A 72,089-nucleotide genomic window follows, 5' to 3' on the forward strand; every position below is an offset into this window, starting at 1 on the left:
CACTTAAGCTAACAACAGCAGCAAAAGAAATTCAGAGATAATGGCTTTAACGTGATTGCTACCAATTTATTTTAAAATATGTGCATTTCTTTTGCATATGTAAATAATGTTAAGTAATATGTTTAGCTGAAATGTAAATGGTCAAAACTTTCTTTACTGAGTCTATTGCACCATAAGTTGGGTTTGCAGTAAGAAACTAACACATTTGTGCCTTCTCAAAGTACTAACTTTGAGTTGTATGCTATCCAGAAACTATATTCAATCATTTCTGTCTCAAAATAATGACCTTACAAAAGGAATTTAACTTTACCTAGTTCTATCACGATTGCATATTAAGGAGAGATTTAGAAGATGGCAGAAGTTTGTTTTTGTTCAATCAGCTACCTACGAAGCCCAAAACTCATATACTGTATAGCCGAGAAAAAGTAAACTACATTCTCTTCCTAATTATTCTTTTGAAAAATGACTTCATGTTCATTATCTTCTCTTCATTCTTAAAAAAGGAACACATTTTATAAAAGAGTCCTGACTGATAATGTGTCCCTTGACCTTGCAGGTCACTGGCCTAATGAATGTCTCTGAGCCAAATTCCAGCTTTGCTTTTGTAAATGAATTTATACTCCAAGGTTTCACTTGTGAGTGGACAATTCAGATCTTCCTCTTCTCACTCTTTACTACAACATATGCACTGACTATAACAGGGAATGGAGCCATTGCTTTTGTCCTGTGGTGTGACTGGCGACTTCACACTCCCATGTACATGTTCCTGGGAAATTTCTCCTTTTTAGAGATATGGTATGTCTCTTCTACAGTTCCCAAGATGTTGGTCAACTTCCTTTCAGAGAAAAAAAACATCTCCTTTGCTGGATGTTTTCTCCAGTTTTATTTCTTCTTCTCTTTGGGTACATCAGAATGCTTGCTTTTGACTGTGATGGCCTTTGATCAGTACCTTGCTATCTGCCGTCCCTTGCTCTATCCTAATATCATGACTGGGCATCTCTGTGCCAAACTGGTCATACTGTGCTGGGTTTGTGGATTTCTGTGGTTCCTGATCCCCATTGTTCTCATCTCTCAGATGCCCTTCTGTGGCCCAAACATTATTGACCATGTTGTGTGTGACCCAGGGCCACGATTTGCATTGGATTGTGTTTCTGCCCCAAGAATCCAACTGTTTTGCTACACTCTAAGCTCATTAGTTATTTTTGGTAACTTCCTCTTTATTATTGGATCCTATACTCTTGTCCTGAAAGCTGTGTTGGGTATGCCTTCAAGCACTGGGAGACATAAGGCCTTCTCTACCTGTGGGTCTCATTTGGCTGTGGTATCACTGTGCTATAGCTCTCTTATGGTCATGTATGTGAGCCCAGGACTCGGACATTCTACAGGGATGCAGAAAATTGAAACTTTGTTCTATGCTATGGTGACCCCACTCTTCAATCCCCTTATCTATAGCCTCCAGAATAAGGAGATAAAGGCAGCCCTGAGGAAAGTTCTGGGAAGTTCCAACATAATCTAAGGCATATTAGATTATTCCTCCATGATCAGATCAGTACAGTCTAACAAAGAGAAATCAGAATTATATAGTTATTTAAATCTAAAAAATATGGACCTAGTGATATTGACTATATCAGCCTATGAAATTAAACACCTGTTGGACCCCTTACAAATTAAAGTTGCCAAATCATATAGATAAATGGAAGCGTGTGGTTTCCCTTTGGCACCTAGACTGAGTATTAACTGAGGAATACACATATTTGGGTGTTTTCTGGATAGTTTCCATCTGATTCATCTGTGATAAAAATTCTTTATGTTCTATTTTACTTAAATTTATTGTTCTGAGATTGACAAAATTATAGCTATGTTATTTTGTTTGGTTGGTTGTAAATAAAAGAAGAAAAAATATATTTTCTGATTGTGATTCTTATCATATTTGGGTTTATTATTTTGGTGACATGGTCATTACTAATACATAAGCCCTTATAAGCAATTTATCAACATTTTTGTAGGACAATAAAATATTCTAGCCTAATGATATCCAAACATTACCTCCTTCTGGACCCCTAAAGGGCAGATTCTAAATCCATCTATAATAATATCAGTCAAAATATTCAGAAATGCATTGTTCTAAATACCTAATATTTTTACCTAAATAAGATATCACCAACAACATGATAGGTCAATTTACCGAGTTTTAGATAATAGAATATCTCCCCTAAAGATTGGACAGGGCAATGGTGTACTTGTGGATACACTACTTAAGTTCAAAAAATAAAATAAAATCAATGGCAGTTCATTGTCATTTGCTGCTAAAAGAATGTGAAAATAACATGAAGGAAAATTTTTGAAGGAAAAAAGCATGTATAATTCAATTGCTCTAATGTATCTATTTTTGTTAATATGTCTGTTTCATGTGATTTAATGTTAAACTCGCTTCCATTTATAGCAAGTTTTTATAATTATCATTCATAGAAAGCATAATATTTTATTGAACTAACGTGCCATGAATTGTGAATTTTTATGTGGTGAGATGAACATTGTCCTAGACGAAGGGCCTTCCTTCCAAGAAGCTAAGAGCTGACTAGTAAAAGGGAATTTTCAGAAGGGATATTAGGAGAAAAATGAATGCCTCTACTACACAAGAATGACTTCTCACAGAATTTGTACTGCAGCATTCTGGGGTAAGGTTACTGAACACTCCAACATCTTCCTTCCTTCTACCACCAATCTTTTTGTTGAACATTACAGTTATCCCATTTTTTTGTTATAAAATAATATCTCAATAAAATCTTCATAAAGATTTGCCTTGATAATATTTTGCAAACCTAAATTAGGACTCATCATCTAATCTGAAACAGACTGTCCCAGAAAATACAGAATATAAGAATATGATGTGTGTGCAACAATTTTCCTTTCAGATTTTTTGTCTTAGAACAGTTTATCGGGAAAGAGATCATTATTCAGTTCAAAAGGTAAGAATGCATTTGTGAATTGGGGCCCGGACATTCCAGGTAGAACAATTATTTGCTCCTTTCATGTAAGACAGTATCAAGCTTTTACTCAATCTTATTAGAACTCTGCCATATCTCTCACTTGTATAGCCGCTGAGGATCTTTCCTCTTTCTTTACTCCTTTCCAGGGTGCATGACTTTTAAGTTACCTGAGTTCTGATCAGCAAACGGACTCAAAAAGAACAGGTAGTCAAGGCAGGCAATATTTCCACCACAGTTTCAGAACTCCCTACTTTGTATTACTAAGTTAATACATTTGTGCAGCCACTACCTTTGCAAAGGTTTCTTCTTACAACCTCAAATACTATGACTGGTTCACAACCTTTTCCATAGTGCTAAATTATTTGACCAAACACTGCATATATACCATATTTTTTCAAAGCCAAACTGTATCCCAAAGAGAGAGAAGGAGAGAGAAAGAATAGCAATAAAAATACAGTGTTATTTCAGGTTGATATTTAAAAATAATTGTGCTGGTTAATGGTTTCCTTGGGGGAAATGACAATTGAAAGTCGGTATTTTCTACTTTCAAATACAAGTCATGGTGTTTATTAGCTCCCTTTAAATGCTCACTAAGCTGAACAAACTTTGACTCTACCCTCAATTACAACTAATTCCCTCACAAAGGAAAATTTATTTGTACAACCAAACATTATGTACATTCAAGATTACTAGAAAACTTAGGACATAAGGTGCAAGTGCGACAATATTATGAGAAAAGAAAGACTGTGTATTAGTTTAACAGGTTTACATATGCAAATTCACCACACAGGGTTTGTTCTCTTGGCAACATTGAAAATAATAATAATTAACGTTTTAAGGCAACTATTTTGTGTCAGGCAATATTCCAAGTCTTTTCTATGTATTATTTTATTTCCTACTTATGAAACCCAAAGAAATCAGGTCGGTATTATTGTATCTCTAATTTTTGAAGAGTGAAACAGGCAGAAAAGGTAACTTGCCTAGTTGGAGATGGCGTCTGATCTCAGGCAGGCTAACAATGGAGCCCACAGTTTTTACTACTATCGGGGGAAAGGACCAACACTATAGAGTGAAATAGATTGGATCAAATCTAAGTCACTGATTGTGTGAGCTTATGCAAATTATTTGACCTTTCTGCCTAGATTTGTTTAGACTATAAAATATAACTAATGATAATACTTCTGTCAGACAGTGGATTTGATGAATAAATGAGGTAAATCAAGGTAGGATCTTACACATAGTATTTAGGGAATCTATTTCAGTTAATATTATTAATGTCTTTCATTTGTAGAGCTCTTCAGCATTTCCCACTTTTATATAGTTGTTCAGTTCATCCTCACAAATTCTGTCATCACACAGTTAAGGTAGACATTCCCATACTCATTTCACTGATGAGATTCAAAGAAATCAAGTATACTGTCCAAGGTCACCCATAGTAAGTGAAGGAGCAAGTTCTTCTGACTTCAAGTTCAATAAGAATTCTGCTGTACCATACATCCTATTCTGGGAAATGTGGCTAAGTTCTGCGTAGCTAACTTCAGAACTACACGGCCATGTAAGCCAAAGAGCTGGATTTACCCCAGAAATTAATGCTGTAGAGAAGAAATGAGTGCAGTAGAAGAACTAAGGGATTTCTTTCCAGTAGTCTTAAGGTAATAACTACTCAAATTATACAAATATTTAAGTAAAATGTATTTCACGTGCAAAATATGTCACTGAGTGAAAATGGCAGATCATGAAACAATATTATTATATAATCTCACACAAACATGAAGTCATGGGATTATGGGTAATTAAGATTCGTTGTTTCCTCTTTTATGCTAATATCTTTATTTCCTAATTTTTCCATGACAAATATGCATTTTTTGTCCAATTTACAAACGACATGTAGTTAAGAAAAAATGAATGTTTACAAATGGCTGTATAATTTAAAGCAATGCTTTTAGACACACCACTTACCCACGCTTTCCCTCCACTTTGTGTGTAAGGAAAGGATAATGCTACTGTCTTTGGTAAGCTTTTACCACGTCTTTACAGAGCTTCTCAAGTACTTTTCCACGTGGCGTCACTTTGTGGAGAGGAGTTAATTTGGCACCCTTGTCCTTCTATTTCACTCAGAAGCAGCTCTTTCTGCAAAGGAGAGAGTGGTCTTTGGTAGCAAACCCTGGCCTTGTGGTTTTCATTCTAGATTCTTAGAACAACAACAACAACAACAACATCAACAACAACAAAAGACAGAGACAGAGAGAGAGAGAGAATGGAGGAACATGTCATACAATCAAATGAACCTTCCCAAACAAGAGCTTTACCCGGGGACTTCCATCTACACTTGTACACATCTCTCCAGCCAAGCTCCCTACTTACTACCAATACAAGAACCAACTTTAATTAAAAGAGAGTTTGAATTGTTATGTTTTTGATACCTACCTTTTTTTTATTATACTTTGATTTAGGGTATGTGTGCACAAAATGCGGGTGTGTTACATATGTATACATCTGCCATGTTGGGGTGCTGCACCCATTAACTTGTCATTTAGCATTAGGTATATCTCCTAATGCTATCCCTCCCCCCTGCCCCCACCCCACAACAGGCTCTGGCATGTGATGTTCCCCTTCCTGTGTCCATGTGTTCTCATTGTTCAATTCCCACCTATGAGTGAGAACATGCAGTGTTTGGTTTTTTGTCCTTGCGATAGTTTGCTGAGAATGATGGTTTCCAGCTTCATCCATGTCCCTACAAAGGACATGAACTCATTTTTTATGGCTGCATAGTATTCCATGGTGTATATGTGCCACATGAACTGAAACAAATTTGCAAGAAAAATACAAACAATCCCATCAAAGAGTGGGCAAAGGATATGAACAGACACTTCTCAAAAGAAGACATTTATGCAGCCAAAAGACACATGAAAAAATGCTCATCATCACTGGCCATCAGAGAAATGCAAATCAAAACCACAATGAAATACCATCTCACACCAGTTAGAATGGCAATCATTAAAAAGTCAGGAAACAACAGGTGCTGGAGAGGATGTGGAGAAATAGGAACACATTTACACTGTTGGTGGGACTGCAAACTAGTTCAACCACTGTGGAAGTCAGTGTGGCGATTCCTCAGGGATCTAGAACTAGAAATACCATTTGACCCAGCCATCCCATTACTGGGTATATACTCAAAGGATTATAAATCATGTTGCTATAAAGACACACGCACATGTATGTTTATTGCAGCACTATTCGCAATAACAAAGACTTGGAACCAACCCAAATGTCCAACAATGATAGACTGAATTAAGAAAATGTGTCTATTTGATTCTTCTCTCTTTTCTTCTTTATTAGTCTTGCTAGTGGTCTATCAATTTTTTTGATCCTTTCAAAAAACCAGCTCCTGGATTCATTGATTTTTTGAAGGGTTTTTTGTGTTTCTATTTCCTTCAGTTCTGCTCTGATTTTCGTTATTTCTTGCCTTCTGCTAGCTTTTGAATGTGTTTGCTCTTGCTTTTCTAGTTCTTTTAATTGTGATGTTAGGGTGTCAATTTTGCATCTTTCCTGCTTTGTCTTGTGGGCATTTAGTGCTATAAATTTCCCTCTACACACTGCTTTGAATGTGTCCCAGATATTCTGGTATGTTGTGTCTTTGTTCTCGTTGGTTTCAAAGAACATCTTTATTTCTGCCTTCATTTCGTTATGTACCCAGTAGTCATTCAGGAGCAGGTTGTTCAGTTTCCATGTAGTTGAGCCATTTTGAGTGAGTTTCTTAACCCTGAGGTCTAGTTTGATTGCACTGTGGTCTGAGAGATAGTTTGTTATAATGTCTGTTCTTTTACATTTGCTGAAGAGAGCTTTACTTCCAACTATGTGGTCAATTTTGGAATAGGTGTGGTGTGGTGCTGAAAAAAATGTATATTCTGTTGATTTGGGGTGGAGAGTTCTGTAGATGTCTATTAGGTCCACTTGGTGCAGAGCTGAGTTCAATTCCTGGGTATCTTTGTTAACTTTCTGTCTTGTTGATCTGTCTAATGTTGACAGTGGGGTGTTAAAGTCTCCCATTATTATTGTGTTGGAGGCTAAGTCTCTTTGTAGGTCATTCAGGACTTGCTTTATGAATCTGGGTGCTCCTGTATTGGGTGCATATATATTTAGGATAGTTAGCTCTTCTTGTTGAATTGATCCCTTTACCATTATGCAATGGCCTTCTTTGTCTCTTTTGATCTTTGTTGGTTTAAAGTCTGTTTTATCAGAGACTAGGATTGCAACCCCTGCCTTTTTTTGTTTTTCATTTGCTTGGTAGATCTTCCTCCATCCTTTTATTTTGAGCCTATGTGTGACTCTGCACGTGAGATGGGTTTCCTGAATACAGCACACTGTTGGGTCTTGACGCTTTATCCAATTTGCCAGTCTGTGTCTTTTAATTGGAGCATTTAGTCCATTTACATTTAAAGTTGATATTGTTATGTGTGAATTTGATCCTGTCATTATGATGTTAGCTGGTTATTTTGCTCATTAGTTGATGCGGTTTCTTCCTAGCCTTGATGGTCTTTACAATTTGGCATGGTTTTGCAGTGGCTGCTATCGGTTGTTCCTTTCCATGTTTAGTGCTTCCTTCAGGAGCTCTTTTAGGGCAGGCCTGGTGGTGACAAAATCTCTCAGCATTTGCTTGTCTGTAAAGTATTTTATTTCTCCTTCACTTATGAAGCTTAGTTTGGCTGGACGTGAAATTCTGGGTTGAAAATTCTTTTCTTTAAGAATGTTGAATATTGGCCCCCACTCTCTTCTAGCTTGTAGAGATTCTGCCAAGAGATCCGCTGTTAGTCTGATGGGCTTCCCTTTGTGAGTAACCCGACCTTTCTCTCTGGCTGCCCTTAACATTTTTTCCTTCATTTCAACTTTGGTGAATCTGACAATTATGTGTCTTGGAGTTGCTCTTCTCGAGGAGTATCTTTGTGGCGTTCTCTGTATTTCCTGAATCTGAATGTTGGCCTGCCTTGCTAGATTGGGGAAGTTCTCCTGGATAATATCCTGCAGAGTGTTTTCCAACTTGGTTCCATTCTCCGTCACTTTCAGGCACACCAATCAGATGTAGATTTGGTCTTTTCACATAGTCCCATATTTCTTGGAGGCTTTGTTCATTTCTTTTTATTCGTTTTTCTCTAAACTTCACCTCTCACTTCATTTCATTCATTTCATCTTCCATCACTGATACCCTTTCTTCCAGTTGATCACATCGGCTCCTGAGGCTTCTGCATTCTTCACGTAGTTCTCGAGCCTTGGCTGTCAGCTCCATCAGCTCCTTTAAGCATTTCTCTGTATTGGTTATTCTAGTTATACATTCATCTAACTTTTTTTCAAAGTTTTCAACTTCTTTGCCTTTGGTTTGAATTTCCTTCTGTAGCTCGTAATAGTTTGATCATCTGAAGCCTTCTTCTCTCAACTCATCAAAGTCATTCTCCATCCAGCTTTGTTCTGTTGCTGGTGAGGAGCTGCGTTCCTTTGGAGGAGGAGAGATGCTCACTTTTTAGAGTTTCCAGTTTTTCTGCTCATTTTTTTCCCCATCTTTGTGGTTTTATCTGCTTTTGGTCTTTGATGATGGTGATGTACAGATTGGTTTTTGGTGTGGATGTCCTTTCTGTTTGTTTGTTTTCCTTCTAACAGACAAGACCCTTAGCTGCAGGTCTGTTGGAATTTCCTAGAGGTCCACTCCAGACCCTGTTTGCCTGGGTGCCAGCAGCGTTGGCTGTAGAACAGCAGATTTTCGTGAACCACAAAAGCTGCTGTGTGATCGTTCCTCTGGAAGTTTTGTCTCAGAGGAGTACCTGGCCAGGGGATATCACCACCAATCCCACAGAAATACAAACTACCATCAGAGAATACTACAAACACCTCTACACAAATAAACTAGAAAATCTAGAAGAAATGGATAAATTCCTTGACACATACACCCTCCCAAGACTAAAGCAGGAAGAAGTTGAATCTCTGAATAGACCAATAACAGGAGCTGAAATTGTGGCAATAATCAATAGCTTACCAACCAAAAAGAGTCCAGGACCAGATGGATTCACAGCCGAATTCTACCAGGGTACAAGGAGGAACTGGTACCATTCCTTCTGAAACTATTCCAATCAATAGAAAAAGAGGGAATCCTCCGTAACTCATTTTATGATGCCAGCATCATCCTGATACCAAAGCCGAGCAGAGACACAACCAAAAAAGAGAATTTTAGACCAATATACCTGATGAACATTGATGCAAAAATCCTCAATAAAATACTGGCAAACCGAATCCAGCAGCACATCAAAAAGCTTATCCATCATGATCAAGTGGGCTTCATCCCTGGGATGCAAGGCTGGTTCAATATACACAAATCAATGAATGTAATCCAGCATATAAACAGAACCAAAGACAAAAACCACATGATTATCTCAATAGATGCAGAAAAGGCCTCTGAGAAAATTCAACAACCTTCATGTTAAAAACTCTCAATAAATTTGGTATTGATGGGACGTATCTCAAAATAATAAGAGCTATCTATGACAAAACCACAGCCAATATCATACTGAATGGGCAAAAGCCGGAAGCATTCCCTTTGAAAACTGGCACAAGACAGGGATGCCCTCTCTCACCACTCCTATTCAACATAGTGTTGGAAGTTCTGGCCAGGGCAATTAGGCAGCAGAAGGAAATAAAGGGTATTCAATTAGGAAAAGAGGAAGTCAAATTGTCCCTGTTTACAGATGACATGATTGTATGTCTAGAAAACCCCATTGTCTCAGCCCAAAATCTCCTTAAGCTGATAAGCAACTTCAGCAGTCTCAGGATACAAAATCAAAGTACAAAAATCACAAGCATTCTTATACACCAATAACAGACAAACAGAGAGCCAAATCATGAGTGAACTCCCATTCACCGTTGCTTCAAAGAGAATAAAATACCTAGGAATCCAACTTACAAGGGACGTGAAGGACCTCTGCAAGGAGAACTACAAACCACTTCTCAATGAAACAAAAGAGGATACAAACAAATGGAAGAACATTCCATGCTCATGGGTAGGAAGAATCAATATCGTGAAAATGGCCATACTGCCCAAGGTAATTTACAGATTCAATGCCATCCCCATCAAGCTACCAGTGACTTTCTTCACAGAATTGGAAAAAACTACTTTAAAGTTCATATGGAATCAAAAAAGAGCCCACATCGCCAAGTCAGTTCTAAGCCAAAAGAACAAAGCTGGAGGCATCACGCTACCTGACTTCAAACTATACTACAAGGCTACAGTAAGTGAAAATCACCTTTAAATTATCTGGATTCATAATTTTTTGTGAGAAGACTTTTTATTGCTTCAGTGTCTTTAATAGTTAAAGAATTTTGCAGGCTCTATTTTATGCTGGAATCAGTTTTAGTAAATTATATTTGTCTCTTTTTCTAAGATTTTGTCTGTTTTAAAATGTATTTACTTCTTTGGCCTTTATTGACTTTTTTCTTTGTTCTTTCTTTCTCTTTTTTTTTTTTTTTTTTTTTTTTTGAGATGGGGTCTCACTCTTGTTGCCCAGGCTGGAGTACAATGGCAATTTCTTGGCTCACCACAACCTCTGCCTCCCGGGTTGAAGCAGTTCTCCTGCCTCAGCCTCCTGAGTAGAGTAGTTGGGATTACAGACATGTGCCACCACACCTGGCTAATTTTGTATTTTCAGTAGAGATGGGGTTTCTCCATGTTGGTCAGGCTGGTCTTGAACTCCTGACCTCAGGTGATCCACCCACCTTAGCCTCCAAAAGTGCTGGGAATACAGGCATGAGCCACCATGCCCAGCCTATTGACTCTTTATTATGCTGCTTTGTTTTCTATTGCATAGATGTATTGCCTTATCTCTTTTTTCCCCTTCCTCCTGTTTTCTTTGATTATGTTTTTCTTCTCTTTAACTTAGAAATATAGCCCACGAATATTTGGCTTGTCTAATACATCATTTATGGCTGGATATTTCCCTCAAATGCCACTTTGGCTGTATCCCACACATTTTGTTGTATAATGTTTATGTTATCATTACTCTCTAATCCTTAAACATTTTTCATTCAAATTTGTTCTTTGACCTGTGAGGATGTAGAGTGCAGTTTTCAATTGCCAAATTACATTTTCTACATGTGCATGAGTTTCTACTTGTCCCTCACATCAGACAGACAGTAGCTTGATTGTTAAAAGTCTTGGGCTTTGAGATCTAATAGACTTGGATTCACATCATAGCTCATTCACTCACTCCTGTATTCATTAAATAGGCATTATTCTTGGTGCTGAGGATATATCACTAAACAGAAATCCATGCTCACATAGATGTTACATGCTGGTATGTGTCCCACCATTTACTAGACTCCACTACTTATTAGTTGTATCAGTTTGAAAAAGTCTCTCAGTTTCTCCCTGTAAATCAATTTTTTTATCTGTCAATGAGAATAATAATTATTCTATTCTAGGGAGCTCTTGGGAGAATGTAGTGAGATAAAGTGCTTAGTACAGTGGTTAGAACAGTGAACACTTTAGTAAATGCTTGCTATTACCATTTGGACAGCTTTCTCAGAAAGCCTTTCCTAACCCAGACCCACCCCTCCCCTTCCTGGCACCCAGACAGAGCTAGATGCTTCTTTTGTATTCCTCCAGTGCATATTGTACTGGCCTCTAGCAGAATACTCAGGCAAAATATTGTAATCACGAATTGTCCACATCTCCCACCAGATTGCCAGTTCTCTAAAGACAATATATCATATGTAATTTTTTTTACCTCAGCATCTACCACAGTGCCTGGCAAGTGTTAAATGCTAAATAAATATATTTGAAATGGCTAAAGGAAGGATTGAAGGATTGATATAGATTTCAGAAAAGGAAAGTAAGTGTATGTTGCTGAGATATTTATTGATTCGTTTAGTCAAAAAATGTTTATTAGGCACTGATTACCTGTCAGCCACTTTTCAAGGTACTGTATAGGTTCAAACAAAACAGACAAAATTTTGTTATGGTACTTAAATCTTAGAAAGGAGAAATATGCATTAGATATGGTTGAGTGATTGCAGAAAAATAAAACAGATTAAAGAAGTAAATAGTATTGTGGGAAGGCTGCTATTTGATATGTGATGGCCAAAGAAAGTCTCTCTGATAAGGTGTCATCTTAGTAGAGACCTGAAAGAAGTGAGAGGGCAAATCAGAGAGACTTGCGGATGAAATATTCCAAGTTGAAGAAACAGTAAGTGCTGAAGTTCTTTAATCATATTCAAGGACAGCAAGGAGGCCAGTATGGCTGCACCAGAAGCACTGAGAGGGAGGGCGGTAAGAGATGAAGTCAGAGTGGTGGGCAGAGAGAGTGAGGATGCAGAGAGTGCAAGGCCTTGCAGACCATGGCTTTGCCTCTAAATGAGAAGAGATTCCATTGAAGGGTTCTGAATGGGGAAGTTCCTGTAATATACTCTGAGTTACATTTTACAAGAATCACTCTGGCTGCTACATGGAGGTCCGACTAGGGGTACAGGGGTAGTGGCAGAGACCACTTAGGACAGTATTGTAACATTCCAGGCTACAGTAGTCGTTTGGATCAGAGAGATAGCAGGTGGAAATTATGATTCTGGATATTTTTCAAGCAGAGAGCTGATAGATTTTGTTCAACTGTGTGTGGGTTGTTAAAGAAAGAGATGAATCAAGGATAGCCCCAAAGTTTTTGGCTGAACTACTAAACAAATTGAATTAGCATTTGGTTAGAGGTAGAAGACTGGTGAAATAGCAAGTTTGTGTATGTATTGGGAAGGGGGTGGTTAGCAGTGGGTGTATCAGGAGGCCCATTTTAGAGCTGTTAAATGTGAATGTCTATTACACCTCCAGGTGGAAATGTTGAACAAGTATATGGATATATAGATCAGAACGTCAGTGTTGAGATCAGAATCTCTTATGCTATCAACCTGTACATAACTTTTTTTTTTACCCCCATCTTTTTAAAGTATAAATCAATATGGACCAGATGATTCTTGAGAATCTTCTCTGAAGAGGAGTTATGTTTTTCAGATAGATTTTTAGCTGGCATTTTTTTAAGTAGGGCAATAATCATTTTACTATAACAACTGACATCATAATTGAATAATGAGCTTAGGCATATGCTTTGCAAAAACCTACATACCTTAAATAGAATTGAATTCAAATGAGTATCTTTTCGAAAGAACTACTGAATTCACAAATGTATGTAAAATGTTCTTAATTAAGCTTAATGTAAGTATTAATATAAAAAGAAAAACACTATTATGAATAAAACCCTGGATACCAGAGTGGACAATTGAGTCTGACATATTCCCGGAGAAATATTTAAAGTAAGCTAACACAAGAAAATCTTGCCTTTAGAATTTTTTAGTTACACTTTTAATAAAGATTCAAATAAAATGTTAAGAAACTTTCTAAATGGTTCTGACAGTAATGGTCCAGTCAGGAAAATAAAGTTTCTAGCCTCTGTCTTGGGGCTTTCAGAATAAACTAGATAACCTTAGAATTAAATGTGGATTTATGTTTTTCTGAACAGTACCCCCTTTTATTGACTACATGTGTTTCCCCAAGAATTTGTTTTAGAGTAGATGTTTCAAATAAATGGTCCAATTCTTAACCCATTCACATTGTTTCATTTTGCAGATAACCACTTGCCTAGCATAAAAATCTTTACCTTGTTCTCAGAAATTGATTCTTGACTCTACACAGCAAATCCTTCATCTTTATTGTTGTGACCCATTATAAATACCTTCCACTATGATGGGCATATATTTTCCTATTCTCCTCTAGCACTTACCCTCTTTTTTTCCCCCAGGATTCCAGGTCTTGGCAACCTTTGAAATTCCAATTCCATTTGAGAGAGCTTTGATGAGGCCATATGCTGATTTCACCACCAGCAACTTCACAACCCAGTACTGGAATGCCATCAGCCAGCAGGCCCCTGTCATCACCTGTGACTTCTATCTGTGGCTCACTGGAAGGAAACCCAGGTGAGAAGCTGAGTCAATGGCTTTGAGAATGTCACTGCATATGAGAGATTGAGGCCCCAAAGTCTTCTGTGCTTCCTTCAGCCAAGGATTAAAGGAAACAACTTAATCTGGCCCATATATACAGATTGAACACACCTACTCGAAAATCCAAAATCTGAAATTCTCCAAAATCCAAAATGTTTTGAGTGCTGACATGATGCCACAAGTGGAAAATTCCACACATCTTACCTCATGTGATGGGTCACAGTAAAACATATTCAAAACTTTGTTTCATGCATAAAATTATTTAAAATATTGTATAAGATTACCTTCAGGTTATGTGTATGTGGCTAAGTGTGTATGAAACATGAGTGAATTTTGTGTTTAGACATGGGTCCCATTCCCAAGATATCTCATTACATAGAAGAAAATATTCCAAAATCTGAAAACAGTTGAAACCCAACACACTTCTGACCCAAGCATTTCAGATAAAGGATACTCAACCTGTATAAGTTTTGAACAAACAAAGCAGTCATAGTGAGAAGCCACAGAAGCTTCCTACATGAAAAATGCTCCAGCATAATAAAGGAAGGTAAATGTTAAAGCGCCTGCTTGATGAATTCAGCAAGTGATCATTCACGCAAAAAGAAAAGCAACTGAGACGCTGTCACTAGGGTTTTTCAAATAGGTAGATAATCTTAAATATCCAGTAATGATGACAACCTCACTTACTGGGAGCTTACTCATGGGGCTAAGGAGGATGCATGATGATCCCATTTTTATTGTCACAGCTACTGATGAAGATACCCTCATCAACCCATTTTACAAATGGAGAAATAGAAGCTAAGGGAAGAATCTGAAGTAGTCTCAAAGGCAGTGACAGGAAGGATGTGGAGAAAGCTGAGTGTCAAAGTCAGTATTCAGGACCGGATTTACTGCTACTTAGAGATGAATGAAGAAATCAGAGGGAACGCAGTGTGCTGATGCTAAAGCAGCTGTCACCACCCAGCTGTGTGACATAGGACATATTCTTTCTCTGTCTCACTTGAATAATATGATATGTCAGAGGAGACATGATTGTAATTGCCTAAAGCAATTCTTGTGATCAAGACTCAGAAGCATGAACAGTATTGCCCTCTGTGTTAGCCCCTTTATAAGGGAGGAAGTCATCTTCAGCATGTTGAATTGCCATCTTTCTTAGCAGTGCAAATGACTAAAACTTAGCCAATGTAGAGTTTATCCAAATTTGGAACTCATAACTCAGTTCTTGGGCAAAGTGAAAAGAAAACATTGTGATTACGGGGAAAATATTTGTATGGGACTTATTAAATAAAGATAGGAAAAGGAGAAAACCCAAATATTATAGGCAGAAATGCTAAAGGTTTTAAAATATGTCAGGATTGGAAGAAGGCATGGATAAAGAACAAAGTTCAGTTAGGAAAGAGAAACACAGAAGGAAGAGACACAATAAAAGTCATTATGTATTTTGTGAGAAGTCAGACAGTAAGATTTGTGGGAAATGGGTTGGTTTGTTGTATGGTGTGTATTTTAGCAATAATCTTTATGGCAGAGAAAGCTAAAATCCTTTAGCTTGTGTGAATGATCACTTGCTGAATTCCTCAAGGTAGGCATGATGAAGGAGGGTTTAGAGGAGACACAGACACAATGAACTGACCTAGATAGAAAGCCTTAGTATACTCAGCTAGGAATAGTGATTCTGAGGACACACTTTGACATGATTATGTCATTACATGTATGGTAGTGATGGGGATGATAGAAGGAAGAACTGTTGGCATATTTTCACCCCCCAAAAAATCAGTTAAATATTGGGACACTAACCATCCAGGTCTAGAAAAGTCACATGCCATAGCCATGGTATTGCACATCATTCATCTTGCATTCTTTGAGAACAGGAAGATCAGTAAATAGTTCAGAAGTGGGAAGCTTTGTCCAGGCCTGTGTGTGAACCCAATGTTGTGTTTAGAAATAGAACAAGTAAGTTCATTGCTATAGCATAACACAAAATTTGTTTAAGTGGTGGTCAGCAAATCCTTGAACGCTGCTTAATGTGACGAGGTTGGTAAAATCCTTTGTGCAACACTCTTACTCCCTGAATATTTTGCAGTGCCAGGGCCTGTGCATGCCAGACAAGGCCAAGATGGCTCAAAGAGCAACCAGCCACCTCAGCAACCTGCCACCTCCTGCTGGCAGGATTTGTTTTTGCAACCTGTGAAGAGTCAAGGAGGCACAAAGGCATAAGTCTACTCACTTATATCTGTTTGTCTGGAACATAACCCATGTTTGTTTTTACAACAAATAAAATTGATCTTGAATAAAAACTGAGTGGTCATTGTCATTAATCTTTGAATCCAGATTAACCTTTTGGTCATGCCTAGTCTAAGAGAAAAGAGATATTCTTATCAATAAATACAGAGCCAAGCTATATCAGTGAAGATCTCAAGTGCATAGACAGTAGTATAGGGAAGAGTCAGAGGCCAAAAAGACAAGGATGGCAGACATTGAACAGAGGAGAGTGTGGTGTTTGCCTTTGCATCAACTGAGATTGTGGAATAACACCTGAGGCTTGGGGAGAGCACCTACGAGATACCAATAAAGCATTGTAAGAACATCTATGAAGTGAGAAAATTTGAATTACTGTTGTTCTTGTGGTTATGATTGTATTTATGGTTGTTACTTCATTCGTATTAATCATCTATGTGCCCGAGTGTAATCATGAAGTTAGATTTTTCCCAGATTTTTTTATTAGACTCAAGAATTCCCATAGACAAAGGCAATATCACTATCCTATTTATACATTTCTTCTCTCAGTTCTGCAGAGCCAAAATGTAGAGTCCAATCTTTTAGATAGGTTATGCAATAAAGGCTGACTTGGATTATCTAACTGGTACATGAGGCCCAGTGTGGTAGTTTACTCCAGAGGAAATTGGCACCTGTATATAATTGTAGTTAAGTTGATCCCTTGATATCAGGAAAGTTTCTGCTATGCAGTCCTTTTTGATGATTTCTTAATATATATCCTCCTTTTAGACAGTACTAGTGGCCATAGATGTACATGGCAGCAGAATATTACAGATGGTAAACCTTGAATCTGCATTTTAGTAGCAAGAGCATCTGGAGTCTTGTGCTTCCCTTGTAGACATCTTCTTAACATCTACATCCTATCTTTTGTCTACTGTTGTTACTACTACTAGTTCCATAGACATTCTAACTTTCATTTGGATATACATTTTTGTTATTTGTAAGCTCCCCCTTCTTTTTCATTTTTTCACACCCTTTCAGACTGTTCTAAAATCAGAAAGGAAATTCTCCTCCATGAGCATGTGTATGTTTTTGGCTCTTGGAACTTGAGATGGTGCAAGTAAGTACAAGCACATTTTCCAGATAAGTCATGTGAAGTGATTTACATTTCATAATATGATCATTTCTGATTGATCTGATCTATTAAGACCACCAATAGAGATGGCTGTAAAGAATTAAGAACATCAAACAATGTCAAGTTGTTCATTGCATGTATTTCAGAACATTACCGAGATAAAGCCAGGTGGAGTCATTAATTTCACCAGCTAATTATTTCCTTGCTGCAGTACCAAAGATTGTCATTTTTGAACTAAAGCCTCTGGTTTTTCTAACTCATCTTTCATTGTTCATATTGGCAAGTGAATAATTAGTGAATATATATGTTTAGGTTATGAGGAATTTAAAACACAACCTAAGAGTTGTAATGTTGATTGCTTTTAAATGTTGTAATTGTTTTGAGAGTGTCTGCTAATGATTCCTTAATTACATACTTGCTTTTCTTAGAAAGTCAACTCATTTCATTGTGATTAATTTTCTCTTAAATATTTAACTTCATATTTTAATAAATCACAATGCCTGGGATTCCATTAGATATTTGAAAAGATCAAGTTTAATTTTTTTTACCCAGGTAACATACACAATGGCTCAAGATTTGTGTTCTTTGATCTCACAATTTAAAAAAATATGCATTAAGCACCATGGAAATCCCAAGAACTTCAGCAAGAAAGAGTCTTTGTTCCATAGTTTCTTTGCTTGATAAATATGTGGACTAAAATAAATGCAATATCTTAATTCAGTTTTTGCTTCATGAGACTGGTTGAGTGAACATAGGCCTAGTGCTTTGAAAATTGGCCTATTGTAGAAGATTGATAATCTAATAGCCTAAAGAGAATCCATTTCTTATAAGAACATATATATTTTGGAAAATATGGTATTTCTCAGAAAACTGCTGAAATGAATTATGTATCTTTTCTATCTTTATCTTTAATTCTATTACTTTCAAAGATCTAAAGCTTTCACTTGAAAATTAGTCTTTTGGAAAAAAATCGAAACTAGTGTTAAATTATATTTCATTGAGGTAATGAATATGAAGATTCATTTGCTGTAATCTCCTTGTGATCTTTTAAAGTAGTTTCTTGTGCTTTTAAAAATAACACTATAATGGTCTATATGTGTATCAGTTTTTACAATAATTTGTCTAAACTTTAGCTTATACAGTGTGCATGAAGAACCAAGTGCAGTCTGAATTAGCACAATGCAAATAGAAAACCGAACTTTTATTTTCCTCACAAAATTATATCTAATATAAACCTTATGTAAAATAGAGAATTTTTAAGTGCTTGTAAAATAATAACAAAATCATACATAATGTCAGTGGAGGAGAAAAGTTAAGGATTTTATATCACACTAAAATGCATTTCTAAATTGACTTAGTATTGTTATAAAACATATTCTTGAATATTGTATCAGAATTTATCACCACTATTGAAGTCAAAATAAAGATGGATCTCTAAATTATACAATTTATTTGGGAATCACAGAATTGTAGTTCTGAACAAAACTGAAAACCACGGTGGTCTTCTATATGTGTGAAGGACAAAGAGAAGATTGGGGGTTTACTAGCAAGGGAAATGCTATATATTGTTTTGAAAGAACGCACATGGACACTAGAGAAGATTTTGGGAGCTGATCAAGCAAGCCTAATGGGAGGCAAATCTTTTGAGACTTCCCAGGAGCCCAACTATAAAATCCCTTAGTCAATTTTAAGTGAAAAAGACTTAAATTTGAATTTGATTCTGTGGAAGTTTGTCATTTGTTTGGATGCAAAAAGCCTAAAAATATTTAATTAAAGTAGAATTACATATCCTTGAGAGATAATGGTCACTTATTTAACCAGAGTAATAATGGAAAGACTTCAAAAACAAATTCAAAAGTTACCTGGTCAAGAGAAAAAAATACTTAGACCTGTGTTAGAGATGACTTAGTTTTTTCAGGAGGTCAAAACCCGAATAAAGACAGCCCAAACCACAAGAAGCTATCTTAAAACATAAAATATCTGCTTGTTAGGTGGATTACTTAGAGAGAGAGAAAAAAAAAACCTTTTGTAATATGACCATTTCTCTTGGTATATGCCCTTTTGAGTAAACTGGAAATTAAACCCCATGAAAAACTACTTTAATTCAACTAGACGCTGGAAGAGTGTATGTCTAAAGTTATATGTAAACCATATTATAGAATAATAATACACACACACACACACACACACACACACACAAACAAGTAGTACCTCCACCAGGTGGAATGGATGGCTTTTTAGAAAAAGAAAGAGCATGTGAAATTTCCTGGTTACATAGAACAATCTGGATACATCAGGAAAAGCCAAGAGTACAGAATTAATCTATACCAGAAAAACATTGTTTTTCCAGTTTTTTTCTTGAGACAAACGTTCTCGGTGTCAGGTTATAATACCAGAGTGCGAAGTGGGGAAAAATGCAATAGGAACTGACAAAAAAAAAAAAAATGAGAGAGAGAGTCACCACTTTAGTTAATCAAAAAGATGTACTGTTTTAAGGAGAGAAGTAACAAGAGCAGAAGGCATTGATGTATTAACTGCAAATTACACGTATTGAGATGCATAAAAAGCCAAACCCTTGGGATAAAAATCTGAAAAGCTTTAAGAGGAAAAGTCTACCTCCTGAAATGAAGTGATCATTTTTTTTATTGCTGCTTCTAAAAAAAGGATACATGTACAGGATGTGCAGGTTTGTTGCATAGGTATATGTGTGCCATAGTGGTTTGCTGCACCTATTGACCCATCCTCTAAGTTCCCTCCCCTCATCCCTATCCTCCAATAGACCGTGGTGTATGTTGTTCCCCTCTCTGTGTCCATGTGTTCTCAATGTTCAACTCCCACTGAATGAGAACATGCAGTGTCTGGTTTTCTGTTCTTGTGTTAGTTTGCCGAGGATGATGGCTTCCAGTTTCATCCATGTCCCTGCAAAGGACATGCTCTCATTCATTTTTCATGGCTGCATAGTATTCCATGGTGTATATGTGACATATTTTCTTTATCCAGTCTGTCATTGATGGGCATTTGGGTTGGTTCCAGTCTTTGCTATTGTAAATTGTGCTGCAATAAGTAGAATGATTTATATTCCTTTGGGTATATACCCAGTAATGGGATTGCAGGGTCAAATGGTATTTCTGGTTTTAGATACTTGGGGAATCACCATGCTGTCTTCCACAATGATTAAACTAATGTATATCCTCACCAACAGTGTAAAAGCATTCCTATTTCTCCACAGCTTCACCAGCATCTATTGTATCCTGACTCTTTTAAATAATCACCATTCTGACTGGCATGAGATGGTATCTCATTGTGGTTTTGATTTGCATTTCTCTGATGATGAGTGATGTTGAGCTTTCTTTCATATGTTTGTTGGCCAACTTCTTTTGAGAAGTGTCTGTTCATATCCTTTGCCCACTTTTTAATGATATTATTGCTCATATTAACTTTGAAATGACTGAAAATTCAAAATAAAGACAAGAAAGATAAAATTATATTTTTTAAGTTACAGGTATGAAGTATTTTTGAAAGGAAAGAAACCTCTAGATTATATATACATGTATGTGTATATATTTATATGTATATGTGTGTATATATAATATATATATTGCTTTCAACAAAAAAATTATTAGAGTCAAAATAGTATCATCTCCAGATGTTTTTATTTAGCTTGGTATCTAAAATCATTTAGGTGACCCATTCCCATGTTTGGAAAATTTTTAAAATTTGTTGTATATATCTGTGGTATTCAGTATAGTAGCCACTAGCTACTTAACTTTTAATCAGTTATAATTAAATGAAATTTAAAATTCAGTTCTTCCGTCATACTAGCTACATTTCAAGTGCTCAATAGACACACTTGGTGAGTGGCTACTTTATTGGACAGGGCAAGTATAGAATATTTCCATTATCACAGAATATTTAACCAGACAGCATTGATCTAAATGGTTAATTTTTTTTTTTAACTGGAGTGCATTGGTACATTCTCAGCTCACTGCAACCTCTGCCTCCCAGGTTCAAGCAATTTTCTGCCTCAGCTTCCCAAGTAGCTGGGATTATAGGTGCCCACCACCACACTCGGCTAATTTTTTTATTTTTAGTAGAGACAGTGTTTCACCATCTTGGCCGGGCTGGTCTTGAACTCCTGACCTCATGATCCACCAGCCTTGGCCTCACAAAGTGCTGGGATTACAGGCATGAGACATTGCACCAGGCCAAGTATCTTGTAGAGAAAGTTTATATTATGATTCAGATTTCCATTTCTTCACATTTTTTCTGAAAAGCTAAGGTTTTGTTATTGAACTACTATTAGAAGTTGAATGTGATCCTCTTCCAATGTCTGGCATTGCCTTCCTGTGGAATTAACACTCTGTGTGATTTAGAGTACACGTCCTGACTTTCTCAATGCTCATAAATACCTTATCTGTAGGAAACTTTCTTTAAGGGAAAAGCAGCTTTAGCCTGTCTCCAGTATATGGCCCTGACTTGCTTGTACATGTAATCTATTATGAAGGAAAAAGAGCCATCCTCACAAATCTACAAGATTAAAACTTCTAGCACAAACACAGCTTGAATCAGTGCTTCTGTAGCTTCTTTCAGCAAAGGGACCATAGCCAGTACTGTGGCTACAACATATGCCTTGCCATCAGATACAAGAGTTAGGCTTCATATCCACGTCCTGTGCAATAAAAAGCTTTAAATCTGAGTGGAACATCCGTAGAACTAGCTCACAGACAACGCAGAAGTAGGAACACTTCGGTCTGTGTTCAAGTAAAATGAAGGTTGAGATTTCTTTATGCAGCAGAAGAAGCAGGATTCCGTATCTGTCTTTGGAGTCAGGTTGGTCTTTGAAAGAAAACCAATTTGCTTTTAAGAGGTTCTAATCTAGCAGGATACCAGATGATGGCAAGCGTGTTTAAACCAAGTATAGACTAAGGGATTGGTACATTGATAAACTACCTTCTTTTTCAGCAGAGGGTAATTAGGGTGCCAGCAATGCTGTTATTACTACTAAGGTCACCAAGGACCTAGATCAAGAAGTTCCATCCAGCAACACCTTATTACAGTGTACAGAGGTCAACAGTCAGAGGTAAAAGAAAAAGAATAATCTTTTATCAGACTTTTACATTACATTGATAATTTTTAATACAGAATATTTTTCATTCTTTTATTTTGATTCACTGGTATTTATTTCTGATTCTGACTCTGCCTACTGTTATTCACCCTACTTGTTAATGCTAATCTATTCTTTTTATTTGTAAAAGCATAACTTTTCTCAGGCATAGTTCTGTGTGTATATGTGTATTTAACCTATTCTAGAAACATTAATTTAAAGTAGAAGAGATTGAGATTGCAGATTATAATAGCATGTAAAGAGTTTTATACAGTTAATACCTGAGAGTCTGCACAGTGGGGAACTCTGAAGTAATATGCAAGGTGTCAAGAACAAGCAGGTCAGGACTGTGGCACTCAAAGGGCAGGTAACCAGCTTTTCAGTAACATTTTTAAGTAGCAGTTTCAGAGATCCTTAGAGAATGCCAGGCAGTAAAGGACACATCTCAAAATCCATACAGCAGATTTCTGGTTTCCAAGTTTATGGCATATAGTACTTAATAAAGTATTTGAAACTCTACAATTGCTATGGAAGAGACATTCTGGAGAGTTACGTATTATCCAAAAATAAATTTTTCAGAAGCAAGAAATTTTAAAATAAGAAACCAACCAAAAAAGAATGGCCAACCATTTAAACCTTTTTTTCCATTAATAAGGAGCTACATAGTCTGCTGGTGAAGAACTTGATAGAAATTGACTGTTTTCACTTAGTGGGCTGATCCCCTTGTATCTGTGTCAGATAAAATCATAGCACTTATTATTTGTTACCGGATACCATGAAGATACTGCCATCCACTAAATAGTAGTAGAGGAAGACAACATAATTTTCTGCAACTAGTCCCGTTTTGCCTTCATAAGCTGCCTTTAACCATCCTGGTTCCACTGATGGGTCCACACTGGAAAATATCGCTCTTTGTGGGAAGGAAAGCTCACGCTGTGCTCTCCTTTATAGGAGTACATGGCTTTGGCTTGGTGCCCAGAAGAAACTGGCTTAGGTGAACCAACATTTTCAAACAGTTGAGCTTTTGCTGCCACTACTGAGCCAGGACGCTGATAGCCATTGCTTGAGGTGGTGTCTAGTCTTCACCTCCTGCACATTTTTGGAGGCAGGTCTGGGTTTGAAGCTTTGGGTGTCTCCTTGGAACCTACAGAAGTTAAGCTTTGAATAGATCCACTGTAGCTAATGTTTCCTTCAGCTGCAGAAATGGATCTGAGAGAAGAAGCAGAAGCTCTTTTCAGTCCTGAAAGCCCATAAGGCCCTTTCTTGACTAGGTCTATGGGTGGGGAAACATCCCCTGGGCTAGTGACCGAAGCAACACTCTGGCAATCTGATTCTGCATCTGTCTTGATTGCATCTTCTCTAGAACTTGATTCAGGATTAGTTGTCCAGAGACCAAGGCTTTTCTGTCCATTGGAAGATTGGGTTGCAATCCAAGGAATCCCTCCAGATTTCTCCCTGGGCTGGCAGAAAGCTGACTTTGTAGTGCTATTTTGTTGTGAGGAAAGAGAAGAGAGTGACTTGATGCTCCCCATGGGGGTGCTGTCTGTGCTGCTGCTATAGGAATCACTATCAAGTTCAGCCAGGCATGGAGTACACATCCCTCTGGGCTTCCTAGAGCCTGTAGAGAGGCAGATTGCTCATGTCCTTTGGGATCCAGATCGAGACTGAGGTTGTCCTTTGGGATCCAGATCGAGACTGAGGCTGAGGAAGAGGAATGCTTGGGTCTGGAGCAGTATGAAAAACCGTTTCACTGTGCTCTATCAGAATTTCTACACAATATTCTGAAATTTAATATTCACCATAGCAGCCACAGTTTATTCTTGTGCTCTCATTAGAGTTGGGCCAAATATGACACCAAGATTTTAGACAGTCATGAGATTTTGTTGGCTGTGCAGTGATACTTTGACCAGATGTTTTATTAAGATGTCCAGCATCTCTCTGTTTTTCTCTGGCAATGTGCACACCAATGCATGTACAGCCTCCACCCTGTAGTTTTGGTCATCAGATTTAACAGCAATGATACAAATCTTTGTGTAACTTGTAAGTTATCAGTGGTGCTGCAAAGCACCTGAGGTAGTTTTTCAGCCCACTCATTATTGTCTTATTGTCCCACAGTTCAATATCAATATCAGGAGGGGATTTAGGAGAAAATATGATATTCACGAGTTTTTGAACTTTGGAGTTCACTCCTCCTATTCAGTAGAGGCCTTAAATGGTGATACCACTGGTTTCCACAGCTTGAATGCAGTTTCTCACAAAATTGAACCCTGCTTCGTTCAAATACATTTCTTCTTTCTTGCTTATAATGTCAGGCAGAGTATAAATCGGTTCCTTCCCATCCGTGGCTTCAAGCCAGAGTTTCCTATTAGCTTCTGAGAAGGCCTGTAATGTGATGATCCCATGGCTTTCAACTACTTGTATGTCGAAGCAGAATTGTTTGTCAATTGAATCTGTCTTTCGTCGGATACAAGATTTTGAACATTTCCGGTGAGCTAGTAACAAGGCTGTTTAATCCATGTAAAACCAAGTGGTCATTTCTCCTGGACATGCAGATAGCCTTGCAGATTTCACCCTTTGCGTCAACCCCTCTACCTCTTGTCAAGTACTTTCAAAATTATTCCTTGTATTCTGCAAGTCGAACTGCAGCTGTTGCTTATTCGGTGCAAATTCCTGGGCAAGTTCATATCCCTCGGGGTAAAAAAGTAAATAAATCCTGAGGAAATGACAAAAGCAGTTCAACAAATTCAAACTTCTGTTTTTCTTGAACCTCTTGAATTTTAAAGACATATTCTTTTTTCTTTTATTTTTATTTATTTGTTTATTTATTTATTTTGAGACAGAGTTTTGCTCTTGTTGCCCAGGCTGGAGTGCAATGGTGCAGTCTCGGCTCACTGCAACCTCTGCCTCCTGGATCCAAGCGATTCTCCTGCCTCAGCCTCCCGAGTAGCTGGCTTTACAGGCATGTGCCACCAGGCCCAGTAATTTTGTATTTTTAGTAGAGACGGGATTTCTCCATGTTGGTCAGGCTGGTCTCCAACTCCTGACCTCAGGTGATCCACCCGCCTCAGCCTCCCGAAGTGCTGGGATTACAGGCGTGAGCCATTTAAAGACATTCTGATGATGCTTCATAGAAGTTCTGATGTGCTCAATCAATTTGTGTATCTGCCTCTTGCAAATGAGACTCCTTTTTCTTTGCAGATAAATTTAAATGCTTTTCAAGGATAGAGAAATATTTTTCACTCTCTTTGTCAAACTTCTTTTCACCTTTTGCTGCACCTATCTGTTCTTTTTGAAGTTTCTCAAGTGGTGTAATTAATACATCATTAGCGTTTTGGGTCAGTCTTCGCTTTTCTTCTACTGCAATGAGTAGTCTTGCAAATTATTTTAGTGACTGACCAATACTAATTTCATCATCTGTTTCAACATCACCAATACATTCAAATTGGAAATCTTGTAATGACTGGGAAAATTTCTGCACTGCCATAGACAGATCTCCAACCTGGGTAGAGGTGTGTTACTGAAGGAACTCAGGGTTCCTTTGGAAAGGATGAAAGGGCAAGGGAACTGGGCAGGCAATCAACATTACCTGTCCTCAACGCCCCAGTGAGCAGAGAGCCGTCCTTAATGAGCTCCTTGATGAACTTGTTGGTTCGCTCCAGCTCAATCTGGTGACACTGCAAGCGCTCCCTAAAATCCGGGCTGTCCAAGTAGTAATCACTGAACTCCAGAGTGGGCAGCCCCATGGCACAGGCGCTGCCAGCGGCGGCCGCTGGCACGTCCGGGCCGGTGGTCAGGGCGGGGGCAGCTGGAGGCCGCGGCGGGCGCTGGGGCAAGCCAGGGGACTCGCTGGCAAGCCAGGGGACTGATCGCTGGAAGGAAATGGGACCGCGCGCAGCGCAGCCTGAGCCGGGCTCAGTCTTCCTCCCCCTGGGCGAGGCGAGCACAGGCCTGGCAGAGGGCCTAGGCGCAGGTCTGCTCAGGTTGTTGTCAACGGGAGGCATCCTCGTTGGGAGCGCTGGGACTGCGAGCAACACTGTTGATTATTAAAGAAGCACACAATAGAAGTGCTAATTTTATTTTACGAGTTCCTTGATAATTTTTAGACTCTTTTGTAGGAAAAAAAAAAGTAGTGTGTTTATGCTTGCCCCAGGCTTCCCTGTATAAAAGCTGCTTTTTCTCAACTTTCAAAAATGAGTTTCTGATTGACATTAATGATTCTGTTAAATCTCTATATAAGGCAAAGGCAATTGGGAACATTTGGAAAGGCATTTGGAAACTTCCAAAATTATAAATATTTGCACTTAAACTTCCAAAGCCAGTTGTGTTCATTAGTTTTTTTTTAAAATTTTTCCTAAGAAATTATCTCACAAAAAGCAAGAGGCCTCTAGTGTAACTAGTTTTCAGTTTTCCTGTTACTGGAGTCAGATCAGCTGAAGCATGTTCAACCTCTCCCCTGTGGGCCAGTTACAGGGGAAGGAAGGAAGGAAGGAAGGGGGAAAGGGAGGAAGGGAGGAAGAGAGGGAGGGAGGGAAGGAAATGTAGTCCTGGGGATACACTAACAGTTCCAGAAACAGAAGCAATTTATTTTCTCAATTTCTTTCTTACCTTCTTTTACACTATCATTCACTAATTCAATCACCAGCATGGTTTTACATGTCCAGCTTCTTTCCTGTTCTTAAAAATCTCTTCCAATCGCACCGTCTTTTTCTTAAAAGCTTCAAATTTCCCGTAGTTATTTTATTCAAGAGCCATGAGGTTCAACATGATTTTGTCATACACTCTGGATCACAGAATAGAATCAGCAACCTTGGCATCGCCCAACACACACACACACACAAACACATACACATACACACACACGACACAGCTTTCTGACCAGCATCTTTTGGAAATGGAGTACTGCTGTGGAAGTAGAAAGGGAATTTTCCTATCATTAGGGACCTACAATGTGGTAGGCACTAAGACAAACATTTGACTTCATTACTCTAATCCTCAGAAATCTCTGTAGTGTGCCTATTCCTATATCACAGATGAGATATTAGTTCATGAAAGCTGTCCTCTATCCAAGGTTATGTAATTTGTGCCCAGTTATACAGCAAAATTGGAATGCAGGTCTCTAATCTCTAAAGCCCATACTTTCCCTATTGTAGTTTATTGCCTCTCCTAGGAAATTTCTTCCTCCATGACAATATCATGAAGAAGGGGAAACTATTGCTTGTCACTTCTGAGTTAGTATCAACACTTCTTCCATCCTCTAGCACGAATAATGTAGCGACACCACCAATTCTGTTGCAGAGCAGAAATAATCTTAAGGTTGTTCAACTTCCTAGCCACCCTAGTTCCTTTCCTGCCCAGCTGCAAGAAAGAATTATTAAAGAACTCTGTGAAATTGACCTTTGGTGTGGAAAGAAAACATGACAAGATGGTGAATCAAACATTGTGTTGCATTTAGCATTTATTATAGATTACTATGCAAAATGAACTAAAATTTTGTTAAATGCAAAATTGTCTATAAGAACAGCATAATATGTGCTTAATCCTACTTCTCTGCGATCACTTGATAAGTTAGTCAAATGATTGGCATTTTAGACATGATGGTGCAGAGAGGTAAGTAATTTGCCCCAGGCACATAGCAAATAAATGGCAGAATCAGAATTCAAATCCAGTCTTTCATGGCTCCAAAGGGCCTGAGTTCTTTCCAATACACTAATGGTTCTCAAATTCAGAGTGTATCAGAATTACTAGAGAGTGTGTTCAAAGTAAAGCTAGATGCCCAAGCTTTGACACTGCTGAATGAGAATTTCCAGGGTCAGGACATATGTTTGTTTGTTTGTTTGAGCAACTTCCTAGGCAACCCTGCTATATGCCGAAGTTTGACGGCCATACCACTATACCATGCTGCCTTATGGAGTTATAGAAATGATCCTTGCTAAAGCATTAAAAACGTGTCGACTAATCTTTACATCTTATGGGAGTTACTGGTGAACTAGCAAAAATTTTAACATTTTGTGAATTTCTGTTAATCTGTACATTGGGTATAATGGTTTTTGCTTAAATTAGAATGTACTTATTTGTGTTTAATTGTTCTAAACTTGGAGCTAATTTGTAGAATTCATTTATTTGCTTTTACTCAGCACTCTACAAATTCTCTGTAAAATGTTACAGTGTCTCTTTCACCTTGGGACACCAAATATTCCACAGAGATTGCCCCTTAGTTTAAGGGACATTACTCTTTTCTTTTACATATATATATATGTATATGTGTAAGCAGGTCTTGGTGGGTTAATGGGACTAAATAAGACAGTTATTTTTGAAGAGCAAGACTTAGTAAAATAATTAAAGATCAAAGATTCTCATGACTAGAAAAGATTTGATTACCTTCAATGAGCCCAATGAAGTAGAGGCCAAATCTCCTGTGGATACTACCAAAATGAGGTCATGTGGCTAACTCGTTGATTGTTAAGAGACCACATTAAAGGCTTCTGAATTGTTTCAAAAGCGTTATATAAATTTAATGCCCCTACCCCAATTCCTGCTTCTAATAAAAATACAGTGTTAGTGTCTGACTACAGAAGTCATACATGAGGAGTTTATATTTTTATTTTTTACTTTATTTATTAATTTTTTTGAGATGAAGTCTCACTCTGTTGCCCAAGCTGGAGTGCAGTGGCACAATCATGGCTCAGTGCAACCTCCACCTCCCACACTCTCATTTTTATAGAGTTTTCCTGACTGTTCTCATTGCATATACTTCTTGATTAAATTTAAGATAATCTTGCCAGGTTTTTAAAAATCTTGGGAGTTTGGTTGGAATTACTTTATAGATATAGAATACTTTAGAAACATTTAGCATATTTAAAATATTGACTCTTCCTATCCAAGAACAATATGTTTTCCCATTTATTCAATTTTTGCTTTCTGTTATTATATTAATTTATGATTAATTTGATATAAATGTTCACATTTGAACATTTCTTGCATTGTATTCTCTAATTTTTGTTTATATACAGGCAAGCTAATGTTTCTTTCTTTTTTTTTTTTTTTTTTTTTTTTGAGATGGAGTCTTGCTCTGTTGCCCAGGCCGGAGTGCAGTGGCGCGATCTCGGCTCACTGCAAGCTCCGCCTCCCGGTTTCACGCCATTTTCCTGCCTCACCCTCCCGAGTAGGTGGGACTACAGGCACCCGCCACCGACCGTGCCTGACTAAATTTTTTGTATTTTTAGTAGAGACGAGGTTTCACCCTGTTAGCCAGAATGATCTCGATCTCCTGACCTCGTGATCCGCCTGCCTCAGCCTCCCAAAGTGCTGGGATTAAGGCTTGAGCCACTGTGCCTGGCCTTTTTATATAATTTTTATCAGTGGACACCTTACTGAACTATAGTACACTTTAGCTTTTTAAAAAAGCTGCTTCTGTTTTCCAGGTATGCAATTATATAATCCTATAGTAATTTTTGTGACTGTCTTTTTAATATCTATATTTCTTCATTAATTTTAGTTTTCTTTCTAATTACTTACAAGGCTAGGACCTCAGAACAATGTTAAGTAGTAGTTGTGACTGCAGGCATTATTTCTAGCCCTGGCTTTACGAGCAGTATTCCTAGCTTTTCACCATTAAGAATGACATTGGCTAGCAAATTAAATACATATTGTTTAATCATTTTATTCCTATTCTAGTGAATTCATTTAATGAAATTGGAAATGAAAACTAAACATCGTCTTAAACTTTTCAAAATACATACAGATTATTATATAGTTTTTCTCTTTTTGAGTTAAATTAAATTAATAAGTTTCCTGGTATTCGATAAACCATGTATTCCTAGAATGAAGTATTTCATTGTTATCACATACTGTCTATATAGCTTTGTATTCCAGTAGTTGCAATTTCAGATTTTGACATCAATTTTCATGTCTGGCCTGGAACTTTATAACAACTTATATTGCTCATTTAAAAATCCACTGTTGCTTCTCTCCAGTTTATTTATATTTTCCAATTTCTTCAGTTAGATGCTTAATTTACATGTTTTTGTTCTTTTAATGGCTGCTTATAGAAGCACCTTTGTAAATTCAGAGGATTGTGATTCTTTTTCCAGTTGATTAGAGCCAAGTGACCTCTAAATATGCCATACAGTGCATCAGTGAATAGGGTTTATGTACACAAACACATCATCAATACATAAGACATTCCAAGTATCACATAAGTGTGCAGCCGTGCCCCATCCTTTTCTTCCTGGTGTTTTGGTGCAGCCACCAAAATCTGATAGGTATGCCAGTTATGGGAGTAGGTGCAGTTATAGCAAGGCATGATGCTGACTTATCTCACTGTATTTCCTTCTGCTTAATCTTCTGTAGACATGCTGTGCAACTTAACATCACTGCCACCCAGAAGCTCTTACGGCTAGTCAGATGCCAAAGCTGGAAGCCTTTATACATATCTCTACTGCCTTTTCAAATGGTAACCTGAAGCACATCGATGAAGTTGTTTATCCGTGCCCTGTGGAGCCAAAAAAAAAATCGTCGATTCCCTTGAGTAATTGGTCAAATAAAGGGATCAAGGTGTGAGTAGAATGTTGCTCTCTTTGATTCTTTGTAGCTGTCTATTAATGAGACGATGAAGAGAAACAGTTTTGCAGCAAAATGCTTTGAAACGGTGCTGGCCTTAGCTACCTTGTCCCTGTTACCTCTTTCATCCCCTGGTGGGGAATATACTGCTGAAAGAGAAGGGGGATAGAAAATTCTTAAAGAAACATTTTGCTAAATTGTATAGGATTGCATGAGGTACTTGGGAATACTATACAAAGAAGTGGTTTCTCGCTTCTTAATGAACTTAACATTGTCACTAGATAAAGCAAGTACAATGAATAGTATAAAATTTCAGAAGAAACATTTTTGATTCTGACATGAGTTTGGCATAGCTCCACAACTAACTAGCTGTGTGACTTTGAGAAAGTCCCTTGGCCTCTCTGAACCCCAGGTCCTTCATTTGTAAAATGGGCCCATTTGATTGTTGTGAGGTTGAATAAAGTTATATAAAACACTTATTGCAGTGCTAGGGAGTGTTTAATATCAGTTAATCAAATGATTAGTAAAGAAGAACTAACGAAGAATAAGAATTGCTCCAAGATCTGGCAGAAGTTCTCTTGACTTCTTTGGCTGAGACACCCTTTCCTTACTGTCCTATTATGCAAGAGAAATAGTGTCTAGGATTCTTCTCTTCTTGCCAATCAGCAGAAACCACTTTCATCCTAGGACACAGCTTGGGTCTCAGGATAGGTTTGTTTTCTGTTTCTTTATTCTGCTCCATTTCACTAAGTTTACTTTGCTTTTTGTTCAATTTTTTTTAAACTCTACATAAAAAGTATTATACCAGAAAAATGGACTCTTTCACAGTAAATTTATTACATTATAATTTTCTATAATACTGTATTTACATTTAATATATACTCTTTAAAAACTTTTAGCTTAATTAAGAGTTCATTCCCTTCAGGGAAAACATTTTTATCTCCTCCAGCTCTGAGAATAGATATTTTTGTCTGTCATATAAAAATGTCCAGGACAAAGAAGAATGAAAGTCATCTAAAGGACCTGGAGGTTACTTAAAGTTGCTAATAAATGGAGGTTTGCTACATTGATACAGAGAAACATTTTAGAGTGCAGAATTTATCAGGATAGTGGGAGAAAAGGCAGGTGTACTCTGAGGCCCAATGTCAAGGCAGTAAACTATGCTTAAAGCCTCAGAGCATTTTCAGGATAGAATTGACTGCTGTCAGTTATCCTCTTATGGTGTTGTCTCTTGGCAAATGTGATGCTTCCATATTTGATGTACCCAGGAGAGGGGCAGACCCTTTTGTTTCCAGACTGTTTCCTGGGACTGTCTCCACTGCTGATCTCTCTAACGCCTGACAGGTCGTAGTGCAATTTGAGGCAGCAAAATAGTCTGAGAGTTCATCAGAGAAAATAAGTAAGAGTTCACTCCTAATGAAGGGCTTCTCTATGTACTCCATACCACCATCTCCAGACACTAAATACCCATGGGTTTCAAAGAAGAATAAACTCACCTCCCAGAGGAAGAGTTGATTTATCTTCAGGCATTCGGCACTTTCCACACTCCCTCAGGTATATGTCAGCCAGACAAGGCTGGTAATTGCTACGTGATATATGAACAAACTGCAATTGACATTTTTACAAAATTTTTAATGTTCATCTGTCATTTACTGCTCTCCAAGGATAACAATTATTTGAGCAACTAATTAGAAATAGGTATGAAATTATTTTATCTCAACAGATACATTTTGCATGCAATTAAGGAACAAAGTTTTTTTAAAAAAAAACAGAGAAAAAGTCATACTTATGATTTGTTAATTCAAAATTAATTAGGACATCCAGGAGCACCTGTGGAGCCTCATTTCTCTCAGCCCTCCCCTTACCTTCATGCTGCAGTCACAAGGAAGTAAGGCCTCCTCTCCTCACACTCTGCCTGCCTTTGCGCTCAAAGCTCTCTTTTCCTAGAGCCTATTTCCCCTTCTGCTTCACCTGGTTAATTCTTACTCAGACATCAAGGCTCCCTGTGAAGCTCTCTGGCTTAGGCAGCCTTCCCAAGTGCCCCATAGTACCCAGCGCTCAGCTTTATTATTGCTTGTAACACAGGTCATTCTGAATGTCTGGTTGCTTATCTACATTTTCCTTTAGACAATGACCGTCTCAATGGAAGAGAATATTTCTTGCTCCTCTTTGCATCTTCAGCTAGGGACTCAATGCTTGCTTGCTTGCTGAGTGAAAAGTTTTTGGTGGAACTAGATGATTGTTGTTCATACTGTTCTGACTGTTTTTTTTTTTTTTGCTTGTTTTGACTGAAACAAGAATAGATGACAGAATTCCACAACAAGCTAATATTTGGGGATGCAGAAGTCTTATGTACAAAATATCTATTTATATCCCCACATCTCACCCATTTCTGATTGTTCATTTTTTTCTTCTTAAAGTTTGAATGAAACCTATATGTGAAGCTTTGAATAGCACTTTACATAAAGCCCAGCAACCCCTCTCCACCTATACCATCATCTATGACTATTTCTTTTTTTTTAAACCAACTTTGTGATTTTTATCGATGGGTGACAACTTTATACTCCTAGATATCACTAAACTGTGTACAATTAGGGATGCAGCATTAGAGAAGAGCAGACAGCAGAATTAAACAGAGCAGACTGAAGGAGAGATCTTCATTATTTGTCCATTTTTCATTATGTGTACACAGAAGCATGAATGCAATCTGAAATCTTTTTAATGGCAGTAAAGTTACAATCATCCATCTATGTAGACTAACATTTTAACTCCAAATATTTGATCTGCAATGTCTATGTAAGCAGTTTCCCTCAGCACAATTACTAATTTTTTTCCTGTTGGGAACCAGCAACTTATTTTTTATGTTTATTTTTCTTTTGAAGTAAGAACTAGTTCTTCTTTGATAACTGGCTCATTTTTATCATTTATCAAAAACTAAAGGGTAGGGAAGAAAAATGTGATGGATTAAAACATTTCTTTTTTAAGGAAGATAAAATTCATTTTCACAAATTTACAAGTGTTGCTGGTGCAGGATTTATTCTACTAAGCAATGAGACTGGGGATCAAATCCACTTTCTTATCTCAGGAATCAGCATTATTTCAGAAATATGGGTTTTTGTGTGTTTTTTAAAATCAAGCGACAGTCTGTTTCAACCAAATGATTTTGATTTCAAAGTTAGAGTCAACAGAAGCTATGTTGTGCACGAACCCCAAGGCATCTCCTTTTCATTCTAGCCCATTTTTGCAAAGGGAGAAAGAGTTTCTCTCTAAAGAGCCAATAAAGAGAGGCGGAAAGTGAGTGTGAGGTGGTGTCCTACAAAGCGGACACTGGGCTCACACACAGCGCACACAGGGTTTACAGCAGGTCCACTCGGCAGTAATACAGGAGATGGGCTGTGCGTTCAGCAGTTGGTTTCACCACCTGGTACTGGTTGATCACCTTGACTGTCTGGTCATCGATGCGCAGCCAGCCATTCAGACCGATCTGGAAGACGTCTCTAGTGTAATGGCCACCCGTCGCACTGTTGCCGTGATGGTAGACCACTGCAAAGAGCCGATAGGTTCTGTGGCATTTAAAATTCTTATTTTTAACCCCTGGAGAAAGCAGTTCTTTACTAATTTCCAAGTCCACAGGATATTCAATATTTTTGATAAGCTTCTGGCACCACCAGTCTTCTCATAAACGAATCGTTTCAGGTGCAGCACGAGGACAGGAGGGAGTTTTTCCAGAGTCACTCTTCGACTTTTCTCAACTTCTTGTTCGGTTTTTGTGGTATAACCTTGGACAGATTCTCTTGCCACCAAGCTCTCCAGTGCATCCTGGACTGTGCGTATTTTGTCAGACTGGATATCCAACTGCAACGTGAAAAATGGCTGCAAAGTGGCAGATTCTTTTGCACTCTGTTGGTAAACCACAGACCTGATGTGGCCACCAAAAATGTGGTGATTGGAGTCTGAACAAAATCCGCCTGGCTGGTGATGGAAGTCTTGTTCCGGGGGCCCACTTGTTCCCATTCATCCTCGCTTCCTTCACCTTGTTTTTCTTGCTCTTCTTCATTGACTGGTTTTTGGGGCCATTGGAAATCGCACGTTTTTCATTATTTGGTGAGAGAAGCTTCTTTAGGTTCAACATTTCCTCATGAAGTCCATTTAGAATGAAGCCTAAGTATTCCTCAGCATCTTCTTGTCGATCCTTTTCAGACAGGCTTGACTTGTTAACTGTCAGGAGTCTAAATATACGTGGGCTCAAAGGCAGCTCCAGGGCGAATATCCCTCACGATTTTATCTCCAAGAGCTTGTCCGGGTTTTGGAGGTACTGGCATATTAGTAAATTCATTCATTAGCCAAACAAAGCTGTCTACCTTGGGTGTTGACGTACAGGGCCTTTGCACTTTGGAATACAGAGGAATGAACTTCATCAGGTGGTACATTGTCGGGAAAGCAACCAATGCCTGGCTACAGGATCCCCTGAAACTGGAACAAGCCCTTCTTTGACTTCAACCTGCTTTTCAGAAACCAGGGGAGATATGGCGGGAGGGGAATACTTAGCTTCCACATAGGCCACCGGCCAGGAGGAAGAGGGCTTAGAATCGTGAAAGAGACTGGCCCAGGACCTGGGCTGGCTGACAGGAAGGGTGCCTGATGCAGAGCCCGTGCCGTCAGCAGGAGGTGATGGACTCTCGGGTTTGGCTGGGTCCAAGTCTATGCTTTCCATGGTGTGCAACTCCACCCCGTTGGTAGCTGTGCCCTCACCCGAGGATTCGAGTATTTGTCCATTAGCAACTCCAAGGTTTTCAGTAGTATCGGTACCAACGCAGGGCTGAGCCCCAGCTGTCCTTGACAGGGTGTCTCTGCCAGCCCCTGCAGGGAAGCAGGACTGACCAAAATCAACCCCGGGACCCCCCTCCTGCTGCCCTGCAGTCCCGGTGTCACTGCCGAGTGCTCCGGGGAAAGGACTGTCAGGCACAATGTCACTGACAGAGTCCGTGGAGTTCTGGGGGCTGTCAAAAGTCCTGGGCGTAATTGACGGGGGCATGTCACCCATAAATTCTGCATCCTCTGCACTGACACTGTTCGGGACTGCTGAGTTGGCATGGCCATTGACCAGGGCTTCTGCGGAAATACTATCATCACCACCATCTTTCAAACAGCTGTAATATCCAGGTGGCTGCTTTTTCTTCTTTTTACGCTCCCTTTGTCCAAGACCACCTGAGACACCATCATTTTCCAAAACTTCCGCCTCCACACTAGAACTTCCATCCAAAGCGAGGGCACAGCCTGGGTACTGGTCGATGGAGCCGTAGCTTGCTTCTTTAGTGATACCATCAGGGGTTGTTTTGGAAGCTGTACAACCGAGAATAAATTCGGGGGCCTGAGGGTTCAGTGTGCTTGAAATACTGTAGCTGGGGGTTCTCAGCAAAGTGTCACTGGGTTCAATGACTTCATTGACACCAAACTCAATTCTCCGATATTCTTGTCCATCAGGTAGTTTATCCCCAGCTTGTGTGCCACACAGAACTGTTCCACTGCATGGAGGAAGCTCAACTGAAGATCGAGGAGTCACAAAGAACTGATTGAATTCATCAGGGCTAAAATCTCCAAAAATATACTGCGGGCTGTGGAGGGCCATGGCTGCCGGTTTCAATGGGACTCGGCGCTCCTCCGGCTGCTCACGCTGCCTCCCCCGCCGCCGCCATCTTCTCCCCCGCACATACACCCATCTATGACTATTTCAATAACTCCTATAACAGATGGAATTTTTGCAAGTTTTAGAATAACAAATAACATTAAAAATCCTTATGAATAAACATTAATTTACCTAAATGCAGGTTTATTTTTTTGCTTTAAGAAAATACTTTTGATGAGTTCTCTATTTAGTAATTGGCCTGTGTTATAAAAGAATTATTTTCAAAGGTTTTTAGGTTTCTGTTTCCCCTGGGAGTTTGTTTTTCTTTCAGTGAAACAGAGAAATAGCTAGGGAACAGTTTTTTTTTTTAAACAGTAACTTCAAGGGGTCTAGCAGCTGTCATTTGCTCTTAGTATTTCAGCTGTTCTTAAGGAATCAGGAGTTAGACATCAAGATAATCTAGAAGCTGTACTCTGGGCATTGTGATCTCAAAAAAATAGCCATGACAATGTAAAAGGAAACTTTATTTTTCCAGAAAATCTGTTGAATGGGAATTCCAGTTCTGGAAGATAAAGAAGGATTTGCATTTTTGGCCAGGACCTTTCTGATGGCTTGGGCAGCAGTGATACTGCTCAATGCTGTTAATAAAGTGAATGGGACTGTGAACTTGAACCTCATGCTTACATCCTGGTCCCTACCTTTGCAAGCCTAACGTCTCTCTTTGTTCAGCTCCCCCCATTTTCTATTCGGCCTATATCCTGAGACTGTCGGGCCTGAGCTCCCTTTCTTTAGCCCCTATCTAAAAATTTTAGATTACCTTGGCTCTGAAATATTCCAGAAAGATGAAATTTAATTTTGTTAGCACAAAAACTTTAGCATGTCAGCATAAAAATATTTTAAAATAACTTAAATGAGAAGTTAATGTTTGTAATGAGTAGGACAAGCATGGCCATTAATCAGTGTTAAGCAACTAATTTTCCTGGCTCTTATACCTGTAGTTTTCTTCTGGCCCTCATCCCAGCCACCAGTTCCCATCCTGACTCATCTCTATCTTCATATTACCACCTTCTGCCTATTTGCTGTATTTACCTTGGAAATTTAGTGGCATAAATGGATCAGGGATTGCCAGTGAAATTCTGGTTTTCCAGAATAACAGCTTAAGTAGAAAGTTTATTTTTTAAAATGCACATAACTGACTAAGAAAGGCAGAGTTTTATGGTTGGTGCTTTTCTTATGTTTTAGGTCAAGGTAACTCCTCTTAGGGGAACCAGTGTAGAAGAAAAGGGCTTCTGCACCTGTATAAAAACCTGAAATAACTAGAATTAGGAACTAGAAAAATGGAATCACAAATACCTATTGCTTTATTGAACATATGTTAATAAATCTGAATTAAGAAGGGAAGGGAGGAGATGAGTCATTATTGAGCAATCACTGTGAGCGAGATGCTTTCACAGACATTTATTTCCACAACTTAATATTGTAGGGTTGATTTATTATCACTGCTATACTAATTAAGGAGCAAAAAGCTCAGGAAGGCTAAGTAACTCCTTGAAAGTCTCTCAAGACTTTCTTTACCTTTCAAGAAAGGTATCCATGGCCACTTGATTCTGAAGCTCATGGTCTTTCCAGTCTACTCACATACTCGGCAGTGTTAGAGATTAAAAGGTGCTTTCTTAAGATATAGACTGTTCCCAAGGAGCTCACGTCCCAGACAAATAGAACAGGGCAGAATTATACACGTGGGGTGGTGGGGAAACAGTACATATTAAGTCTGGTGGAGTGGAGAGAGGCATATGAGGTGACTTGGAAGAGTGGGAGGAGTGTGGATAGGTGAGATGTGCACAGACACCAGGCAGGGCAACTGGAGCTGGGAAACCCAGGCGTGTTTGGGACACAGCCAGAAGTCCCTCTTGGCAGCACATGTGTTATGTGTAGGGAAGCAGTTAGAGATCAAGCTGGAGAGGCAGGTTGGGCCGTACTGTGGAGATTTTGCATACCATGCAGAGGAATTGGATTTAATTCTCTAGGCAGTGGAGATCCATTGAAGGAGGGCCATGTGTGTGCATGTGGTTTTGTGTAGTTTTTGGTTGCTTGCTCATTTGTTTTCATCGTGGAAAGACACTGATGAAAGTGGGCTTCAGTAATATTAATATGGCCAGGGGCTGGGGGAGGCAGTAGATTAGCATGTGTATTGGGAAAGAAAAAAAAACAATAGGACATGGCTACTGCTTTGCTTATGGGATTACACATACCAAATTAACTCCAGATTAGAACATGCATACTTGCCATGTTTTACATTTCTAGTGCCAGGGATTTAATTTTTTTTAATAAATGAGAAAGTAAAGTTTATTGTGTTTAAGTATTTTTAATGAGATCATGTTTTTAGTGAGAACTGGGACCAAACAGATTTTCTGACTCCAAATAGATATTTCCATTGGAACAGGTCTATAAGTATACAGACATGCAAACACATATTTCTTTACTGCTCATAATCAAGTGTCAATTAGTCCTTATTAGAATGTGGGATGTATAAATGTAAGAGAATTTTCAGTTAAAATTGACAGATACATTTTTTAATTGTCCTAAAATGGATTTAATTATTTTTCTTTAATGTTATTTTTATGAGAAGTGATATAACTTTATTGATAATGCATACAATAACTCTTTGTTTTGCACATTGTTTGGAAATACAATGTATTTTGCAAGTAACTAAAGCCCAATTTAAATTAAAATTTTAAATTTTCAATCTTTTTAATTGTGATTATTATTATACTTTAAGTTCTGGGATACATGTGGAGAACGTGCAGGTTTGTTACATAGGTATACACATGACATGGTAGTTTGCTGCACCCATCAACCTCTCATCTACATTAGGTGCTGGAGATGATGTGGAAAAAGAGGAACGCTTTTACACTGTTGGTGGGAGTGTAAATTAGTACAACCATTGGGGAAGACAGTGTGGCTATTCCTCCAGGATCTAGAACCAGAAATACCAATTGACCTCACAATCCCATTTCTGGGTATATGCCCAAAGATTATAAATCACTGTACTATAAAGACATGCACACACATGTTTATTGCAGCACCGTTCCCAATACCAAAGACTTGGAACCAACCCAAATGCCCGTCACTGATAGACTGGATAAAAAAAGTGGCACATATACTCCATGGAATACTCTCAGCCATAAAAAAGGATGAGTTCATGTCCTTTGCAGGGACACGGATGAAGCTGGAAGCCATCATCCTCAGCAAACTAACACAGGAACAGAAAACCAAACACCACATGTTCTCACTCATAAGTGGGAGTTGAACAATGAAAACACATGGACACATGGAGGGGAACATCACACATTGGGGCCTGTGGGGAGCTAGGGAAGGGATAGCATTAGGGGATTTAATTCTTTCAAAATTTAATTCTGTTGAAATGTTTACTTCAAGAAGCAATGCATTTTTGAGAGCTAATCCTGATCTATTCAAATCTTAACAAATTCAGTTGATGGAGTGGACTTCTTCTAAATTAGTGATTCCCTAATTTGCCTGACTGTTGGAATTTCCAGGGCATGTTGAAAATACACATTATCCAGACTCTTACCTCTGCAGATCTATTTAGTGGTTCTAAAATGGCAGCCAGGAGTCTGGATTTTTCCCAGGGGTCCTGTGTAATTCACACTGATGAACAGGCAAGTTTGGGAAATAGTGCCTTAAGGAGATTTTTCATTAAGCAGTCTTCATTTGAAATGAGGATCGTTTATCTTCTAATACTCCATGCTTCCTCTTTCTCCTGCTCTCCTCGCCTCCTGTTGTCTTTCAGTTCCTAGAAGCTTTAACTGAATGAAAGGTCCTAGTAGATCTGTACCTACTAAAAACCACACTTCTGAAGCTATGTGGCCACCAGAAGACACAGCTAGTCTGCAATGTAAAAAAGGAAAGGTGGTGTGTGCACTGAGGGTACAGGGTTGACGGGCAGGGAAATGGAGACCCTCACAGCCAGCAGCAGTGGCCCTCATCACAGCCCTCCAGGAGATAGGAAAGGAGGTCAGATCTTGGACAGTAGTCTTGCCTTCCTGCTATAGAACACATTGTTAACACCAAAAAAGCTGATCTCTTCTAGGGGAATGGTGAAAGCTGACTCTAGCACTTGTGCTTTTAATTTCAGGGTGGCACAGCTTCTAAATGGCATCTAAGTTGCTGATATAAAAATGAAAATTCTGTGTACTTTGATATTAGCAGGCTTTAAATACAAACCAGAATAAGATTAAATTGTTTCTTAATCAAATCGAATAATTTTCACATTGGCAGTCCATTCGGCATCTGGCTCATGTTTGGGCTAGGCTGAGTAGTCCGTGAAAGTCTGGAGGGAAATACAGAGGCCAATTCTACATAAGCATTAGGTTGAGAAATACCCTGCTTCCCCATGAAAAGTTTAAATTGATGTGACGCCACCTTCACCAAATCGAGGTTGGTCAACACTTTTCACCACTGCCACTGGACACTTTGACTTCCAATTTTGCTTCCTGCTCTATGAAGATATCCCCTTCTTTCCTTTCCCACATTCTCCCTATAACCTCATCTTCCTTTCGTCTACTCTCTCTTATCATTGTCCATCTCTGCTTCCCAAAACCTTATATAGTACAGAAATTGACCAATCAAGATTACCATGTGGAAGAGCATCCATTTACTGAATAAGGTAGCTGGCTCCTGGGGGCAGAAAAGTGATTAGATACAGAGATAAAAATCATAATCCCTGCTCTCCTGGACTCACTGTCCAATGGGGAGACAGACACGTGAACAAATACAACTTCGTAACTACAACAATCAAGTGAACTATATAATTTAGACTGGAGAAAGAAAGAGCAAATGTTATCATAAGACAGTGTGTCCACTACTTACTCTCTAACAGATTTCCTCATAAACCACTAGGCTTGCCAACTTGTTGCATAAGAAAATTGGAAGGTGAGGGAGGGAAAATACATATGCCTCTTGGCATTTCATTCTGTAAATACATAAATAATGTAACTATTAATGATATCATCATGTTGATTCAATAAGTTTGAAACCAAAATTGATAGTAATCTTTAGAAGAAATTATGTATGTGTCTATGCATGTACACACATAGACATACACATATTGCTTTCTGAAATTTTTAATGACTTTATGCTTCTTCTGAAGCAATTCGAGTTTAGTATTTGAGACCCATGGGTCAAAGCATCTTCTTGAGTATACTGAAGAACATTTAGATTAATTTCAGACATGTATTTTGGTTAATATAGTGGTTTTTATCCATGCTAACTTATTTACTGTTTAAAAACATATTGAGAACAAACAACAGCAGCAACCCTGAATTGAGTGAAAGTCCTGAGAAGGGCTTTGCCCAATCAGTGCATATGCATGTTTACACTAATCTCCTGTCTGATCCTAGGAAGTGGCCGAATGAGCTAGCAGATGGTCTCTTTGGCTGTATTATAAACGATAATTTATTTTTATTTGTTTTATTCATTCATTCCTTCATTTTGAGACAGGGTCTCACTCTTTCACCCGGGCTGGAGTAGGGTGGCAGAATCACAGCTCACTGCAGCCTTCAACTCCCAGGCTCAAGCAATCCTCCTGCCTCAGCCTCCTGAGTAGGTGCACGCCACCATGCCCAGCTAATTTTTAAAAACTCTTTTTGTAGAGACAGGGTCTTATTATGTTGCCCAGGCTGGTCTCAAACTCCTGGACTCAAGCGATCCTCCTTCCTTGGCCTCTCAATGTGCTGGGATTATAGGTTAGAGTCACCACACCTGGCCAGAAATGACATTTTAAAACCAACTATTACCTACACAGATGTATGATGCTCCCTTGTTTTCTTTAAAAATAGGAATGCCTTAGATTTTTGGCTCATTTTGTTTCATCAAAGATCTTAAATGCAGTTGTGAAAATTTTTGTTTACCCTCATAATAGCCTGAGAATTTAGAATGAATATAATTATTGCTATTTTCACAAGTAAAATTGGAATGAGAAGATTAAACAGTGGAATACATGTGTAAATAACAACAGCAGAGGCAAGCCATCTATAGAATATTAAAATTTCTTGCATGTGTGTTACCAACATTTTCTCATGCCTGAAATCCCAGCACTTTGGGAGGCCGAGGCAGGTGGATCACCTGCGGTCAGTAGTTCGAGACTAGCCTGGCCAACATGGTGAAACCCCGTGTCTACTAAAAGTTCAAAAATTAGCCAGGCGTGGTGGCAGGCACCTATAATCCCAGCTACTCAGAAGGCTGAGGCAGAAGAATTGCTTGAACCTGGGAGGCAGAAGTTGCAGTGAGCCCAGACTGCACCATTGCCCTCCAGTCTGGGGGGGACAAGAGCAAGACTCCGTCTCCAAAAAAAAAAAAAAAAAAAAAAAAAACAAACAAATAAACCAAACCAAACCAAAACAACAACAACCAAAAACAACATTTTCCAAGACAAGCAAAGCTACTAAACTTTATAAGGCCCCATCCCCCCAAGTATTATGCTTTCCATGTACTCCAACATTAACGACAGCAACTGGTACTAGCCATGTGACATACAATCCCAGCACATTGTTCGGCTCTGATGTTTTCTAGGAATTTTTTCTTTACAGCCTTATTGATATTAAGCTCTATTTTCTCAAGACCTGGTTTTCATAAACTGTATATTTTTGCAGTTGAGGGAAAATGATCTCAGGTCAGTCAATCCACTGTTGACCCACAAATGAAATAAGGTAGGCTTATTGTTAAGATGGAGAGGTGTCTGCATCATCCTACACTTTTTCCCAGCCTCCAGGTGACCATATAATTAAAATATCCTTGATATTTCTATGTAGTTTAAGTTGTTTTTAATTCTAGAACCCCTCAATCTTTCTCCATTCAATTTAAATGAAAAGTCATTTGAGTATCCAGAACACACTCAGCACTCATAGAAGCAAAGCAAGAAAAATGGAAACATTATAGTCAATGCCCATGTTCTACCCCAGGATGAAATGAGGCATTAATACTGAGAGTTGTGATTCTGAATAAGTCTTAACCTTCTGCACATCTTAGTTGTTCAAAAATGTGTCATGTCAGCAAGGTGATAACAGTGAAGATTTTCTACAATCAAAGTAGTATTGTTATGTTCTGTTGTATAAAATAGAAATAAATGTACCACATTGATCAGAAAAATCACACTAGCATATTCTGGCAGCTTAAATTTTTTATTATTGTACTTTAAGTTCTAGGGCACATGTGCACAACGTGCAGGTTTGTTACATAGGTATACATGTGCCATGTTGGTTTGCTGCACCCATTAACTCGTCATTTACATTAGGTACTTCTCCTAATGCTATCCCTCCCCTAGCCTCCACGCTAGGACAGGCCCCTGTGTGTGATGTTCCCCGCCCTGTCCAAGTGTTTTCATTGTTCAATTCCCACCTATGAGTGAGAACATGTGGTGTTTGGTTTTCTGTCCTTATGATAGCTTGCTCAGAATGATGGTTTCCAGCTTCATCCATGTTCCCGCAAAGGACATGAACTCATCCCTTTTTGTGGCTGCATAGTATTCCATGGTGTACATGTGCCACATTTTCTTTCTTTCTTTCTTTGTTTCTTTGTTTCTTTCTTTCTTTTGTTTTATGGAATAAAAAGTTCGGCCTTTTTACTGCATGAAACTAAAATTGGAAAAGGTGGGCGTGGATGGGGTGGGAGGGGGTTGAGGGGAGCAGGAGATGCCCTCTCCACCAGCTCCTGGGTAATGACACCTCACTTCTTGCATAATTTCTGGCATCTTCCTGCCTGCAATGCCAGCTCTCTCAGCATCTTGGAGAAGGGGGGATCACACACTCATCGTCATGCTTGGAGAGTAATTGTCATTCTGAAAGGAGTGGAGGAAGTTCCCTCCTAGCTCGCTGTCATCTCGAGGGGTGCCTGGAAGACTGCTAATACTATTCACGTTGTTAGGAGAATTTTTTGGAAGTCATTTATGTTGCCTGACCCTAACAATCCGTTCATGTGTTGTGGCTCCATGCCACCCATGCTGCCCATCGGACCGTCCAAGCTGGGACCCATCGGGAAGTTGGACCGGCTGCCTCCAGGTGGCACCAGATTAATCAATGTGTAGATGTTGTCGCTGGAATTTGTTGAATCTGAGGGACTGGGCATAGTGGGTGTTCCTGGAGGGCCACCACCACCAGGGGGTCCCACATAGGTACCAGGTGATGAGGAGGAGTATGGAATTGAGTTAGCACTGTTAGAATTGGGCTAGGGTCTGCCGGCTCCCGGGCCCATGTTAATCCCGGGCATGGCAGGGCCAAGGGAATTGGGTGGTGGTCTCATGCCACTGCCGTAATTCTGTGGGCTGGGACTCATGGGCACCATGCCTCAGGGAGGGTTCATTCTCTGCATTGATCCTTCTATGTGGGGGTGGCCTTGTTGTCGTGTGGGATCCATGGAATTGGGCAGCAATGGCTGTTTCCCAGGAACTCCTCCGGAGGAGGCTGGTTTCCCATTCTGATCGGGGGGCCTGGGGCCGCCTGCGTATTGCGGTGACATAAAAGGCTGACTGTGGGGTCCCATCATGCTGCTAGGATTGTGAGGTGGAGGCTGTGCATGCGGTGAGGGCAGTGACCCCGGAGGACACTGAAAGAAACCTGGCGAGACTCGGCCTCCCGGCATCCCATCTTTGGGGGGAATGTTGCCAAGCACGGGGCTCCGGGCAGCTGCTGCACTAGAATCAGGAAAGGCTTTTGCTTCACTTGAATGTTCACAAGTGTCTCTCCTTTTAGGAGCTGCACAGTAAAGGTCCCAAAATACACACCACCACGAGTGCAAAAACCGAGGCTGTTCTCCCAACCTGATGTTTTTTTTTTTTTTTTTTCCCAGAGAATCTCCGATAAGAAGGTCTGTGCAGATTTCTGTGCTCCTACCTGCAGTAAATATTCGTAGACGTATAAAGCTAACTTTTCCCCAGCCTGCCGGTTCGAGGGCACCAACGAGCCTTTGTCTTTGGCAAACATGGTTTGCAGGGAAGAGGGCTCCAAGCCTCGCCACAGCCGCCACCGCTCCGGCTCTCCCGAGCTGCCCCTGGCTCCCGGCCCCCTCCCAGGCGCTCGCTCGCTCTCTCGCTAGCTGGCGCTCTCCTCGCCGCGCTCCCCTCCCTCCCGACCAGGCGCTGGCTCCGCGCTCTTTTCAGCTGTCAAAGCATCAGCCCGGACCAAGGCCCCATCGCCCTGGAACTCCTCCCGTGCCGGCTGGGCCTGGGGTGCCGCCGCCGCCGCCTCCCGAAAGGCCGCCAGGTCTCTGCTAGCTCAGGTGCTCGCCAGGCTCCGCCTGCACCGCCCTCTGCGCCTCCAGTACCGCTGCGGCCGCCGCCGCTGGTCTCATGTGTCATATTTTCTTAATCCAGTCTATGGTTGATGGACATTTGGGTTGGTTCCAAGTTTTTGCTATTGTGAATAGTGCCGCAATAAACATACGTGTGCATGTGTCTTTATAGTAGCATGATTTATAATCCTTTGGGTATATACCCAGTAATGGAATCTGGGTCAAATGGTATTTCTCGTTCTAGATCCTTGAGGAATCGCCACACTGTCTTCCACAACGGTTGAACTAGTTTACACTCCCACCAACAGTGTAAAAGCGTTCCTATGTCAAGCAATGGCAACAAAAGCCAAAACAGACAAATGGGATCTAATTAAACTAAAGAGCTTCTGTGCAGCAAAAGAAACTACCATCAGAGTGAACAGGCAACCTACAGAATGGGAGAACATTTTTGCAATCTATCCATCTGACAAAGGGCTAATATCCAGAATCTACAAAGAACTTAAACAGATTTACAAGAAAAAACAAAACAACCCCATCAAAAAGTGGGCAAAGGACATGAACAGACACTTCTCAAAAGAAGACATTTATGCAGTCAACAGACACACGAAAAAATGCTCACCATCACTGGCCATCAGAGAAATGCAAATCAAAACCACAGTGAGATACCATCTCACACCAGTTAGAATGGCAGCTTAATTTTTAAAACGCTATATCAATAATTTAAGCACATAGATCTCTCAGCTAGAATAAATGTTACATATTTAATTGACAATAATTTTTTGCTCTCTTAGAGATGTGTAGATAGACTTTGGGTTTATCAAATGGTTCTTTTTTTTTTTTTTTTTTGAGATGGAGTCTCACTTTGTCACCAGGCTGGTGTGCAGTGGTGCGATCTTGGCTGATTACAACCTCCGACTCCTGGGTTCAAGCGATTCTCCTGCCTCAGCCTCTCAAGTAGCTGGGATTACAGGCATGTGCCACCACGCCCAGCTAATTTTTGTATTTTTAGTAGAGACGGGGTTTCACCATGTTGGCCAGGATGGTCTCGATTTCCTGACCTCAATATCCGCTCGCCTCGGCCTCCCAAAGTGCTGGGATTACAAGTGTGAGCCACTCCGCCAGGCCAGTTCTGACATATTTTTAAGAAAGATTAGGCTGATGCTATGGTAACTCAGTTATTCATGATACATGTCATATTATAAGTAGGAGAATTCAATATTCATGATTTTGAAGCAATTTCAGAGTACTATAATCACCCCACTTGACAGACTTCGAATTCATTGGAAATCTCTGGAAATAATTAGCAAGTTATTAGCACAGACTCTAAACAGACCTTCAAAATGCGTTACATAGATTTGCTAGAAGAGATTGTCAGTCTGCCAAAAGTAGTCACTTTGGTTTGATTTGCATTGAATGAAATTTTTTAAATGTAAAGCTAAACTCTTCAGGATCACTGCACCAGGTTTCTATGGGACAACACTGAACAGGGCTGCCACTGAAACACCTTGGATGAGAGCCTCAAACTCCCTGAACACAGCTTCCAGCACACTATTGGGAGAATGACTGGAACTCAAAAATGTGTGCAATGAATGTACTTAGGAGCTTCTTGGAGAGGAAGTAAAGAGGTTGTATGTAATAACCTCCAGTTTAGTACTACTACAGATAAAGTAGTAGTATTGGTAAAGTAATTGATAAATAAATAGTAGTGCTAAAGTCATACTAATAAAGTAGTACTAATAGCCCTATACTAGTAGTAATAATAAAGTGGTATTGCTATTGATTCTATTGGTCTCTCTACCTACCTATCTCTCTAGATGGGAGGGCATAGGATTTGGCTGATGAGATTGGGCTTAGCAGTGAAGAGCAAAGAGCTCATGCATGCTTTGAACAGGTATGCCCTCAAACTTGGTATTGTGTGACTAAATTCCAGAACCAAGGCTAAAAGGTGGAAGTTTTGTTTGACTATTTGCGTGTCACATTTTCCTTTTGGTCTATTGTCTAACATATGCTGCTAGAATTCTTTTCACTCTGACTACTTTTTACGTGGTTAGACGACGCTGTTATTGACGAGATCACACCCAAGCTGATCAGAGATCCGCCCAATTCTTGCACCTACATCAAGGCCTTGGGAGAAATGGTGGTGCAGCAGGAGAGCAGAAACCTAACCATCGCCATCATAAGGCCCTCCATTGTGGGAGCAACGTGGCATGAGCCTTTCCCAGTAAGCCCACTCACCTGGATTCTCTGTTTTGCTTCCAAATTAAAGTTCTTCTAGCCCAATTACTTTCTGATGTCGTTTCTCCCCCTCCTCCTCCTTCTCCTTCTTCTTTCTTCATCTTCTTCCTCTTCCCCTTCCCCTCTTCCTCCTCCTCCTCCTCCTCTTCCTCCTCTTCCTCCTCCTCAGGATTTATAGCTAAGTGCAGCCAATCAAATATGAACCCATTATACTAGGGCAAAATTCCACTTTGGGATCAGGATTTACTCAGCATGCACCTTCTCTGGCAGTTACCCTGACTGTCCTAGAGTTGAATGGAGATCTTAAATTAGCTTCTAATTACTCTAGCCTCAAAATTCCCATGGGTGATGGCTTCATATCTTGGCTTTCCCACTATAGTTTAAACATACCGAATGTTCTTAATGGTCAAATTGGTAGTATTGCAACTGCCAGGGTAAACAAGGGTTACAAAGTGCACAGAAGGATCCCAGTTTGGGAATACTGTTTTTCCTAACCTCAGTATAGTGCTATGTCCTTTTAAAAGTACTTTGAATTATGCTATCTTCTTTTTTTTATTATACTTTAAGTTCTAGGGTACATGTGCACAATGTGCAGGTTTGTTACGTATGTCTACATGTGCCATGTTGGTTTGCTGCACCCATTAACTCGTCATTTACATTAGGTATTTCTCCTAATGCTATCCCTCCCCTAGCTTCCATGCTAGGACAGGCCCCCGTGTGTGATGTTCCCCGCCTTGTGTCCAAGTGTTCTCATTGTTCAATTCCCACCTATAAGTGAGAACATGCGGTGTTTGGTTTTCTGTCCTTGCGGTAGTTTGCTCAGAATGATGGTTTCCAGTTACATCCATGTCGCTACAAAGGATATGAACTCCTCCTTTTTTATGGCTGCATAGTTCTCCATGGCTTGTATGTGCCACATTTTCTTAATCCAGTCTATCATCGATACAGATTTGAGTTGGTTCCAAGTCTTTGCTATTGTGAATAGTGCCGCAATAAACATATGTGTGCATGTGTCTTTATAGTAGCAGGATTTATAATCCTTTGGGTATATACCCAGTAATGGGATGGCTGGATCAAATGGTATTTCTAGTTCTAGATCATTGAGGAATTGCCACACTGACTTCCACAATGAGTGAACCAGTTTACACTCCCACCAACAGTGTAAAAGTGTTCCTATTTCTCCACATGCTCTCCAGCACCTGTTGCTTCCTGACTCTTTAATGATCGCCATTCTAACTGGTGTGAGATAGAATTATACCATCTTCTTTAAAGCAAGTCTGTGAAGCTTTGGGGCAGATAAATTCCAGCTCCACCACTTACTGGCAATGCAAAATTTTTGAGTTGTCCCTTCCATAAAACAGGAGGGATACTATTTTGGAGACCTGGTTTAATGAGACAATGTATGAGGAGTGCTCAGTCTCTAGTAAAAGGCAGGTCCTTACTAAAAGGCTCATGGATATTAATCCCTTCATCTTCTCCTCCCGCCTCTCTCCTTTCCCATTATACACACACATTTTGACTTTTACACTATGAGGTAAAGAGACATCATAAGGTCAGCTGAATGGCTTAGGGTTTAGGAAACAAACTCAAAAAGACATTTCCCTCTAACTGTTCTTAAACATAATCTTCCCTGTAACATCTTTAAGCAAGTCAACACACACACACACACACTACATATACACACACACACACAACATATACACACACACACATATATATGTGTATCTGGCATGGGCTGTATAGCTGGTCAAAAATGTCAAGAAATGGGCCATTACTACCAATCATGTCTCCAATATTCTCCTAAGGAGGCTAAAGTCAGGACTGAGGTGGAGAAGTATGGTTGGTGAATTGCTTAGCAGATCATAATATAAGAACAAGGTTCAATGTGGCCCTTAAGATGTCATAAAACACCACAAAACCATTCATGACTCCTGCTATGAGCAACAATCCTGGCCAAATTTTAATTTTTGCATAGTCAAGGTGCAGAAAATAGCCAATGCTTTGCCACTGATCTTTCAGATCTTAATAATACTGAATTAGATAGTTCTGTTGGCTGGGGTCTCAGTGCTCTTGTTTGAAATTTATTAAGATGAGACTGCAGATGTTTCAAAGATACAACAATCTTCTGAAATGTGTAACCAGTAGAAATCTTCTTTCTTTTAGGGTTGGGTTGAAAATCTAAATGGACCTAGCAGACTTATTATTGTGGTATGTTTAAGGATGAAGAAATAACTCTCTGAAGTGTAGTGGAGGAATAGTAATAAAATTCTTAGTGCTGGCTTAGCTTCATTGATCCCAAAACATAAATTTTACTTTACTAACAATTGAAGCATATTATTTCAATTATGCTGATCATAATATAGAAGTAGGAAGAAATTATTTTTATTCTTCAAGGATTTTTATCAGAAAAACCAAGGTAATGTATTATCAATTACCATTCAGGAATTCTTCTTTAAAAAACTTTTTTAAATTAAAAATATTAGTCTTAATTGAGTGTGGATAATAGAAATCCCATAATTATCTTATTTTTGTTAGACACCTTCTCAAAGTAGTTTTACATTACTTTATTCTCCTTTTGTTTATAATATAATAAATGTGTCTGAAACAATATGTACAACAGACTAATAAATGGTTCTGTTTAGCTAAGACTACTCTAGTCTATACCATGAAAATGTTCGGTCTAAATTTCTAAACATTATAAACAACAATTTTTTGAAGTGCTCTGATTTTCCTAAGAATACAATACTCCTGACTTTCTTAAGTTTACACATGTAAATGAGAAGGAACTATAAATGAAAATATCATACGTCTTCTGTAGCTATTAGAATTTTCAGCTGAGGTTTTAGATCATCACCAATTTAGTGTCACTCCTTTGCTCTGCAAACTTCAGCTCTCAATATATAGTTAATACTTTTACTTTCTGGAGATTTTTAGACTTTAAAGAACTCATTCAAGATTGTTTAAGAAACAAAGCAGGGGATGAATTGAAGACTTTCATTTTAAAAGTAAGTACAGCACAATTATGAAGATTAAGCCTGATGAATATGAAAGGCAGACAGCATCAAATGCTGGTGATGCTGGTAGGAATGCAAATGTTACACCACTTACGAAGACAGTTGGTCAGCTTTTTACAAAACTAAGCAAACTCTTATCATATAATCTAGCAATAATGCTCCTTAGTATTTACCCAAAGAAATTGAAAACATGTCCACACAAAAACCTGCACGATAATGTTTATAGCGGTTTAATTCATAATTGCCAAACTTGGAAGCAACCAAGATGTCCTTCATTAGGTAAATGGATAAACTGTAATACATCCAAATAATTAAATGTTATTCAGCATTAAAAAGAAATGACCTATCAGGCCATAAAAAGACATTAAGCAATCTCAAATACATGTTTCTGAGTGAAGCCAATCAGGAAATGCTATGTACTGTATGACTCCAGCTACATGACATTCTGGGAAAGGCAAAGCTATGGAGACAGTTAAAAAAAATCAGTGGTTGCCAGGAGTTATGGGGGACAAAGGGACGCACAGATGGAGCACAGAGGAATTTTAGGGCAGTGAAACTCTTCTGTATAATACTATAATTATGGATATTACGTTCAGATTTTTAAATAAATAAAACTGAAATTTAAAATAGAGTAAGAGGGAATCAGGTTAATTTGTTTCAACTGAAATTCATGATCACAAAGCTCCTGTCTTTATGTTTCCCAGAAAAAAATATTCCCTGCCCCATTCACTCTCATCCTTTCCCACAGTAACAGTTCATACTTATTTTCTCTCCTTCCCATCTTAACTCTTTACTGATGACTTTATTTTCAATTTCACTTGTAAAAAAAGAAAGTGGTCATTTGACAAGAATTTCAAAATCTCCAGTCTCTTCATCTGCTCATCTTTATATATCTATACCTACATTCTGTTATCTCTCCTTTTCATATGGATGAACTGTCTTTGCTTCTAAATAATGTCCACCCCTCTCACTGTGACTAGGTGCTCTGTCTTGTTGTATTAGGATTCTCTAGAGGGACATGACTAATAGGATAAATGTATATATAAAATGAGTTATTAAAGAGTATTGACCACACAATCACAAGGTGAAGTTGCACGATAGGCTGTCTGCAAGCTGAGGAGCGAGAAAGCCAGTCTGAGTCCCCAAATCCCAAAAGTAGGGAAGCCAACCGGGCAGCCTTCAGTCTGAGGCCGAAGGCCTGAGAGCCCCTGGCAAACCCCTGGTGTAGGTCCAAGAGTCCAAAAGCTGAAAGAACTTGGAGTTTGATGTTTGAGGGCAGGAAGCAACCAGCATGGGAGAAAGGTGGAGCCAGTCGAGCCCTTCCATATTCCTCTGCCTGCTTTTATCCTAGCTGTGCTGGCAGCTGATTAGAGGGTGACCACCCAGACTGAGAGTGGGTCTGCATCTCCCAGTTCACTGACTCAACTGTTAATCTCCTTTGGTGACACCCTCACAGACACACCCAGGAACAATACTTTGCACCCTTCAATCCAAGCAAGGTGACACTCAGTATTAACCATCACACCTGTTATCTACTCATGCCTGTCATTCCAGAAATTTTCTTGCTTCTTTTTCTGCATCTGAAATTTTAATTTCTCCACCAAGTTCTTCACATCAAAAAACAAAAAAAGAAGTTATTTCTTTTAACCTGAAAAAAACCAATAACTCATAAAGAGCTAATGAATAAATTTATCTCAAATGTTTGATAACTTTAATAACTTTAATATTCACAGGTTATATTTATCAACAGATTGCCTTAGGAAAAGAAAAAGACTTCCCATAAACTAGAAGAAAATGTAAAATATAACCAACATATAAACAGCAATGTGTTAAAGAATAATACATAAAGAATAATACAAATAACACAATTAAATAATGAACAAAGGATATAGACATTATACAAAATATGAAACATGAATACACAATATATAATGCTTTATATTAGTAATCAGGGAAATGCTATTAAACATAGAACAGGATGATGTTTTACATTAGCCAGCTTGACAAAAATTGAAAATTTCAATCACAACTGTCAGAGAAATTATAGAACAAAGGAGACTCTTATACATGACTTGTAAGTAATGAGATGGGGAAGAGGACATAGAAGTCACTGCCTCACAATCAATGGCGGTTACTCAGCTCACTAGTCAGCAACGTGTGCTGTAAGTTTCACAATCATTTTGTGCTTTTTGTGAGAGAAATAGTTTAACAAAAGTATAATTTTTATTAATCTCACAATAAATTTGACCTAACATTTTATGTGATTGAATTCCTTTAGACCCCATTATTTTATTATGGCTAGTTTCCTGTGTTTTGTTTTGTAGATACATATAATAACTTTAAAAGACAGAAAAATTTTGTAACATCAGTTACTTCCGGGAGTGAAAGTGGGAGGAATTTTTTTTTTACTATGTATTACTTACCTTTTAAATTTTACACTAGGATAATGTATTACTATATTCTGTAACAAAATTAAAATATAACATTTTAAAAAGTTTTAAATTAAAATAAAAAGTTCAGTAGATGAGAGATTCTAATCAGGAGCTAATGACTGATTCCACTATAAAGAACTAGAAAACTAGACAAACTATATAAAAAATCATTTTCAAACATTAGACAATCAGCAGCTAAGGACTGTTTTTCTCCAGTTGAGAAGAGACACAAACAATGCAACCCCTACAATAGCCTCTTATTTCTGCCTGGGGATACTTACTGGACAACACCATTGACAGCAGAACCCAGACAGAGCTTGGAGAAGTCCCTGAATTGAAGAGAGAGAAACATTATTTTAGGAGGGCTAAGTGAGCATCTCAAATTTAAAATAATGGACTATACAAAGAAAGAGCTCCAGAAATCAGCATAGGTTTCCCCTGAGTGACCCAGGGACTGGCTAATTCAGTAAGCATCCAGCCCCGGATCTCGTGTCTAATTTCCCCTCCTGAATGTCCAGGATCACCACCTTGAGCTGTCTTCATATCTGCAAATGACAGATTCATCTCTGCCCCTCAGGACTGCATAAACCTGTGCAAATACTTTCTACTTTTTATGAAAAGCACACTAATTTCACAAGCAAGTAGCATTTCCTGTGTTTTGGAGGATCAGCTCAAGCTTTGGAATTCAAAGTTATAGGTTAGACCCTTTACTCACTTCACCTTTCTCTGCATACTTGTGCCTGATTTTTCCTCTTTTTTATTTTTATTTTTGTTTGAGACAGACTCTCACTCTGTCACCCAGGCTGGAGTGCAATGGCCTGATCTTGGCTCACTGCAACCTCCTCCTCCCAGGTTCAAGAGATTTATAAAAGAGCAATATAAATTCCTGTGGAATTCCCCTTTTACTTAAGAATTTAACATCAGCAAATTAGTTTAACAAGGCTGTTTTGTAAGAGGCTGCTGTTGCATTCAAAAATTTGAATGGGAACAACGACTTGTAAAAATTCAACATTTCATTTATTTATTTATTCGAGAGGGAGTCTCACTCTGTCACCCAGGCTGGAGTGCAGTGGCGTGATCTTGGCTCACTGCCACCTGGGCCTCCTGGGTTCAAGCGATTCTTCTCCCTCAGCCTCCTGAGTAGCTGGGATACAGAAATGCGCCACCACGCCCCACTAATTTTTGTAGGCTTCACCATGTCGGCCAGGCTGGTCTTGAACTCCCCACCTCAGGTGATCCACCTGCCTCAGCCTCTCAAAGTGCTGGGATTACAGGCGTAAGCCACCACACCAGACCAAAAGTCGACACTTGAAACTACCATCTGTTATATTCACTGTGTCTATGATTGGACATATCTTTTTCAGTGGCCAAAAAATTATAAAACGGACACAGAATAGTCTTTTCAAAAAATTAAGGATGTTCTTTCTTCTTAAAAGGATTATAAGGCCAGACACGGTGGCTCACACCTGTAATCCCAGCACTTTGGGAGGCCGAGGTGGGCAGATCACCTGAGGTCAGGAGTTCAAGACCAGCCTGATCAACATGTTTAAACTCTGCCTCTACTAAAAATACAAAAATTATTCGGGCCTGGTGGTGGGCGACTGTAATCCCAGCTACTAGGGAGCCTGAGGCAGGAGAATCATTTGAACCTGGGAGGTGGAGGTTGTGGTGAGCCAAGATTGCGCCACTGCACTCCAGCCTGGGCAACAAGAGTAAAACTCCGTATTAAAAAAAGGGGTGTGTGGGGGGGAAGATTCTAAATATAATTAGAACTGGCATCTAAATTAATTTTAGTCGGTATGTGTGTGCGCGTCGTGTGTGTGGATGTGTGGATGTAAATGGCAGTAAAGGGTAAAAAGGGAAGGCGGTAAAAAGGGAGATGGTCTAATATTTTCAACACATTTTTTATTTTTATTTTTGTTTTCTTTTGTGTTTTATTTATATATTTTTGGCAGCAAAATCGTGTTTACTAAAAAAAAAAATCTGGACTATGAACACACTTCACTGCTTTGAAGAACTCCAAGCCAAATAAAAGGACCAATCAATATTAAAAGCAGTATAACTGGTTACTTTCTTAAAAATACATAAAAAGAATCAAATGCAACCGTGTAGGAAGACAATCACCCCCATGTCAGAAGTCATGACTTCTTCCAAATAAAGAATATGACCCACCTGCCGTAGTGAATCAATATTTATTTCAGGACATGCCATGTCAAAATAAAACAAAGAGTCAACCCTTGCCTTTAGTAATTATATTGTATTATAAAAGCACTTTATAAGCACATCCCATGTTTAAGTGTAAGTTACTGGTATGTGGGCTAATGATTATCTGTAAGCATTTATCTATTCAGATCCATAATCCAAGTGCTCTCTGAATATTACAAGGTGACAATAAGTGAGAAGTGGAGGAGGAAGAGGAAAGAGAGGGGACTAAGGTTCTCCCAGTTTAAGGTTTTATTGCAATGAGGGGCTGAGGAAGTATGAAGATATTTTTGTTGTCTTTTCATCTTTATGCTGTGTTAAGTAATGTTTACAACATAAATTCAGCAGGCTTTTCCTGACCTGTAACTCAGAAGTTTTCTTCCTGCAAACGATGTATTTACAAATGTGTTAATTAGCTTACACAGCAATCTCACAATATAGTAAAGATTAAAAGGGCACACTCCTAGTATATTTGTTTGCAGTGTTTTAAGAGAAATACATATTGCTGTGGTGAAGCTCTAAATAGATTCGACAAAATATCTAAAAATTAAAAGTTGTTTAAAAAAAAGCAAAGAAATATCACCAAAGAAAAAAGATTAATCGTAGCTTAAATATAAAACTAAATCATTAGTTAATTAAAGTATACAGATCTAATACAAACCAAAACCAGCCTGAAAGACCCAATCTTAAAAAATGCTAAAAAATAATGCATAAATCTGCATAATATTGAGTTTTATTTCCATTCTCTCCTTTCCCTCTACTATTTATGCTTTACCTGATCTGCCTCTAGAGGCTTACAAGAAAATGGTTTCCGGTTTCCGTCTTCAATTTGACCTCAAATGTCCCGAGCAAAGTTTTTGCTATTCTGCTGAGGGTTCTTTTGTTGGTAAGCTTTAGATATCGTTATTTCTGCTAATTCAGTAGTTTTGATGGTAGTGACAAATTTAAATTCTTCCACTGGTTCTTCTGGAAAGAATTAAACTTTTACAGTGTCTTGCCTCCATAGTATTATTTTTTTAAAAAAGAAAACCCAAGCAAAATCTATTGCTTAAAGAGGTTTCTTATTTTTTAAATAGAGTAACTCTTGACAATTTTAAAACCTTGGGAGAAATAGTTCATTAGAACTTCATTATCTTACCATGAAGAATTAAATACTAAAAACCTGTTCTGAAGCACTTGGTTACTTTTCTCTCCCAGAGTCTAATAAAGCACATGTGAAAGGATCATTTGTTTTAGTCAGAAATACATTTTATGTTCTGCTACTTATAAGTACTCGTATGTTCTTTAGGACTCATTTTGAAGATGCACCAGGAGGCTTTTCTCATTCAAGCACTGCCTACCATGATCGCTGAATTCTGACCTCAAAGAAGATCTAAGTAATTTATATCAGTGCTCAAGAATAATTTTGGATATCTTGGCCACAGCCTACAGCAAGTGGTATCTGTAAAATTAAAGGATAATTCCAGTGGGCTTGGTCGGACTGCTGTTTTGCCATCTCTTGTTTGTTTTGAGGAAGTCGGGGGAGGCTAGGTAAGAACAGGGAAATAGGGAACGGGGTAAGGGAGAGGTGAGAAAAGCAAGGAGAGATAAAGTAGGCTGTGAACATACTGCTCGTTAACCAAGCCATACTTATACTGTTGAGATTTCCATCATTTTGAAGTACATTATCATAACATTTAAAAAGAAAAAAATGTTAAGAAAATGTATCTACAAAGAAAAAAAAAATAAAGAAGTCATCCACCATGGACACTGAGTCTGATAACCACATACTTTCCTCAGCATAAATCTCCCAGTAGAGTTGCTTTTAGAAAATAGAAGTCATCTCAGCACAGTGGCTCATGCTGTAATCCCAGCACTTTGGGAAGCCAAGGTGGGAGAATTGCTTGAGCCCTGGAGTTGGAAACCACCCTGGGCAATGTAGTGAGACCCCATCTCTATATACAATTTTAAAAAGTAGCTGGGCATGGTGGCATGCACATTTGGTCCCAACTACTTGGGAGGCTGAGGTGGGAGGATGGATGGAGCCCAGATGGTGGAGGCTGCAGTGAGTCATGATCACACCACTGCACTCCAGCCCCAGCAGCAGAGTGAGACCCTGTCTCAAAGAAAAAAAAAAAAAAAAAAGGAAAAAGAAAGAAAATAGAAGTCAAGAATGGAGGCCCAAATGACTGTTCAGAGTTTCTTTGGTCTGTAGTTATTTTTGTATTGTTTCACAGCCTTTCTCAAAAAACAAACAAACAAAAAAACCCAACAAACAAACAAAAAAACCACCACCACCACCACCACCACCACAACAATAAAACAGGTTTTAAGTGACCTAATAGGTATTCTGTGTCTCTGGTTCTCTTTCAGAGACTAAAAGACTAGGAGCCTGGCTTCTAGTTTTCAAAAGAGCTAAGTGACTGACCTAGGCCAATGACTCGCAATCCTCGTTTTACAGTTGAACCACCTGAGGAGCTTTTTCAAAATACACATGTCTGGTTTCCAGACCCAGAGGTTCTGATTGGGTAAGTCTTGCCTCAGAGATGGGAATGTGTTATTTTTAAAAGCTCCACAGGTAATTCTAGAAGGCAATGCCAGTTAAAAGCCCCCAAACCAGACCCCATTCAGCAGATGCTATTGTAGGTTAATACTGTGTGAGAACCCTAGAAAAAATTATATTTGTACTTTATATAAGCATATACAGAAAGTGTGGTACAATGAAAAACATGGTTATAGTAATGCCAAATTGCCTTCCAATTAATTTATCAAGGTATTAATTAATTGAATTAATTTCTGGTCAAGATATACTATCACCGCTATTATTTTTCTTTTCTAAAAGTGGAAAATAAGATACTCTAGTACTATGTTTCAATAATAAAAATAATCAATATTGATTGGGTACCACTATGTCAGAGACTGCTAAGTATGTTACATAGAATTATCTTACTCTGTTTTCTTGTTTATTTTTTTTTTTTTTTGAGACAGAATCTTGCTTTGTCACCCAGGCTGGAGTGTAGTGGCACAATCTTGGCTCACTGCAATCTCTGCCTCCCAGGTTCAAGCAATTCTCCCTCCTCAGCCTCCCAAGTAGCTGGGATTACAGGAGCCTACCACTGTGCCCAGCTAATTTTTGTATTTTTAGTAGAGACGGGGTTTCACCATGTTGGCCATGCTAGTCTCGAACTTCTGACCTCTCAGGTGATCTGCCTGCCGTGGACTCTCAAAGTGCTGGGATTATAGGCATGAGCCACTGTGCCCGGCCACAAGCTAGACTTTCTATGAAGAGGAACAGAAGGTAACTTTATTATTTCTTTCTCACCCCTCTCCAAGTAAATTTGCTTTGTGGATTATTCCCCACCTTCCACCATATCTCTGGATGGAATTTCAAGCAGATCATAGGATTTCCAGTCACCATCTGATATTATCCATTCTAGCCCGTTCTATTTGTTAAAACTATATAAACTTTCTTCTAATTCAAAATGTCTGTTCTCTTCCAGCTGGGGCTCAGGAGCCTGCAGTGGGGAGAAGGATGCAGTTCACTTCACCTTCTCCTCTATTCACTAGTAATCGTTGCTTGTGGTCCCTTGGGATGGTGGGAATAGTTAGGGAGAACAAGGATCATCCTTAAACAGCGACTGCTGGCCGGGCACAGTGACTCACACATATATTCCTAGCACTTTCGGAGGCCTAGGCGGGTGGATCATTTGAGGCCAGGAGTTTGAGACCATCCTGGCCAACATGACAAAACCCTAGCTCTACTAAAAATACAAAAAATACTAAAAAAGTCAGGCATGGTGGTGCGTGCCTACAGTTCCAGCTGCTCAGGAGGCTGAGGCATGAAAATCACTTGAACCTGGGAGGCAGAGGCTGCAGTGAGCCGAGATCGCGACACTGCACTCCAGCCTAGGTCACAGAGCAAGACCCTGTCTCAAAAAAAAAAAAAAAAAAAATTAAAAAAACAATAAACAGCTGCTGCCTTGCGATCAGGCAGCTGGGTACTGTGTATACTGTGTATCCAGTATTGGCTCTTTCTCTCTAGAGGGAATGTAGTAGATTTTGAGACACTGTTCATCACCTGGGATCTCCCTTCTGCAGTTTCCTTGATGGTTGTTCAGATACCTCCTCCAGAGTGCCACTTGCAGTTTCACCCTCAGAGTTTGTGTTCCGGGGAGAATTACCCTTTTATTGAGATCACTTCCGTCCTTCAGGTGGGCCTGTGGTACAGGGTCCCTTTTAAACCTACTCATGTCCAGGGCCTTCTCCAGGATCTGTATGGCTCACAGTATAAACAACTATCCCTCCAGTGGGATAATCTGCAAGTGCGAGCAGTTCGCAGTGCCGCGGTGCTTCCTTCTCTCCCAGCAAGCAGGCCAAACCGGTGTTTACTCTTTGGAATCAGATGTTAAACCATTCCCCAAATTCCAGGGGACTCATGTCAAGCTCTACGAATGGTCCTGTTGAAGCCATTCTCTGGGCTTGACTTGCAGGAAACGCCACAGCTCACTAGGACCTCTTTCCAATGGCCTCTGCAGCATCCCAGTGGAATCTCAGATTGGAAGTGTCTGGCCCAGCCCCTCAACTTGGAATGTAGGAGTGCCTGACACCTATTTTGTTTTTGGCATTTGGAGTATCTGATGAAAACCAAAATGCTCAAATTTAATATACGATTTTTTTGAAGGGCAGAGGGAGAACAGGCATAGAGGTTAGCTCACTATTATGATGTTCCTGATGTCATTTCATTTTTTTTTTTGAGGCAGAGTCTCGCTCTGTTGCCCAGGCTGGAGTGCAGGGGTGCGATCTCAGCTCACTGCAAGCTCCGCCTCCTGGATTCACGCCACTCTCCTGCCTCAGCCTCCTAAGTAGCTGGGACTACTACAGGCGCCCGTCCCTCGCCTGGCTGATTTTTTTTGTATTTTTAGTAGAGACGGGGTATCACCGTGTTAGCCAGAATAGTCTCGATCTCCTGACCTCGTGATCCGCCCGCCTCGGCCTCCCAAAGTGCTGGGATTACACGCATGTGTCACCACGCCTGGCCTTTGAAATCATTTCTTTATGGTCTAACATGTTAGAATGTATCATTAGTTATTATAAATCAGAATAAATACGCCTTTTGAAGTATGAGATGATGACTGGGCATGGTGGCTCATGCCTGTAATATCAGCACTCTGGGAGGCTGAGGCAGGCTGATCACCTGAGGTCAGGAGTTCGAGACCAGCCTGGCCAACATGGTGAAACCCCGTCTCTACTAAAAATGCAAAAGAAAAAAAAATTAGCGAGGCGTGGTGGCGCATGCATGTGATTCCAGCTACTCGGGAGGCTGAGGCAGGAGAATTGCTTGAACCTGGGAGGCGGAGGTTGCAGTGAGCCACGATCGCACCACTGCACTCCAGCCTGGGCAACAGAGCAAGATTCCATTTCAAAAAAAAAAAAAAAAAAAAAAAGAATTATGAGATGAATGAATAAATTTAGATGAATGAAGACATGTATATATTTACAGCCTGCCAAATAACAACTTGTAACATTTGGGTGAATTTCTTTATTTTTCATGAATGTGTTAATTTTTTAATTCAGTAAGCAACATGTGCAAAACAGTATTCTGGACTCTTCTGGACCCCAGACACATACAGAAACGATCTTGGAGGAAAAAAACAGGTAGCAGGAAATCAACATTTAGCAAACACTTCCTCCTCTGTGTTAGGCCCTAAATAAGAATTTCAATGCACAGTCAAGCTATCCATATGAAGTCTCTTATGTTTTAAAAAATACGGTAAATACTTTTTTGGTGAATTCCTTTTCACTAGAGATAAGATTGGACTACATGTTTGACTTTATAAGTGCCATAATCATAATATGAAATAGTTTCCCATGTTTTTAAAATATCTTGGTAAATAATTTTAAAGATTGCAAAGGACTCCTGTAATTGTATATCCCATAATTATTTAACCTTCTAACAATGCACATTTACTCTTTAACCATTTTATGTATTTCTTATTTTCTTCCTTAGGGTAAATCCATGGATGTAGAATTACTGAGTGAAATAACAGTTATAAAGCTCTTGATACTTACTGCAAAATTGCTTTCAGTAGGGTTTCAGCATTTTACATTTCCACTACCATTCTATGAAAGTGCCATTTCCGGCCAGGCTCACACCTGTAATCCAAGCACTTTGGGAGGCCAAGGTGGGCAGATCACCTGAAGTCAGGAGTTCGAGACAAGCCTGGCCAACATTATAAAACCCCGTCTCTACTAAAAATACAAGAATTAGCCAGGCATGGTGGCGCACGCCTGTAATCCCAGCTACTTGGGAGGCTGAGGCAGGAGAATTGCTTGAACCTGGGAGGCAGAGATTGCAGTGAGCCGAGATTGCACCACTGCACTCCAGCCTGGGTGACAAAGTGAGAGTCTGTCTCAAGAAAAAAAAAGAAAAAAAAAGGGCCATTTTTGATGATGGGGGGCAAAAACCCTTTGCTATTTTGGTAGATTAAAAAGGGTATCTAGCCATTTTAACTTGTATTTATTTGATTACGAAGTGAGGTTCAACTCTTCTTTGAAAGGTGCTTGTAGTTCTTGTTACATAATAATATTTTAACAAGAAAAATAGAACGGTTTTTCCTTAGGGATAAATAAATAAAATAGTATCTCTTTGAGGCCAACATTCATGTTCATTGTTAACTTTTTACAACCTGGAGTTTTCCATTCAGAATATACGGCTTATTCTCTTAGTTCAGAAATTAGATTCTTGCTGCTTGTTTACCCCAGTTGGCTCTGCAGCCCTGAGAAAGGTTTTTCAGTTCTTGCAAACACTTATATGTAGAGTAGATTTTATTACCATGTAGAAACAGAATAGAAGTTCTTGACAAGTGGAAGTCCTCTGTGATAGGGCAGCCTCGAGTGACCAAAACAGGTAAATTGTGAAGATTTTCAAGTATCAGAAGTAACATTTTTTCCTAAGGCAGGAAACAGTATACTCACAAAGAGATTTTTACATCTGCCTGGGTCTTGGTAGAATCATTAATGGAATGCGAATTAAATTAAGAAAACTTTCTTAAAAGACTTTTGTCTTTTAAATAGGTAAAATGAGCTGAGAATACAGATAAAGGTGCGTGAATGAGAACAAGTTATGATGACCCCAGGAAAACCCTTCTCCGGGTTACCTGGCCGTCAGCTGTGACCCCTCTGAAGGAGGAGGAAACAAGCACTGCTGTTGAGTGAGCCTGCTCTTCCAAGATGCCAACTCATCTTTATTTTTCTTTCCTAAGTATCTTACACATTTACAGGATCATATAAATTTATTTTCCAAAACAAAATATTTTTGTTGTTTTGCCCATTTCAAAACAAACACGTTTATTTTTAAGTTAATAATGTTGTTAAAAACTCAGTTTATAAAATTGAAAGTTGCTAGGAGTGGTGGCTCATGCCTGTAATCCAATTATATATATACATATAGATATAATCTCTTCTATAATTGGTTTCCATTGTCATATATGCCTATTTTAAATTGTATTTTATTTTATTTTTTAAGAGATGGGTCTCACCATGTTGCCCAGGCTGGCCTTGAGCACCCGTGCTCAAGTGATCCTCCTGCCTCAGCCTCCCAAGTAGCTGAGACTACAGGTGTGCCACTGCGCTGGACTAACATATGCCTATTTGTCTATGTTTATACGTATAAACTTACTCATCCATTAATATTAGTGCATAGAATTCTATTATATAGATGTGCCTTAATATGTTTAAGAAATCCTCCTTCTGATGGACTTTTAAGTCTCTACATTTTTACTATTACAAGCAATACAGCAATGAACATGAATTTCATGTATTTGTCCCACTTTGGTATTTGTTCCCTTGGAAAAAATTCCAAGATCTGGAATTTGAAGATTAAAGAATGAATAATTTTGTCTGGGCACTGTGGCTCACACCTGTAATTCCAGCACTTTGGGAGGCTGAGGCTGGTGGTTCACCTGAGGTCAGGAATTTAAGACTAGCCTGGCCAACATGGTGAAACCCTGTCTCCATTAAAAATACACACACACACATAAATTAGCTTGGCATTGTAGCAGGCACATGTAATTCCAGCTACTAAGGAGGCTGAGGCAGAAGAATTGCTTGAATCCGGGAGACAGAGGTTGCAGTGAGCCAAGATCGCACCACTGCACTTTAGCCTGGGCGACAGAGCAGGACTCCATCTAAAAAAAAAAAAAAAAAAGAATGACCTTTTAATTATAATATGTATTGCCATATAGCCTTCAACACTGTGGGACTAATTTATGCTTCTAACCGAAGTATATGATAATGCCCATTTCCCCACAATCTCACCAATGTTCTAATGGGCTGTCTGTCCTTTGCTTACCTTCTCATAGGCGCTGCTTGTTTTTTCTGATCTTCAGTACCTTGTCATTTAGATGTTTTGCAAATATCCTTTCTCATGGTCTTTTTATTCTGTTGGGCCTTTTGATAAACAGAAGTTTATGAATTTAGTCAATTTTATTCATTTATTTGTATTAAAGTTATATTCTTTTACAGTATCTTCTAAGAGTTTTAGAATTTTTTTTTGACATTTAAGTTTTCATTCTACCTAGAGCTTTTTTTTGTAAGAGAGAGGTTTCCAACTTTACCTTTTCCATCTGGATGCCCAGTTATCCCAGAGCTATTTCTTGAGACTTTCAGTCTTCATTGATGTGCCCTGTCTTTACTTATATGTATGGACCTGTTTCTTAACACTCTATTCTTTTCCATCGGCCTGTTTATCCTTGGGCTAACACAACACTCTATTAATAGCAGCAACTTTATAATCATTGTTATCTGATAAAGCATGTCCTCTTATCTTGTGCAATAGGATTGCCTTTTCCTACACCTTTTTATTCTATGCATTGTCCTGTGTTCAAAAACAAAAAATAAAGCTGTTGAGATTTTTATTGGATTGACCATGTGAACCAATCTGGAGAATATTGACATATTTCCATCACATTTTTTTTCTTTTCCCTTAAGGTCAGGAAAGCATCACATATTTCTATTATTGAGTCTTCTAAATGTTAAAATGATCTGTCTCCATTTATTTAGATCTCCTTTAATATACCTATAATTTTTTAAGAGGTTTTACACACTGTTGTTAGATTAATTTCCAGCTGCTTCTACTTTGAGATGCTATTATAAATGACTTTTTTAGAGAGATGGGGTCTCACTATGTTGCCTAGGCTGGTGTCAAACTCCTGGGCTCAAGCGATTCGCCTGTGTCAGTCTCCCAAAGTGCTGGAATTACAGGCCTGAGCCACCGCACCAACTTTTTTTTTTTTTTGAGATGGAGTCTAGCTCTGTCTCCCAGACTGGAGTTCAGTGGCGTGATCTTGGCTCACTTTTTTTCATTTTCTAATTGTTTGATGGTAGTTTTTATGAATATAGTCCATTTTTTATATTGACCTTATACCCAGCAACCTTGCTAAATAAATTTATTAATTCTAATAGTTTGTAGATTATTTTCAGTTTTTCAGGTATAAAACTGTCCAGAAATACAGTTTTATTTCTTTCTTTCAATTGCGTATAACTTTAATTTATGTTTCTTCCCTTATTCTATTGCCTAGAACTTCCAGCAGTGCTGACTAGAAGTGTGCCCTGTTCTTGACCTCAAAGGAGAACTTTCAACATTTTGCGTCATGTTTATTCTAGAGTTTTGTAGATCTCCTCTATCAAAATTGGGAAGTTCCATTGTATTTCTAACTTTGTGAGAACATTTATTAAAAATGGATGTTAGGTGTGGACGCAGGTGGCTCACACCTGTAATCCCAGCACTTTGGGAGGCTGAGGCAGGAGAATCAGTTGAAGCCAGGAGTTCAAGACCAGCCTGGACAACAAAGCAAGACACTGTCCCTACAAAAAAAGAAAAGAAAAAAAAAAAGAAACCTAGCCAGGCATGGTGGTGCATGCCTGTGATGATCCCAGCTACTTGGGAGGCTGAGGTGGGAGGATAACTTTAGCCCAGGAATTTGAGTCTGCAGTGAGCTGTAATTGTACCAGTGTACTCCACTGTAGGTGATAGAGTGAGAACCCCATCTCTGAGGGGGTGGAAAAAGAACAGATAGTGGAATTTATCAAATGCCACTTCTGCATTTATTAAGATATTCATGTGATCTTTCTCCTTTAATCTGTTAATGTAGAAAATTATACTGTTTTTACATATATTGTTTTTAAAATTATAAATAAAAGTCATCCAAATAAGACTTATTTATATACAGATGAGACTGTGGCAAGCCATTCACTTCCATTGGGTCATTTTTTTTTTTTTTTTTTGCACTTCGTTTTAAGCAATTGAATTTCAATGACAATATAAGCAGGTGTTTATCATGAGTGTGTGCCAGGCTCCTTTCTGAGCACTTTGTGTGTATTATCCCATAAATTATCTCAACACTCAATGAGCTAGCTACTGCCATTCTTGTTTTTCAGCTGAGAAAACTGATTCGGAGAGATACTGAGTGATTTGCCCAGGTCACAGCTGGTAGGTAGCCACGCTAGGATTTACATCTGGTCTATCTTCAAAACATTTGATCTGAAGCCATACCAGTACGTTTTACTCCATCCACCCATCAGAATCACATGAGAAACAGTCTTATAATACTGTGCCCCAGAGAGTAGCCAGCCAGACTGGTTCTCAGGAATAGTGTACCATCCAAAATACATTTATTAGAAAAGAAGAAAGAAGAAAAATAAACAAACCATCCAAGATAAGAAGCCAGAGAAAAGCAGCAAAATAAACCCAATGAAAGTAATGGAAGGTATAAATTTTAAAAAATGATATAGAAGACAATAATTCCCATGAAACTGTAAGATTAACATTCTGGTGTTTAAATTTTGTTTTTTCTTTTTTAGGCATAAAGGCATCACAAGTGGTCATGCTCAGCTACTCTGGTTCCTACAGACTTTCCTCTTTGGGATAGCATCTCTCACCATCTTGACTGCTTACCAACAGAAGCATCAAAACCAAACTTGAGGATGTCCACAAGCTTGCTCTACACATCCTCATCTTTTTTGTGTGTGTTTGTGGGGGTAAGGGAGGTGCAGTATTTACTCAGTGATCTTTTCTACTTTCTAGAAAGTGTCTGTCCTTCAAAACTATTTAAGAGCCTCTCATTAGTCATTTTTTCCCTTAAATGCTCTGGTTGAGCTTGAATAGACCAGTTGTTGCTTAAGAAAGAAACTGAGAAAGATTTTAGCTTTTCAGTCCTATTTGGCAGAGAACTTCAGCTACCTTCTTATGGACTTTGGCTGTGCTGGTGCCCTCGTGTGCTCTGGGCTAAGCCACATACTAAATTGACTTTTTGGTTTGTATACCCTTGCTCTCGCCTTCTGATGAAAACACCTTACGCTCACCACCACCATCTTTGCTCTCCTTTCCCAAAGCTCTTTCCGCCTTGCTGCACCAGATAAAGTGACACCTCCACCATACGTCAATTCCACACACATTTATTAGGTACCTGTGAGGCAGGATCTTGTCCTCTTAAACTTCCACTTCTCACGCTAGAGAGAAAGATAAGGAAGATGAGCAAGTGCCTGGAATGGGTCAAGCTGAGCGCTCACACAGGCACACTGAGAACCCACAGGGGAGACTGCAGAGTGCCTTCCCTGATGCTGCAGCTGGAAGCGATCCTTCCCTCCACCTGGCCCTTGGGACACTCTGCTCTGCAGTGTGCAGTCTGATGGCGCTGCTAGATTGCTTTTTCTGCTCAGGGCCACAGCTTAAACAGCTTTACCTTTCCCCTCAGCACCTGTCCCACTACCTTGCACACAGGTACTCTATCCATGTTTATTGAACAAAGGAGGGAAACTGATTTCACTTTCACTTGTTCATTATCATTCCAATTTTTATATGAAAATGGCACAACCCATGTGGGGTACACTCATCTCAAAAGAAAAGCCCAAGACTACCTTTGACTGGTACCACCTTTTTTTGTGGGTTCCTTGGTAAGAAACCTTTATCTTTTTCATACTTTTCTATTCTCCATCACTTCTCCAAAAGTGTCTCTTTCCAGCTCTGATTTATTCAAAACACATAAACATTCCTGTTTAGAGATTCTAGCCCATGGATTATCCAGCTAGTTAGTACCTCTCCTTCTCACTTGGTTATATTTTATTATTGCTCAGAGGTTGGGGAGGCAGAATGACTGTGTCCCCTCATCCTGGCAGAATGACTGTGTCACCACTAGGAGCCATGAGGGCTTCTTCCCAGGAGGACTGCCTGCTTGCTCTCTGGGGACTAGCCCTCATTTCCCTTCCGTGGTCCAGTGGGGCAAGTGATTTGTATTAGACAAACATTTATAAGAAACAACCCCCTCCCCAAAAGAGAGCCACCAAGTAAAGCACAAGCCTGAAAGATTATGAACTATGAATTGTCTCTAGTGGACATAAATTTCTGCAAATATATCTCAGTCTTTCCCTCTTTTCTCTGGTGATTAAGAAGTTGGTTTTTGGTAAGGAAAGGGATTTTTGACCATAGAGTTAGGCATCATGGAAATTCAAACCCGATTTCTTAATACCTGGTCTTCTCCGAAGAGAAATAATGATAGTAATAGTGGTGCTGGGAACAATATGGAAGATTATTGAATGAAATGGATTAACTTTAATAAAATGCTGTGAATTATCTCTAGCTGAATGCTTTTCTTGTATTTGTCAGTTTTGATATATTGATGCACATTTGATTCTTTTTCTCAAATAGACTTTACTAGGGAACTGTTTATACACTTCAGATCTCAGTTTGTTTTTCAGATAAAGAAATGCAAAGCACTGTGGTTGTCAGGTATATATGTATTATATTTGTAGACCTGTTCATGCCCCACTTACCTCCTCCACGTACAGTGAATCACTAGGGTAGACATGAGTGTCTCCTTTTCATTGTAGGATTGTCTCCTTTTTGTTTCTGTTTTTATTCAACATTTGATAAAGTCTATGCACTAAGTATGGAGTGTTCTGGCATTTTTTTAATGCACAAAGTCCAGGATGCATCACTTAACAACGGGGATGCATTCTGAGAAATGCATTATTAGGTGAGTGCATCACTGTGCAGATCTCATAGGGTGTACTCACAAACCTACATGGCAGAGCTGACTACGCACTGAGGCTATATGGTACAGTCTGTTGCCCGTAGGCTACAAACCCAAACAGCATATAGAGTAGTACTGAATACTGAAGGTAACTGTAACACAATGGTAAGTATTTGTGTACCTAGCTTTTCTTTAGGATGGGATTAAAAAAAAAAAAAAAGCCAAACAGGCTGGGTACAGTGGCTCACGCCTTTAATCCCAGTACTTTGGGAGGCCGAGGTGGGCGGATCACCTGAGGTCAGGAGTTCAAGACCAGCCTGGCCAACATGGTGAAGCCCTGTCTCTACTAAAAATACAAAAATTAGCTAGGCATGGTGGCAGGTGCCTGTAATCCCAGCTACTTGGGAGACTGAGGCAGGAGAATGGCTTGAACCCGGAAGGTGGAGCTTGCAGTGAGCCAGGATTGGGCCACTTCACTCCAGCCTGTTCAACAGAGCGAGACTCTCTCAAAAAACAAAACAAGCAAAAAATAGCCAAACATAGAAAAGGTACAGTAAAAATGTGGTGTTCTAATCCTATAGAACCAGGGTCATACGTGCTGTGTGTCATTGATCAAAACGTCAATATGCAGGCATGCCTGTATAAAATCCTGTCATCTTATTTGGGGTATTATCATGGCTTAGTTGCAAAGGGGGATCTAGTGAGCAAATGGTGCAGATCATTCCATTCATAGAACCATAAACATCTCAGCGAGGTAAAGTAACTTGCCCAGTATCACACAGACAGACATGATTCTGGGCGTCGTGTTGCCCACCTCCCCCATTATCCAGGAGTTTAGTAGTAAGTCTGTGAAGCAACAAATTTAAAAATAGACATCCTGGCTTTGTGTGGTAGTCATGGTGGTGATATGGGAGAAACAGCTTTATGTTGATTTTGGATGAGAAAAGGCCAGAGCCATCTTGGTGGAAGCAACCATGGAAAAAAACCAGGCTAAACTGTTTTCTTACCCACCCCTTAGATTTGCAAGGCACATATAGTTTGGAAAAATAAAAAAGTAAGGACAAAACAAAAAACAAAAAAACAAAAACAAAGCAAAACAAAACAAAAAAAAAAACAGACTAATGACCTCAGAACTTAATAGCAGGCCCAATTTATAAACTAACAGTGTTTCCTACATTCAACATGTTTATGATTCCACGCAGTCTAAACATGCTTTAAAGCCACGGTGTTAACATAAGCCTGGGTTAGGTTTAAGAGGTTATATTCCAGATGTGTAAAGAGGCTTTTTAGAAAAACAACTTGCAATCTCAGAAAGCCCTTATATCTTTACACTGAGGGTCTGAGAACACGAAAGAGAAGTCAAAGAACCTGCAACTGAGGTCAGAGAGCACAGTGCAATCACATTTTTATCTTGCTAGGGCCCTTTCTGGAGTCTCATTAATTAAAGCTCTTAGTTTAGCAACCTGGGTTGTGAATATTTTTCCTTCCCTTTCTTGTCAGCACAGTGAAAAAAATGCTAGTAGGGTAGCTGAGTAACACACTTTAAGACAATGGAAACATTCTCTCTGTGAGGATCCTTGTCCACAACAAGTTGTGAATTATGTTTCCATTTTCATCCACGCTGGACAATAGGAGTCTTTAATGTTCACATTTCTCTTCTTGGAGAGGAGATTTGTGCTCTGATTCCACAGTAAGCGTTTGAAAATCCTACTCAAAATACTGTATTTGCTACTTCTGCGAAGCATTTTAAGATGGCTTCTAAGCTTTTATAAAGGATTAAGTACATCAATTGCCTCATTTCTATTTGTAGTAAGTCATTATGTTGGATTAAGGGAAATACTTCTGGTATACAATGAATACTGTTCAGTTACATAGGTGTGGGAAATGGAAAAGTAATTTTTAAAAGTAAGAAAGAAACAAAAATGCTGTTCAGGGAAATATTCATGAATGAACATTTACTTACTTTTTCCTTGTATTCATACATTGCACAGGATTAAATTGAAGAAATCTTAACATTGTTATAAATGAGAGGAATGGCATCTATAATGTAAGGTAAGGAAGAGTTACCTAAATCTCAAGCACATAGGGGTCACCTCCACAACTTTAATCATGTCTACAATACATCTGAATTTATTATTTATGATTACAAGTATTTTGGTTTTTTTTTTTGTTTGTTTGTTTGTCTGTTTTGAGACTGAGTCTCACTCTGTTTCCTAGGCTAGAGTGCAGTGGTGCAATCTTGGCTCACTGCAATCTCCACCTCCCAGGTTCAAGCGATTCTCCTGCTTCAGCCTCCCAAGTAGCTGGGATTACAGGCGCCCACCACCATGCCCGGCTAATTTTTATATTTTTAGTAGAGATGGGTTTTCACTATGTTGGCCAGGCTGGTCTCAAACTCCTGACCTCAAATGATCTGCCGGCCTCAGCCTCCCAAAGTGCTGGGATTACAGGCATGAGCCACTGCACCTGGCCAGAAATTCACTTTTAAAAAAAAATTCCTAAACAAGGATAACTATGAAATTCCAGACTTGGTTTGTTCATTATATTTTTTCTAATACATATGAAAAGAAAGGATAATTATTACCTAAAATCACCATGCATACTGGTGATACATTTGACACGCTTAAAAATCAGAAAGTATTACCCTACTAGTTGAGATTGAAGATGGGATTTAACCTGGCTCTAGCCACAGGATTTTAGACAAGTTTGTCACCTTTCCGGACCTTGGTTTCATCATTAAAATAATTGAAATACCACCCCAAACCTGTTAGAACTAATAGACAAATTCAGTAAAGTTGCAAGATGCAAAGTCAAAATGCAAAAATCAGTAGCATTTTTCATACACTAACAACAAGTTATCAAAAAAAAAAAAAAAGAAAAGAAAGCAAGCAAGCAATCCCATTTATAGTAGTTAAAAAGAAGTTAAATACCTAGGAGTACATTTAACCAAGGAAGTGAAAGATCTCTACACTGAAAACTCTGAAACATTGATGAAAGGAACTGAAGATGCAAATAAATGGGAAGTCATGCCATGTTCATGTATTGAAAGATTTAACATTGTTTAAATATCCATACTACCCAAAGCAATCTACAGATTCAACGCCATCCCCATCATAATTCCAATGATAGAGCAGGGCACAGTGGCTCACGCCTGTAATCCCAGCATTTTGGGAGGCCAAGGCGGGTGGATCAACTGAGGTCAGGAGTTCGGGACCAGTCTGACCGACATGGAGAAACCCCGTCTCTACTAAA

The 72,089-nt window shown here is 39.1% G+C and overlaps 1 protein-coding gene, 1 long non-coding RNA gene and 5 pseudogenes across 2 annotated transcripts; 3 read left to right on the forward strand and 4 right to left on the reverse strand.

Annotated features, from left to right (window-relative positions):
* Positions 1-535: 535 nt before the first annotated feature.
* On the forward strand, positions 536-1,516 carry OR11H12 (olfactory receptor family 11 subfamily H member 12). Its single transcript, NM_001013354.1, has one exon. The coding sequence runs from the start codon at positions 536-538 to the stop codon at positions 1,514-1,516; it is 981 nt and encodes a 326-aa protein (NP_001013372.1).
* Positions 1,517-21,904: 20,388 nt separating this feature from the next.
* ARHGAP42P5 (ARHGAP42 pseudogene 5) lies at positions 21,905-26,387 on the reverse strand (annotated as a pseudogene).
* A 3,567-nt stretch (positions 26,388-29,954) lies between these two features.
* On the reverse strand, positions 29,955-33,053 carry LINC02297 (long intergenic non-protein coding RNA 2297). The gene is made up of 3 exons (NR_046104.1): positions 32,884-33,053; positions 32,515-32,623; positions 29,955-30,950 (listed from the first exon to the last, which is right to left on the reverse strand). It is a non-coding gene; the product is annotated as a long intergenic non-protein coding RNA 2297 (long non-coding RNA).
* LOC100420172 (fatty acyl-CoA reductase 2 pseudogene) lies at positions 30,807-48,169 on the forward strand (annotated as a pseudogene).
* USP10P2 (USP10 pseudogene 2) lies at positions 33,537-36,734 on the reverse strand (annotated as a pseudogene).
* On the reverse strand, positions 44,464-45,640 carry SSBP3P4 (SSBP3 pseudogene 4; annotated as a pseudogene).
* LOC100422529 (pleckstrin homology domain containing B2 pseudogene) lies at positions 45,410-45,924 on the forward strand (annotated as a pseudogene).

Source organism: Homo sapiens, chromosome 14, assembly GCF_000001405.40.
Source record: "Homo sapiens chromosome 14, GRCh38.p14 Primary Assembly".
Taxonomy (NCBI): domain Eukaryota; kingdom Metazoa; phylum Chordata; class Mammalia; order Primates; family Hominidae; genus Homo; species Homo sapiens.

Bases quoted from the DNA above. Each gene is read 5' to 3' on its own strand.
- OR11H12 (NM_001013354.1), top strand. From the start codon at position 536: ATGTGTCCCTTGACCTTGCAGGTCACTGGCCTAATGAATGTCTCTGAG.